The sequence below is a fragment of the Pipistrellus hanaki genome (assembly GCF_964339955.1).
Source record: "Pipistrellus hanaki genome assembly, chromosome: 15".
Taxonomy (NCBI): domain Eukaryota; kingdom Metazoa; phylum Chordata; class Mammalia; order Chiroptera; family Vespertilionidae; genus Pipistrellus; species Pipistrellus hanaki.
The window spans coordinates 31,687,072-31,759,160 of NC_140517.1; the positions used below are offsets into that span (position 1 = coordinate 31,687,072).

A 72,089-nucleotide genomic window follows, 5' to 3' on the forward strand; every position below is an offset into this window, starting at 1 on the left:
ATGCATCTGTTCATTTTCCCCCAACAATATTTATTGAATAGACAGTCTTTATTTCATTGTATGCTCTTGCTCCTTTATTAAATTTTAATTGACTATATAGGCATGAATTTATTTCTGAGCTATTTATTTTGTCCCATTGACCTATCTACATTATGTTTCTATGCAGGTACCATACTCTTTGATTACTATTTCATCATACATAGTAATACTTCAATACTTCTAAAGGGCACACATCTTGGAGAAACCAAGAGGCTGCCTAGGTAAGCACCTAAGCTGCTGCCTTGCACAACAATTTCAAAACAACTGAAAGACAGAACGGACATCATCCAAAACCACAGGAAAACTGGCTGAGTGAAAAAATCTACAACTAGAAAGAAGGAAAGAGGCTCAAAGATCAGGGGAGCTGCAAAGCGCTGAATAGGGAGACGGGTGCACAGAGAGGAAGGGCGGCCAAGTGCTTGGGTGACGGGATGGGAAAGAAGTCCCCAACTGCACTGAACCCCAGTTCCGACTGCACTGAACCCCAACCCCATCCAAAACCCTGTGGACCCAGGCTCATATGGGCAGAGTCTGGACTGTAGAGAAAGGCACCAGGAGACTCAGAGACTGAGAGACTCTGGGGAGCCGGGAGCCGCAGTGAGTAGGGGCTAGAGGCGCCTGTGCACAGTGAGTGCATGCAGAGAGGTCTGACTGCAGAGGTTGCTGCAGCCTCTCCACAGTAGAAGGAGTCGGAAGCTCCTGACTGCACTGGGATTAAAAATATTATATAGAGATCCAACCCAATTCTGGGCAAACCCCTGGGGCACCCATGCTCTTGCAGGGGAAATCTGGACAGTCAGGCAGAAACTCAGGGTAGCTGCAAAAGGCAGACGTCTGAGGCATGTGCACAAGGGCAGGACTGACTGGAAGCCAAGACTGTTGGCTCAACCCTGAGGTTCTACCCCATCCAAGCTGGGCACAGAGGCTTTTGCAATTTTGAAAGTATGATCCTATAAGACTGTCTCCAATACAGAAAGTATCCCGGAGTAGACACAGCTAATACTCACATCCAATTGACCTGGAGGTCAATTCCTCCCAGTGATACCAACAACAATCAAGACTTAACTACAACAAAACTGTACATGCAGTCCACAAAGGGGAGCACCAAGAGTGTCTACCTCAGGTAACTGAGGAGACTGACCCACTGGGCCATATAGGACACCAAACACACAAAGTCACCCTACCAACTCAGCGAAGCAGTGAAAATGTTGAGACAAGGAAAGACATCTTAAACAAAATAAATTTAGGAAAACAAATGACTGGATATAGAGTTCAAAGTCATGGTTATAAGGTTTTTCAAGAATTTCCTAGAAAAGGCCGATAAATTTAATGAGACCCTCGAGGATATGAAAAAGAATTAACTAGAAATTAAACATACACTGACTGAAATAAAAAATATTATACAGAGATCCAACAGCAGACTAGAGGAATGCAAACATCAAGTCAAAGATTTGGAATTCAAAGAGGCGAAGGGCATGCCTCCAGAGAAGCAAGAAGAGAAGATAATCCAGAAAGTTGAAGATAGTGTAAGGAGCCTTTGGGACAACTTCAAACGTACCAACATCAGAATTATGGGGGTACCAGAAGAAGAGAGAGTGCAAGATACTGAAAATATTTTTTGAAGAAATAATGTTAGACAACTTCCCCCGCCTGTGAAAGAAATAGACTTACAAGTCCAGGAAGTGCACAGAACCCCAAACAAAAGGAATCTAAAGAGAACCAAACCAAGACACATCATAATTAAAATGTCATGGGTAAAAGACAAAGAGAGAATCTTGAAAGCAGCAAGAGAAAAACAGTTAGTTATCTATAAGGGGGTACCCATATGATAATCAGCTGATTTCTCAACAGAAACTATGCAGGCCAGAAGGGAGTGGCAAGAAATATTCAAAGTGATGAATAGTGAAAACCTACAATCAAGATTACTCTACTCAGCAAAGTTATCATTCAGAATCGAAGGGCAGATAAAGAGCTTCACAGATAAGAAAAAGCTAAAGAAATTCATCACCACCAAAGTAGTGTTATATGAAATGCTGAAAGGTGTTCTTTAAGAAGAGGAAGAAGAAGAAAAAAGATAAAAATTTTGATCAACAAATACATATATATCAACAAGTGAATCTAAAAATCTGAGGAACAGAATAAACTGGTGAATATAATAGAATCAAGGGCAAAAAAGGGAGTAGGTTGATAAGTCTCAGGGGGAAAGGGGTGCAGAAAGAGACTGGATTAAAATCGTACACCTATATGCCTAGACCGGTTTGGCTCAATGGATAGAGTGTCGGCTTGGGGACTGAAGGGTCCCGGGTTCGATTCCAGTCAAGGGCATGTACCTTGGTTGCGAGCATATACCCAGTAGGGGGTGTGCAAGAGGCAGCTGATCGATGACTCTCTCTCATCGATGTTTCTAACTCTGTATCTCTCTACCTTCCTCTCTGTATAAAATCAATAAAATATATTTAAAAATAAATAAACAAAATAAAATCATACACCTATGGATGAGGACAATGTGGGGGGAGGTAAAGGCAGAGGGGGTGGTAACTGGGTGGAAGGGAGCTATGGTGGGAAAAAGGAGAAATAATTGTAATAACCTGAGCAATAAAGATTTGTTAAATTAAAAAAAAAAATAAAGGGCACACGTCTTAAGATGATATGTACTTCTAAAAACAGACTTATAAAGTAACTAAACCAGTGGAAATATAATTAAGTAATCATTTCTCACCTCTAAGAAAAGATTGAAATTTTGTTAAATTGTTCACTAATAAGTTTGACATTTAGTTATGACTCATTTAATTTACTATATAATGCATGTTTACATTAAACTTACTCAAAATTCTATCTAATTAAGAGGGAATATGTTAATTGACCCTCAAGCCATTGCAAAGATGGTGGTACCCACAGCCAATAAGGAGGGAATATGCTAATTGTCTACCCCATCCTCAAAGATGGCAGCTCCCACAGCCACAAGATGGCAGCACCCAGTCTCCTCAGCCCTACTGGGGTGGCAGGCATGCAGCAAAGCAGGGCCTGCCCCCAAGGCTGGCCCAGCTGCTCCACGTGCCTGCCTCCCCCAGGCCAGCCTGAGGCACAGGCAAGCTTTGGATGGCGGCTGCCCAGCTTACCAGGGATGGCCCCAGGTGCAGGCAAGCATTAGATTGTAGCTGCCCAGCTGCTCAGGGTTGCCCGAGACTCAGGTAACCAGGGCTGACCAAGGCTTGGCTAGTCAGCAGTGGCAGCAGCAGAGGTGTTCCCTGATCACCAGGTCACCTCCTGCCCCTGAGGGCTCCCAGACTGAGAGGGGGCAGGCCAGGTTGAGGGACCCTCTCCTCCAATGCATGAATTTTCATGTACCGGGCGTCTAGTATGTATTATATTCTAAGGTGCGGTGCAAAAGTGGAATCCAAGGTGTGATTATTCCAAACATTGAGCATGTCTAATGATTATGAGGTATGTTTAAGTTAACAACTGGAGTGATTTCACAGTAGTCAAATATGCATATGCTTCAATAGTTTCTTATTTATTACTTTCAGTGGTAAGTTATTTTAGTTTTCAATGTGTAAACACTATATTTATACACTATATTAAAAAAGGTTTTTTTAGAGAGAGAGAAATGGAAACATCAATGATGACGGAGAATCATTGATTGGCCTTCTTCTGCATGCCACCTACTAGGGATTAAGCCCACAAACTGTGACATCCTGGTTCATAGGTTAATGTTCAAACACCTAGCCATGTTGGCTGGGCCACTAGTTTATTTTGTTCATTAATTTTCTTGTTCACTTATTTTGATTTTTAGAATTGTTGATAATTATGAATTTGTTGCCATTTTATAGATATTTTAAAACCATTTATTCTTCTTTTTAAAGAATACCCTTCAACATTTCATGTAATACTGATTTTGTGTTGAGGAACTACTTTAGTTTTTTCTTATCTGGGAAGTCCTTTATCTGACCTTCAATGCTAAATGATATTTTTGCTGAGTAGAATAATCTTGGTTGTAGGTCCTTGCAATTCATCTCTTTGAATATTTCTTACTATTCTCTTCTGTCCTGCAAAATTTATGTTAAGAAATCAGCTGACAGTCATATGGTGCTTCCTTGTAGGTATCTAACAGCTTTTCTCTTGGGTCTTTTAAGATTCTCTCTTTGTCTTTAATTCTTGGCATTATTTATTTATTTATTTATTTATTTGCAGTTGCCGCCCCTGCCACAGTCTCAACCTCCAGGAGGCCTCCCCTCACCATGCCTCCTATGCCTCACCCCTCAACCCCCGCCCATTTAAAAAAAAATATTATTAATTAATTAATTTATTTATTTATTTATTTATTTTAACAGAGAGGAAGGGAGAGGGATAGAGTTAGAAACATTGATGATAGAGAAACATTGACCAGCTGCCTCCTGCACATCCCCTACTGGGGATGTGCCCACAACCAAGGTACGTGCCCTTGACCGGAATCAAACCCAGGACTCTTCAGTCCACAGGTTGACGCTCTATCCATTGAGCCAAACCAGTCAGGCAATCCTTGGCATTTTAATTATGATGTGTCTTGGTGTAGGCCTCTTTGGATTCCTCTGTGCTTCCTGGACATGTAAATCTATTTCTTTCACCAGGTAGGGGGAGTTTTCTGTCATTATTTCTTCAAATAGGTTTTCAATATCTTACTCTCCTTCATCTTCTGGCACCCTCATGATTTCAATATTGCTACATTTGAAGTTATTCCAGAAGCTTCTTAGATTGTCTTCCTATTTGTGGAATCTTTTTCTTTTTGCTCTTCTAATTGGGTGTTTTTTGCTTCCTTGTATTCCAAATTATTGATTTGATTCTTTGAGTCCTCTATTGTTGAATCTCTGTCAATTATTTCAGTTAGTGTATGCTTAATTTCTTTCTGGTCTTTTTTTATGTCTTTCAAATTTTCACTAAGATCTTTGAATGTCTAAGATCCTGGAAGCTCTCATGAAGATCTTTAAGTAACGTTATAACCATGGTTTTGAATTCTGTATCCAGTAATTTGCTTGCTTTCATTTCTTTCAATTGTGATGTTTGCGTCCACATTTTGACTGCTTTGTTTCTATGTATTTGTTTTATTGACTGTTTGTTTCTATGTATTAAGTAGAGCTATGTCTCCTGGAATTGGTAGAATGGCCTTGTGTATTAAGTATCCAGTGGCTCAGCCTCCCCAGTCACCTGAGCTTGGCACTCTAGGTACACCAGGAGTGGGCTGTGTGCAGTCTTGTAATTAAGCCTTGACTGCTTTTGGCATTACTGGAAGGAGATGATCTCCAGGCCAGTTGGCTGTGAGGACCAGCTGACTAAAATGAAAAAGCTGATGTGCAGGAAACACCTCTATGGCATAGGATGTGCTTGAGGTCGGCTTTGATGCTCACTGTGTCTGCTCCTTGAGTGTGTTGCTTATGGATATATAGAGGCCTGGTGCATAAAATTCGTGCATGGGGGTGGGGATGTTCCTTAGCCCAATGGGCAGTCGGACATCCCTCTCACAATCCAAGAGTGGTGACTTCCAACTGCTCACCTGCCTTCCTGATTGCCCCTAACCGCTTCTGCCTGCCAGCCTGATCACCCCCTAACCACTCCTATGCCAGTCTGATTGATGCCGAACTGCTCCCCTGCCAGCCTGTTGCCCCCTAACTTCCCTCCTCTGCCAGCCTGGTCACCCCTAACTGCCCTCCCCTGAAGGCTTGATTGCCCCTAACTGCCCTCCCTTGCAGGACTGGTGCCTCCCAACTGCCCTCCCCTGCTGGCCATCTTGTGTCCACATGGAGGTAGGACTTTGATCACATGGGGGCAGCCATCTTGTGTGTTGGAGTGATGGTCAATCTGCATATTACTCTTTTATTAGATAGGATAGAGGCCTGGTGCAAAGGTAGGGGCCAGCTGGTTTGCCCTGAAGGGTGGTCCAAATCAGGGTGGGGTTTCCTTGGGGTGGCCTGGGCGAAGGGCCTGTCGTGGTGTTCAGGCTGGCCACACACCCTGGCAACCCAAGCAGAGGTCCTGGTATCTAGAATTTTTTTACCTTCTACAATTGAAACTTTGTAGCCTGGAGTGGAACCAAGCCTCCTGCTCACTCCATAGTTGCAGCCATTTCTATTGGACTTACGTACCTTCTATAATTGAAACTTTGTATCCTGGAGTGGAGGCCTGGGCCGGCCAGGGTGTGTGGAAAGCTTGGCTTCCTTTATTACCTGGGAAACCCAAGTCTCTCAACTGCTCTCTGTGGCTTCAGCCATCTTGGTTGGGGTTAATTTTCATATTCACTCTGATTAGCTGGTGGCATGGCTTGAGCAGAGTGATGGTTAATTTGCATATTACTCTTTTATTAGGAAGGACTAGAGGCCTGGTGCACAAAATTCATGCACAGGGTGGGGGTGCGGGTGTCCCTCAGCCCAGCCTGCACCCTCTCCAATCTGGGACCCCTCGAGGGATGTCCGACTGCCCATTTAGACCTGGTCACACCAGGATCAGGTCTAAACAGGCAGTTGGACATCCCTCTCACAATCCAGGACTGCTGGCTCCCAACTGCTCGCCTGCCTGCCTTCCTGATTGCCCCTAACCACTTCTGCCTGCCAGCCTGTTCACCCCCTATCTACTCCCATGCCAGCCTGATTGATGTCCAACTGCTCCCCTGCCAGCCAATTTGCCCCCAACTTCCCTCCTCTGCTGGCCTGGCCACCTCTAACTACCCTCCCCTACAGAGTTGATTGCTTTCAACTACCTTTCCTTGCAGGCTTGGTCCCTCCCAACTGCCCTCACCTGCTGACCATCTTTGGTAGCCATCTTGTGTCCACATAGGGGCAGGATCTTTGACCATGTGGGGGCAGCCATCTTGTGTGTTGGAATGATGGTAAATTTGCATATTACTTTTTTATTAGATAGGATAGGGGCCTGGTGCATGGGTGGGGGCCAGCTGGTTTGCCCTGCATGGTGTCCTGGATCAGGGTAGAAGTTCCTGTGGGGCTTGGGGTGGCCTGGACGTGAGCTTATGGTGGTTTGCAGGCTGGCCATGCCCCCTGGCGATCCAAGCAGAGGCCCTGCTATCTAGAATTATTTTACCTTCTACAATTGAAACTTTGTAGCCTAGAGCAGAGCCACGCCTCCTGCTTGCAGCCATCTCTATTGGGACTTATGTACCTTCTATAATTGAAACTTTCTATCCTTGAGTGGAGGCCTAAGGCCAGCCAGGGCAGGTAGAAAGCTTGGCTTCCTCTGTTGCTGGGGGAAACCCCAGCCTACTCTCTCCAGGTCTGCTACGGCCATTTTTCTTGGGATTTATCTTCTATAACTGAAACTTTGTATCCTTGAGTAGAGGCCTAGGCTGGCCAGGGTGGGTGGAAAGCTTGGCTTCCTCTACTGCTGGGGAAACCCAAGCCTCTCAACTGCTCTCTGTGGCTGTAGCCATCTTGGTCAGGGTTAATTTGCATGCTCATTTTGATTGGCTGGTATGTGTAACTTGAGCGGAATGATGGTTAATTTGCATATCACTATTTTATTAGGAAGGATACAGTTGTATTCTGGTGTGATCTGAAGCTGTCCTCCAGGTGCACTGGCTCTAAGGCCTTCAAGGAGGTTCAGTCAGTCACTGCCTTGGGCCACTTAGCAGAATGAAATCTGCAAATGGATGCTATTTGTATTGGGCTTGGAAGTGCCCAGGTGAGGCCCAGCTATGAAGCAAAGCAGACTGGTGCCAGGTCTTGGCCTTTTATTGATAGATTTGGAGCATGCTGATAAAATCTCCAGCTTTTTGAGAGATTTTAGCAGTCTGAAGCCTGAACTAGGACAGGACATTTATATTAAAAAACAGCTGCAAACAGCTTCGGTGGGACTGCAAATTGAATGGGATCTCAAGAAATTATCAGGGCAAACAGCTTAAGCCAGGCTGATGGAGACACAGATATGGACCCTGCCTCTCAGCTCTGCAATAGGGAATTCCCAACACAGGTCCAATGACCCTTGCAAGCACCCCCATCTGGGATTAAACTGGCCCTGAATTCCTTCCCTGATGCCAGACAATCCAGTTCCATTATGTGTCTGGGTCCTCTAAAGCTGCCAATACTGGAGGTCAGAGGGATTGAGTCTGAGTAAGTTTGCGCACTGGCCCTTTAAAAGGAATACCCGAGTCTCTAGCAACCTCTATACCACACAGCTCCAATCCCCACTTGTCTTTATAGCCTGTAGTTGCAGGACTTCTCTTCCCAGATCTGGAACCCTGGACTGGGACCCATTGCTCCTGATGGGTAACCTCCTCAACAACTCCCTTCCAGTTAAAAAAAAAAGGTGGGGGGGCACACATGGGTGTTGGACCAGCCCATTCCATGCCTGTGCCCCTCTTGCCAGTATCAATGTGCTTACTTAATTACTAGAGAAGTAAAGAAGCTTTCAGGTAGTTCTAAGTAATGGTTGTTCTATATTTTAGTTAGAATTTTGATATGGTTATAGGAGTGGTGTATACTAACACTCACCTACACCATCATCTTGGTTCTCTTTACACATTACATTTTCAAACAATTGGACAGGTCAGGTCACTTTATCTGGATTTAAAAAAATCATATTACTTTTCTATTACGCTGCTAGATTTGACTTGGTATTTTAATTAGAATATTCATATACAATGAATACAATGTATTATTTTTTATAGCTGATTTGGATTTGGATACTTTCCTTACTCAAATTTGGCTAACAGGTTATGCTAGCCCTATAACTATGACTTTGTATATAGAACACTTAGAAGATTTTATGTGTAAGATTCTCTGGTAATAGAGGAATAACACAGTGTAGTTCTTTAGGTTTTCTCACGATTCTTACTTTATTCAGGAAAATAGTACTTTTCTAGGATTTCAGACAACTGTAAAAAGCTGAATATAAATTAGGCATACTGCAAATTACTCTAAATACACATTTCCTATGAATTACCAAATCACAGTTGAATGCGCATATACACATATAGGCATATTGTGTTTTGCTTTATTGCATGTTACAGATGTTGCTTTTTTTTTTTTTTTTTTTTTTACAAATTGAAGACAAGACTCTCCAAAAGCAAAAAGATCTTGACTCATTTTAATTCCATATTCAATATATTGTAGTGCTCTCAAACCATACCTGAAATATACCCAACATATTAATATGTTTAAGAAAGTAATGCTTTTCCACAATTTGTTATACTGTAAAAAGATGAATATAAACAATTTCCCATTTACTAAAGTTGAATAAATGTGTGTATATATATATATTTATAAAAATATTTTTTCCTGAGACTCAGATATATTTTTAAAAGTTGAGTATAAACTTATAACAGATATGGTGGAGTTTCTTTTTCACATAAGTCTGGAACAGGGCAGTTATGAATTGTTTCATCAGCTCAACAATGTTAAGGACAAAGGTAATTCCCACCTATCCCATGCCAATCTGTCTCTTACCCCTCTGGTTGCAAAATGGCTACAATTCCAAATATCACACAGACATATAGACATGCATTCTGTATATAAGAAGACCATTTCTTCCTATTTTGTTAGGAAAGAAAACTTAACTGAAGTCCACTTGCAGACTTTTGCTCAATTCTCCTATGGCCAGGATTGGTATACATATGCCAGGATGCAAAGGAACCTAGGTGGGCAAGCATCTCGCATTTAGACTTAAGTGGGTGGCAGGTAACCCTGACAAAAGGAGACTAGTTAATACCAATGAATAGGCAATCAACAGTATCAGCCACAATAATATTTTCTTATTCCTTTAAATATCATCCACTTTTGTAATTATACACCCTTTCTTATTCATGAGTTTTTAGGATACAGTGTTTTTCATTAAAAAAAAAAATGTTTTCAAGTTTTTTTCTTTCTTTTTTGGCTCTATACTTATTTTATTAGAACTTTTCAACATATGAGGGTAAAATGCTTATTTGTTCACTCTCTTATTCCTTTGATCAACAATGTTTACTGGGAACCTACCAGGAGTAGGGAATGGGCAGTGGGAAAGAATCCTGGCCTTAATTTTTCCTGTTTCCTATACATATTGAAAGAAGTAAATTTTCCTCAAGTATTGCATTGCTGTATCCTTCAAATTTCAACATGTAGTCTTCTCTTTGTCATTCATTACTAATGATAATTTGCCTTTTAATATAAAAATATTTAGTTTTCTTTTAAATTTCCATATAGAAAAAATGCATTTAGACTAAGGCTTTGTTATTTTCTAATTATCCAAAACAGAAACCATAGGGTATGCCCTATGTAATTTTTTTTAACGTCTTAATATATCATCCAAGTCTTCACCCTGACCTCAGAACTACCCACTTTTATTCTACTGGGATTCTTTACATTATGAATCTTCTGATGGGACAAAAATATAAGCTATGACAAAAGTTTGTTTTTAAATTTTTCTCCATAAGGAATTACCTACCATTCTTTAATAAAGACATGAATTAAGATATTCATATAGTCACTGACCCCCAGAGGCTTTTCTCTTATATAATCTCTAATAATACCTATGAAAATAAAAATGCTTATTAATAATAAAGGCAACTCTTATCTAGCAGACTTTCAATACAATACAGACACTGTTCTATGGGATATAATGTAATTATTTAATCTTCACAATGCTACTAAAAAATGGTGCTAATATTACCAATTTATAAATGAGAAAACTTAGACATAGTTAAATAATTTGTCCTATAAAATATGAGTTATAGTGGTGAAGGCAAATAAAGACTAACTATTGGTTAAATCCTTTCCCACTCTGATTCAGTTCAAGTTAATTTTAAAGAATGAGTTTGCAAATCTGAACAAGATTTGGGCAGGGTAAACTAATTTTCTACAATTTTAATATTAATATAGCCTTCATTAAGTGTGACTATCAGATAGATAATTTGTTAGCTAAAGCAAATTGGTGTCCCATATATATGTCATTTATATTATAAATACTTTATTTCCCTAAAGGTTAATGACTCTGATGTTGAGAAAGATTTAAATGATTAATGTCTCTAACATATTTGCTGTCTTCATTTTTCTTACATTCATGAAGGTTTTTGTTTTTGCACCAATTGAATTCTGATATCAAATGAGGTTTAAAACACAAATAAACACTTCCAATTGCGAACATAAGGTCTCATCAGTAACAAATGCTCGATAAATTTTGGCCCTTAAATAAAAACTTTATATCTATAGTACAAACTATGTTATTAAATTATTATCCTCAAATGCTTTCCCACATTCCTTATAATTACAGGAGGTGTTGCTTGTTTCTATTTTACTAGTATAAATTTCAGATTACAATTAAATTCTGAACCTTCCCTCATGTCTTCATTCCTCTATGCTGCATGAATTTTTTTATGTTGACTAAGATGTGACCCACGAATAAAGGCTTTTCCACATTGCTTACATTCATAAGGTTTCTCACCAGTGTGAATTTTCTGGTGTCGATTAAGTTCTGAGCTGCGACCAAAGGCCTTCCCACATTCCTTACACTCATATGGTTTTTCACCAGTATGACTTCTCTGGTGATGAATAAGTTCTGACCTTCTAATAAAAGCCTTCTCACATTCCTTACATTTATGGGGTCTCTCACCAGTGTGAATTTTTTTATGTCGAATAAGTTCTGTGCTACAAGTAAAGGCCATTCCACATTCCTTACATTTATAGGGCTTCTCACCACTGTGAGCTCTCTGATGTCGAGTAAGTTCTGTGCCACGGCGAAAGGACTTCCCACATTCCTTACATTTATATGGTTTCTCATCAGTATGAATACTCTGATGTCGAATAAGATGTGAATCAGAGATAAAAGCTTTCCCACACTGCTTACATTTATGAGGTTTCTCACCAGTATGAATTCTTCGATGCAGATTCAGTTGTGAGGAACAACTATATACCCTTCCACACTCTTTACATTCATAGCGTCTTTCACCAGTATGAATTATTCGATGAAGACTAAGTTGTGTATCATAACGAAAAGCTTTACCACATTCCTTACATTTATGGGGTTTCTCACCTGTATGGATTCTCTGATGTCGAAAAAGATGTGAGGGACGGGTGAAGGCTTTTCCACATTCCTTACATTCATAGTATTTCTCATTTGTATGAATTCTCTGATGTAAATTAAGTTGTGAGGTAGATGAAAATGCCTTCTCACACTCCTTACATTTATAGGGTTTCTCACCAATATGAATCCTTTGATGTTTTGAAAGTTGTGAGCTAGAATGAAAAGCTTTTCCACATTCTTTACATTTATGAGCTTTCTCACCAATATTAATGCTTTGAGGTTTAGTAATTTCAGAGTCATGAATAAAGGCACATTTCTTATATTCATTACTTTTCTTTCTTTCATGAATTCTTTGATGTTTAATCAAGCCTGATCTACTATTAAAGGCTTTACCATAGTCTCCACATTTAGAGCTTTTTCCCTTATTATGACTGCTTTCATATTGCAGGTGATGTGCTTGGTAACTGAAAGCTTCTGTATATTCCTTGCATTCACATTTCGCTCCAGTATGAATTATGTGAGGTAGTCTATTGACCGTACACTGAATAGAAGCAGACCTTTCTTCAGAGGTCATTACCACTGGTCTGAAATGTCCATCCTGTTGTTTCTCCAAGTAGCATTTGATTTCACTATTATTTTTGACCCTAATGCACACAAGGTTAGAACTTATAGGTCTTTTTGTTATCTTTGGTTGCAATGACTTAATTTCATAATTGCCCTCCTTTGGAGACAAATTCTTGGTTTTTCTTCTGGACTCCCAATCTGTAAAATAACAAGAAAATAGGAAGTATTTTTTATTGCAGGAAAAAGGAAAGCTTTTCTAAAGTAGAAATTACAAACTAAAAATAGCAAATAAATAGCTCTTAAGATTGCTTTGCAATTAAAACAAAAACAAAAACAGGGGGCAGGGGAAAATGAGAATGGAGAAAATGAAGTGGGCTTACAGAAGTAGTAGTTCTTTGGATAAGAGTCTATTTAGGTCCTTCACCCCATTTTTAAAATTGAATTGCCTGTCTTCCTTTTGTTAAGTTGTATGAGTTCTTTATATATTTTGGAAATTAGCTTTGTCAGATGTATCATTGATATATATGCTCACCCATATAGTGGGATCCCTTTTCATTTTGTTATTGGTTTCTTTTACTGTGCAGAAGTTTTTTATTTTGATGTAGTCCCATTTGTTTACATTTTCCTTTGTTTCCCTTGCCCTAGAAAATGTATTGGCAAACATCTATATTAATAACATCTACACTAATTAGATTGGACAGCCAAATGACCTTTTGGATGAAGCTGAGGCTGAGGGCAGCCACCATGGCTGTGAGAGTCAAGCCCCTTCCACGAATTTCGTGCATTGGGCCTCTAGTATTGCTATGAGATGTCTAAAATTTTGCTACCTATGGTTTTTTTCTAGGATTTTTATGGTTTCAGACTTACATTTAAGTCTTTTATCCATTTTTAGTTTATTTTAGTGTATGGTGTAAGTTGATGGTCTAGTTTCATTTTTTTGTTTTTGTTTTTGCATGTACCTGTCCATTTATCCCAACATATTTATTGAAGAGACTGTTTTACTCCATTCCTTACTTCATTCCTGTCAAATATTCTCCAAAGAGAATATACAGATTAACCAAATAAATTATATGCATAACCCATGGACATAGGAGGTGGTAGATCTGGGGTAGGGTGGAGGGTGTCAATGGAGATAAAAAGGAGACATCTGAAATACTTTCAACAATAAAGATAAACATTTTTTTTTCAATTTAAAAAAGTGGTTCTTCACTTCTGGTGAGAAGCTGAATCAGCTGAGGAACTTGGTAAAATACAATGTCGAGGAACCATCTAAGATCAATTAAACAAGAATCTAAAGGAATAGGAGATTACAACTAACAGTAAGTCCTCCAATTCTAGCCTCAAAATATATCCAGATTATGACTTCTTCTATCAGTATCTTTACCACCTGTCCAACCATAATAAGATTAACATCTATAATAATAAAAGTATAATATGCTAATTAGACAGGTTAGCTGAACGACCTTCCAGATGTCCTTCTGGGTGAAGCTGCAGCGGCAGGGGCCAAGGCAGGCAGGCAGGTGAGTGGTTAGAGGCTATCAGGGGTAGGCAAGCAAGCAGTTAGGGACAATCAGGCAGGTAGTGAGCAGTTAGGGGTGATCAGGCAGGCAGGTGAGCAGTTAGGAGCATCAGGCAGGCAGGCAGAGTGGTTAGGGGTGATCAGGTGGGCAGGCAGAGGTGGTTAGGGGCAATTAGGCAGGCAAGTGAGCTGTTAGGAACCATGGGTCCCAGACTGTAAGAGGGTGCAAGCTGGGCTGAGGCCCCCCACATGCATGATTTTTGTGTACTATCATAATGAGTCTCTCTACTTCCACTGTTGCCTTCCTAATATTTCATACCCAATACAATAACTAGAATATCCTTGTTAAGATAAATTAGATCATATAATTCTCCTGCTCAAAAGCCTCCACTGAATTTCTTTCTCAGGAAGAGTAAAAATGAAAGTTTTTATGAGGTCTATAGTGTCTTCCCTGAATTTTTGCATTACCTCTTTCTGACCTCATTGCCTATCTCCTCCCTTTAGCTGACTCTGCTCTTGCTCTTGACCAATAATATGTTCTTCAAATTTGCCAAACACATCCCTGCTTCAGAATCTCTGGCTGGAAATATCTTCCCTAAGATATTTCTTATTGACTTATTCAATATGACTTATTCAATTACTTCATTCTGACCTCTAATCAAATGGCAACTTATGAGATTACTCGTTATAAAATAGAACCCTCATCACTCTTACTCTATTTTTTATAGTGCACTTTCATCATATGCCATGTAACTATTTCCCTGACATAATTAAGATTTCAAACAATAAAAACAATAAAAGAATTAGACCATGAACCCCCATATTCCAGACATCAGATGTCAGAAGATATTGTTACTTTAAATATTGGGAAAAACAATGTCATAGATGAATTTTGTGATGACCCCTCATGTACTACCGTGTTTCCCTGAAAATAAGACATCCTCCGAAAATAAGACCTAGTGCATGGAAAGATAAGACATCCCCTGAAAATAAGACCTAGCACAACTTTGGGAGAAAAAATTAATATAACACCGTCTTATTTTCGGGGAAACAGGGTATATAGATGAAGGCCACACCTTCATGCACTAGATAGATGAAGGCCACACCTTCATTACTGAGGCGGGGTGGAAATGAGCTCCTATAGCTCTGAATTCTCAACTTATAAACTGGTACAAAAGAGTAAAACGAAATTTTATGGGTCAAAGCTACTGTAATCTGGATGTCTGTAACACACATCAAAACTATATTTTAACTCATATACTGGCTTCTTGCTGATACTCCATTCATGAAGCCCATTTTCTCTCTAGAGCTTTTGTGCTTATTCTCTCTACCTTGACACTCCCTCCCTGCTGCATCTTCAGATATCTCCCTTTCTCCCTGCTTTCAGGTCGCCCCTGGCTCCAATAGTACTTCTTCAGAGGACCATCCAATATTACAGAATCACCTCTCACTTAAATGCAGTAAGATTTTTTTTTCCTTCAAAATGTACTGTTATTTAAATAATATTACATATGTATCTACTTTGTCCATTATTCCCACTAGAAGTACAATAAACTCCATGAGACAGGGCCTTTCACTTTTTCACTGTTGTATAAGCAATAGGAAATTGTTGAATGTTGACCAATAGATAACTCTAAATGCAAAACAGAAGACACGAGGTTGATTTCAGAGTGGGAACCTTGGTGAACTTACTTTTTCCTACAAAAACAATAAACAGTCTGTAAATAAATAAATAAGAAAACTGGGGAGATAATTAGGATCTGATATTTTAATTTAAAATTGTGGGGCCATTCCCATTTCCCTTTTAACCAGCCCAATAACACAGCTGCTAGCCGATTTGCAGCCAATGAGAAGTCTGATCTCTTTTGGAGTCCCATTAAAAGCACCACAATCCATCCAATATTTTTTCAGAACTTATAGCTCTCTGAAAAATATATTCCCAAGTTGTTGTTATTATTTAATTTGAGTCAGGGCTCAACTAGGATGGGAGAGTGGAGGCATGAGAAGTTCTATCCCACAGCATTACTGAAAACAATAGAAAGCAATGGCAACATAGGAGCTGATTAAGGGTCTAATTTCAGTTGGGGCAACCAATAACTATAGGGGAATTTGAAAAGATATCTTAAGAACTAGATGACCACAGAAAATTCTAAAAATTTCCAACAGGTTCCTGGGAATATAAAAAGCGCAATCAGCACTAGCTGGTTTAGTTGTGGATAGAGCATTGGCCTGCGAACTGAAAGGTCCCAGGTTCAATTCTGGTCAAGGGCACATGCCCTGGTTATGGGCTCAATTCCCAGGAGGCAGCCAATTCATGATTCTCTCTCATCATAGATGTTTCTATCTCTCTCTCCCTTTTCCTTCCTCTCTGAAATCAATAAAAATATATTTTTTAAAAAGCCCAATGAGGTCCTGTAAAATTATAAAGTGCATACTAAGACTGTAATATAAGTTGCCTAACGTTTTAAGGTCAGCTTTCTTATATAGATTTCCTTTTCAAAGGGTAGAAAAAATATAGGCAAGGCATTTAAAGAAATCTTCTCACCAATCATTGACTTACCACTAATTTACACTGACCCATGAGTAACCACCAGAAAACCAAGCAAAAATAAATAAATAAATAAAAACAAGAACTTAAAAGGAAAAAAAGGCTACTGTAAAACTTAGAGGCTGCAAACTACAGAGAACAGGCTGGACAAAATTAGCCAAAGAAAATTGCTAAATCAAAGAAACAAAACAATAACTAAAAAACAAATCAGGGAAACAACAAACTGTTGGTGCGAGAGGAATAAGATACCAAGAACTGTGACAATACATTATCTAAAATGTCTACATTTGCCAAAAAAGATGAGACATACAAAGATACAGGGAACATACCACATACACAGAAAACAAAAAGAACCAATAGACAATATCCCTGAAGGAGCACAGTTAATGCACTTACTTAGGCATTATATATTATATATATTATGAACTATATATATATATATATATATATATATATATAAGCTTAGTTCATAATATATATAATATATAATGCCTAAGATATATATATATAATATATAATGCCTAATATATATATATATATATATATATATATATATATATATATATATATATATATATATATATATATATCTTGTGTGTAGCCACTCATCTTGGGCTTCAGCAGAAGGGCAGTTGACTGGAGCTATGTAAGTAAAAGTCAGGGTTGGGGACTCTGGGTTAGAGCTCAGAAGATAGGCACCCCGTTTCCTGTCTGGGTCATTCTCTTATACTGTGGAGGTCATTTATCTCATGTAGACATTAGCTATCTGGGCAGTTATTGCTTGGGGGAAGACAGTTGACGCACTCTATCAGAAAAACCCTTACCCACAGTGTGGAGACCCATTAAGAGACTGAGAATAACAAATAGCCTCCATGCAGGAGCAATTGCCCCACCTCATTAGAAAACCTTTCCTCCACCTGTGGACAATTGCCTGATGGCTACTTAAAACTGAATTGAATCAGTCAGCAGGCAGAGGTGGATATCTGGAGTCTTTGAGTTTTTGCCAGGTCTACTTAGTCAGAAAAAGTGTTAGCCACTGCCCTGCACTAGAGATTCAGAGGCATAGCAGATCTATCTAATACAAGGTCACAAATCCAAACAGTTAGCCAAAAGCGGGGAGGAAAAGCGACAACCTCCAAAGGAAAGAGCAAGAGATTCCTCCAGAAGATGAAATAAATGAAATGGAGATTAAAATGTATCTGGTTTAGGGATCAGAATAATGATGGTGAAGATGCTCAACAGTATTAGAAAAAATATAGTAACTACAAAAAAAGGACAGTTTGGAAATGAACAATGACAGCATTAATAAAGAACATATTAGAAAAGCCTAAAAATCTTCAAAGTGTGCCAGCGGCTTAGACCCAATGGGGAAAGGAGGATACACAGACTTGCCTGCAGCCCCATTGTTTGCACACTTGGTCTTTTTCCTCTTCTGATTACTAAGCCCAATATATAGGATCACCCAGTTGGGGACACCTGGGAGACTGCAGGAAAAAGTTGTTTTTCTGGAACCTGAGGATTGGAGCAGGAAGTGGTCTTTGGAGAGCCAGTTCTGAGGGAGCCCACACCAACAAATCAGTATTGAGTGCTACAGGAAAAGAAGGCTCTAAACACAGCCTAGAGAGGTCAAATAGATCCGGAAGTAAATCCAGAAACACTGCCACCCAGGGGCTGAATCACAAATTGAATCTTGTGTAATAAAAAATAAAGGAATACAAGAAATTAATACACTGCCTGCTTAAAGATCAGCACTGGCTTACAACACTGAGGAGTAGTGGAACACAGGGATCTGCAACACTGTCTGACTGGGAAAAAGACGTAACAAACAGAACAATAGAGGAAGTGAATGAATTCACTACTGCACATTTTATTTTTTCACTTTTTATTTTTTATTGTTTTTTATTTTTATTTTTTTCATCTTTTACTTAAGAAACTATTTTTTTCTTTTTTGTCACTTTATTTTATACTTTTAATTATTACATTTTTATTTTTAATCAGTATACTATTTTTTTATATTTTTTATTTTAAGTGTCATTTTATTTTCATTTTGACTCTGGGATTAGTGTTCTACATTATATTTTAATCTTTCCTTTTGCATTGTTTTACTCTATCTCAACTCTACCTTTATGCCATCACTTTCTTCCTAACCTTTCCCCTTTTAGTGACCTCTCTTATCCTTTTCCTGCTTTAGATTTTCCCTATTCTTACAGTTTACTCTGTTAAAATGTCACCCTACTCATATATCTGATTTGCAATCCCCTGCTCCAAGTCCATACATGCTTCTCTCTTCTCTGTCTTAACTATCCAAAAAATTGTTTTTCTCTCTGTCCTTAAGCTGTTATTTGCTTGAATGTTGACTATATCGATTCTTTATGCCTTTTTGTGAGATTGTTTTGCTTATTTTTTTTGTTTGCTTTGTTTTTGTTTCTGTTTTCCCTTGACTTGCTTGATATTAGTTGTTGTTTGTAGTTTGTATTTGTTACTGGCATTTGCTGGGATCAGAGGCTGTTTTCTTGGAGTTTTCTTCCCATATATATACTTTGTTCCACTTTTCTTTCTTAGTTTCTTTCTTTTCTCCTTTATTTTTTTTTTCCTTTTCACAATTACATTTTGGCACTCCTTTTTTCTTTTTTCCTTTTTCTTTTTCATCTTCTACCTTCTCTCCTGTCCCCAAATTTGTCTTTCTCTAGTGGCTACCTTTATTGATGGTTATTAATAGGTTGAATACATTTCTGTTCAGTGACTTGTGTTTCATACCAGGTTGTGTTGTATTTTGTGCCTTTAAATCAACACAGGAGAGAGACAACTTCATAACCAGATATCCATAGAAGAGAGACCATGGGAAGACAAAGAAACAGCCCACATTTGAAAGAAAAGCAGGCATCACCACAAAAGGAAGTAAACAAATTAGAGACAAGCAACGTATCAGAGCAAGAATTCAGAGAAATGTTCATAAGGTAGCTGAAAAGAATGGAAGACAAATTCGACAATATGAGTAAGAACCAAGTGGAAATGAAGAAGAACCAAGAAGAAATGAAAAATGACGTCACTGCTGTAAAGAACTCAATTGAAAGCATCAAGAGTAGATTAGAAGAAGCAGAGGACCGCATCAGTGAACTAGAAGACAAGGTGGGAAAAAATACCCAATTAGAGCAGCTTCTAAAAAAAAAAAACAATAAATAAATTAAAAAAACAGGACAGCCTAAGGGAACTTTCGGACAACAACAAACAAAACAACATCCGCATAATAGGGGTGCCAGAAGGAAAGGAAACTGAGCAAGGAATAGAAAACTTGTTTGAATAATGACAGAAAACTTCCCTGATACAGGGAAGAAAAAACCCGCACAAATCCAAGAAGCTCACAGAGTCCCAAGCAAAATGAACCCCAAAAGACCAAAGCTAAGGCTTGGCAAACACCAACAACAAAGTAAGAATCTTGAAAGCAGCCAGAGAGAGACAGAAAGTTATATACAAAGGAATCTAATAAGACTAGCAACTGATTTCTCAACAGAAACTCATCAGGCCAGAAGGGAATGGGATGAAATATACAAAGTCATGCAAAAGAAGGGTCTGAATCCAAGAATACTGAACCAGGCTATCAATCAAAACTGAAGGTGAAATAAGGAGCTTCCCAGGCAAAAAAGGAATAAGGGAATTTATCACCACCAAACCACAATGCAAGGGTCTGCAGTAAAAAAGAATATAGGAAGCAAAGAAAGAACACAAGGGTAAAGAATAAGAATGGCAACAAGTAAGTACCTATCAATAATAACATTAAATGTAAATGGATTAAATGCTCCAATCAAAAGACACAGGGTAATGGATTGGATAAGAAAACAAGACCCATATATCTGCTGTCTACAAGAAACCCACCTCAGAAAAAAAGATGCATGCAGACTGAGAGTGAAGGGATGGAAAAAACAAGAGATAAGGAAGGCCACTTCATAATACTAAAGGGAGCAATCCATCAAGAAGAAATAACTCTGGTAAACATATACGCACCCAAATACATAAAAACAAACAAACAACAACAAAAACCCTGGAGGTATCAAGGGAGAGATTGACAGCAATACACTCAAAGAAGGAGACTTTAATACCCCACTATCACCATTGGACAGATCCTCTAAACAAAAAATCAACAAAGAAACATCAATCCTAAATGACTCATAGATCAGATGGAATTGACATCTTCAGAACATTTCACCCCAAAGCCATAGAATATACATTTTTCTTAAGTGCACATGGGTCATTTTTAAAGATAGACCATATGCTGGGACATAGGCAAAGACTTTTCAAATTCAAGTAGATAGAAATCATATCAAACATCTTCTCAGATAATATTGGCATAAAACTGGAAATCAACTACAGTAAAAACAATCCTCCAAAAAATCAAACACATGGAGACTAAACAGCATGCTATTAAACGATGACTGGGTTACCAGAGATCAAAGAAATAAAAAATATCATGGCAACAAATGACAATGAAAACACAACAATTCAAATTCTATGGGACACAGAGAAATCAGTCTTTAGAGGGAAGTTCATATCTCTATAACCTATTGCAACAAATAAGAAACAATGGTAATAAATTACCTAAACCTTACAACTCAAATAGTTAGAAAGAGAGCAACAAGAAAGGCCCAGTGTAAGCAAAAGGAAGGAAGTGATAAAGATCAGAGCAGAGATAAACGACATAAAAGACCAAAGAAATAATACAAAAGATCAACAAAACCAAGAGCTGGTTCTTTGAAAAGATAAACAAGATAGATGAACCTCTAGCCAGGGTCACGAAGAAGCAAAGAGAGAGGACCTGTGGGGAGCTGCCCTGAAAGCAGGGGTCTCACTTGTTGAGACATAGTTCTCCTTTCCTCCCTCGCTGCACAACTGGTAGTGGGAAACTACTGCTGTTTGCAGTTATCAGGAATTGTTTTGACTTGCAGCACAAGGACTGTGTGCATTGCTAGCCTTCACATCTACTTGACTTGGTTAAAAAATAGTCAGTAGACTTAGTGGCGCAAAAATATTTTTCGTAAACAAGGAGCTTATTGCTTTTGCCTAAATTGCTGTGTGTGCTTAAATATGCTGTTTGAAATAAACTCGGGACTGCAGACTCTGGTCTCAGTCCTTCCGACCCCATCTTTTGTCTGTCTTTTTTCTCATCCTCACCCCCTCAATCAAATATTGTTCGTTGCCGGCAGGTTCCAGCAAGGACCCAAATAAATAAAATCAAAAATGAAAGAGGTAAAATACAAACAGACCTCACAGAAATACAAAGGATTATTGTACTACAAACAACTCTATTCCAACAAACTGGACAACCTGGAGGTAATGGATATATTCCTAGAAAAATATAACCTTCCAAAACTCAACCAGGAAGAATCTAAACAGCTCAATAGGCCAATAACTATGGAAAAACTTGAAGCAGTCATCAAAAAGCTTCCAGCAAATACCGTGTTTCCCTGAAAATAAGACATCTTCCGAAAATAAGACCTAGCGCATGGAAAGATAAGACATCCCCTAAAAATAAGACCTAGTGCAACTTTGGGAGAAAAAATTAATATAAGACACTGTCTTATTTTTGGGAAAACAGGGTAAAAGCCTGGGGCCAGATGGTTTCACAGGTGAATTTTACCAGACATTCAGTGAAGAACTAACACCCATCCTCCTCAGACTATTCCAGAAATTTCAAGAGGAAGGAACACTTCCAAGCTCCATCTATGAAGCCAGTATCACCATAATACCTGAACCAGATATAAACAACACAATAAAAGAGAATTACATGCCATTATCCCTCATGAACATAGATGCCAAAATTCTCTACAAAATTCTAGCAAATCGGATCCAGCAGTACATTAGAAAGATCATACACCATGACCAAGTAGGATTTATCTCAGGAATGTAAGGATATTACAATATCCGCAAATCAATAAATGTGATACATTACATAAAAAACTGAGAGATAAAAATCACATAGTCATTCATATCAATTGATGCAGAAAAAGCATTTGACAAAATCCAACACCTTTTCTTGATAAAAACTCTCATCAAGGTGAAAAGAGAAGGATCATACCTCAACATAATAAAAGCTATATATGATAAACCCACAGCAAACATCATACTCAATAAGCAAAAACTAAAACCATTTCTTCTCAAAACAGGAACAAGACAGGGATGCCCACTCTCAACACACCTGTTTGACACAGTACTGGAAATATTAGCCATTGCGATCAGACAAGAAAAAGAAATAAAGGACATCCAAATTGGGAAAGAAGAAGTAAAGCTGTTCTTATCTGTAGATGACATAATATTGTACATAAAAAACACAAAAGACTCCATAAAAAAATTGACAGACTTCATAAATGAATCAGCAATATAGCATGATACAAAATCAACGCCAAGAAATCTATGGAAGTTCTATACACCAATAGTGAACTTACAGAAACAGAGACTAAAAAAGCAATCCCATTTACCATTGCACCAAAAAAAGTAAGATACCTAGGAATAAACTTAACCAAGTAGGTAAAAGACCTATATGCGGAAAACTATAGGACACTAAAAAAAGAGATAGAGGAAGAGATAAACAAATGGAAGAACATACCAAGTTCATGGATTAGTAGAATCAACATCATCAACATGTACATACTACCCAAAGCAATCTAGATCCAATGCACTCCCCATTAAAATTCCAATGGCATATTTTACAGACATAGAACAAACTCTCCAAAAATTCATCTGGAATAAAAAAGACCCCGAATAGGGACAGCAATCCTGAGAAAAAAGAATAAAGTAAGAGGGATCTCAATATCAGATTTCAAGCTTTATTACAAAGCTACTGTTCTCAAAAGAGCCTGGTTCTGCCACAAGAACAGACATAAAAAATAATGGAATAGAACAGAGAATCCAAATATCGATCCAAACCCCTATGTTCAATTAATATTTGACAATGGAAGCATGAACATACAATGGAGCCAAGACAGTTGTTCAAAAATTGGACAAATCATGCAAAAATGAAGCTAGATCACCAATTTTCACCATACACAGAAATAAACTCAAAATGGATAAAGGACTTAAACATAAGACAGGAAATCATAAAAATACTAGAGGAATCCACAGGCTGCAAAATCTCAGACATATGCCAAAAGAACTTCTTCACTGATACTGCCCCTAGGGCAATGGAAGCCAAAGAGAAAATAAACAAATGGGACTACATCAAAATAAAAAGCTTTTTCTTTCAGCAAAAGAAACCATCAACAAGAGATAAGCAGGAGAGTGAGGAAGATGGCGACTGAACAGACGGACTTGTTCTGACCCTGGCCCCAGAACAGATAAAAGCACCGTCTGAGTCGCTCAGGGAATATTGATTGGCAGCTAAGGGACAGGAGAACTCTAAAGGAAGGGTCCGCTGGACAGGATTTCCTGACCAAGCAGCCAGCGCTGCGGCGGCGGCGACCTCTCCCAGAGCTATGGGCTCGGAGGGAAGGCTGCGCCATCTCACCAGGAAAGGAGGATCTTCTCTGAGGCCTGGAAAACCCACAGCAGAGGAGACCACAGAGCAGCTGTGATGCCCAAATCGGCGCAAACACGTGGATTCAAGGGAGTTCTTCAATCACCCACGGAAAGGTCAGAGTTTGCAGGGATAGCCTGAGGGTTCTGAGTCCTCGCGGCGCAGGCAGCAACTAGCCATGGAGCTCCGGCCCCACCTCCACTATAGCCAGGGAGCACCCTTGCGGCCGCCCACGCCCAGCTGCTCCCAAAGAAGGCTGCAGCGAGAATCCTGCCCGCAATGCCTGGTGACACCCAGTGCTGGGTTGGGCGTAATCTTCCCCAGAAGTGGGACTTTTTTTTAAATGCCAAGGGACACGGGACAGATTGTTAAGAATCAGGGCTGTCCCGCCAAGGGTGGAACATCTGGACACCTTGGCACCTGATCCCCTTCACCCCCTTGCTTCTGAATACTAGGGAAAGACTGCCCAGTTGGGCAAATCCTGGGGACTGCAGGGGGAAATTGCCTTCCTGGAAACGGGGAATCAGAGACAGAAGAGATAGTCTGGGAGCCAGCTGGCACTCTGCCAGCTAGAGCTATAGAGAAAGAAGGCCAGAGCAACCAAAAAGACTGGGAGGTCAAACCAGAAACACTGCCACCTAAGGGCTGAATTACAAACTGCCATTTTTTTTCCTTTACTTTCAATTAATCAAAAATAAAGGGACACAAATAACTAAGATATAGCCTACTTAAAATTAAGGACTACCTTGCAAAACTGAGGTGCAGTGGAACGCTGGGAACTGTAAGACTGTCTGGTCCGAGAATCAGGCGTGCCAAATACAGTATCAGAGGAAGTGAATGACCACTACTGGACATTTTTATGCTAATTTTACTATTTTTTATGTTATTTTCATTTTTTACATCTTTTATTTAATTTTCATTTTTTACATCTTTTACTTAAGAAACAATTTTTTTTCTTTTTTCCTTATTTGATTTTACCTTTTCAATTATTACATTTTTCAATCTCAATCATCACTATTACTACTGCTATTTTTGTATCCTTTTTCTTCTTTTTTTTTTCTCTCTCCAGTACCATTTTATTTTTTCTTTATTTTACATTGGGAGTAATCTTCATTCTATTTTAATCTCTATTATAGCATCGTTCAACTCTATCTCAACTTGACCTTTACACCATCACTCTCTTACTAAACTTAACCCTTTTAGTCTCCTGCTTATCCTATCCCTTTGTGGCTTTAGTTTTTCCTCTATTCTTTTGGTATACCCCCTGCTAAAGCTCTCACTATGCTTATAGACCTAAGTTCCAACCCCTGATCCAAGTGAATAAATACCACTCTATGCACTATATTAACTAGTTAAAAAACAAAAACTGTTCTCCTCTCTATCCTTTTGTCATCGTTTGCGTGAATGTTGATTATTGTGAATTTTTATGCTTTTTAGGGAAATTGTTATGCGTATTCCTGTGTTGTTATAGTTGCTTTGTATTTTTTTTAAAAAATCCTGTTTTTGTTTGTTTTTTACTTCTGTATATCATAGCCTCACTTAATAATAGTGAATATTGTAGTTTGTATTAATCTCCAAGTATTGTTGCTGGCATTGGCTGGGATTAGTGGTTGTTCTATGGGAATTTTCTCCATATATATTTAACCCTTTGCACTCCGCTGTCCCCTCTCAGGGGACATTGCAGTTTATTAGTGATTACGGGGAATTGAGTTATTTCAACGCAACTTTTTGAGACATGCATGTTTCCCTGAAGTTTTATCTTGAAATGGCACAAGAAATTAAATCAAAATATCGTAAAATTACTAAGATATATACAAGAAATGTAGCGGGTTTTGTGTCGGACAAGAACGTGAGATGAGTGCTCATGACAGTCCGAGCACTTCGCGACGCCACTTGAAAAGAGCGATAAGGGGAGTCTGTAGAAGAAAGGTCGGTTTTCAAACATAGCGCGCACTGTATAGTGAGATATATAATTACAAATAAGCAAGTCTACATCTGGAGGAAAAGATTTTCAAAGCTGAGCTCATTTTGGTTTGAAGCTTTGAGCAGTGCACATAGATCTAACGAGTGAGAAAATCGGAAAAGTGATTATTTTCTTAGTGAATAAATTGTTTGGTGAAAGCTACTTTGGTAAATATCATCTTGTCAGTTAGTAATAACAATTAGAAATTTTCAACCCATGCATTTATTCATATTTTTTATTAGAACAATGGCAAAGCGTCCAACCACGAATGAGTCTCATGACACAAGTAGTAGTGAAGATGAGCTCCAGATAGACCTCTATCCAGACACATTAGAAAGACTAACTGTAGAACAAAACAACAGCAGTGATAATGATATCGTTCAACCTAGAAGGCGACGAATTGTTCGCATAGATAGCGAAAGCGATAATAGTAGTACGGAAGAAAACACACGGCAACATGACAACGTATCGTCAAGTGAAGAGTGGGAAGATGTTACCAAATCGGACGTTCCTCCAGCCACGATAAATTTTGATTTACACGAAGAAATAGCCGGACCACAAGTCCCGAGTAACATAAAAGAGCCCATAGACTATTTCACATTATATTTTACTGAATTGGTAGACAGCATAATAAAAGAGACAAACAATTATGCCAAAGAAGAAATTGGAAAGAAACAGCTTTCCCGAAAGTCAACTTGGCACAAGTGGTACAATATTACCAAAGAAGAATTTTTAGCATTTATCGCCATCATCCTGAATATGGGATTGATTCAACTTCCCAACATGCAAAAATACTGGTCTACTGCTGCCAATAGTAGAATCCCTTTTTTTTCGGAAACATTTACCAGGTCCAGATTTATGCAAATATTTTTGATGTTACATTTGAACAAACCCACACAAGGAAATAAAACGATAAGAACTTGCATTCAGAAAGTTAGCAACTATTTAGAATATATAGATAGCAAATTTAGACAGTATTTTATACCATATAAAGCAGTCGCTGTGGATGAATCTGTTGCAAAGTTCAAAGGCAGAATAGCATTTATTACGTATAATCCCAACAAGCCAACAAAGTGGGGAATACGCATATATGCGCTGGCGGACTCAAGAATGGGATACTTATTTACAATACTTCCATACTATGGCAGCATAACCTCTGATAATATATCCCGGCCGGATCTTCCAGTAAGTACCAGGATTCCGCTACATTTATTCAAGAAATTATTAGAAAGAGTTCCTGATGCAAAAGGATACCACATGTTCACCGACAGGTACTATACCAGCATCCTTTTAGCGGAAGAACTGCTAAAGATGAATTGTCATCTTACTGGCACTATAAAGATAAATCGAAAAGGCATACCAACACAAATAAAAAACCCAAAGTTTTCAACCTATAAAACAGTTGCATACAGAAAGAATAATACTATGCTTCTTGCATGGAAAGATAAAAGAATTATTACCATGCTCACCAATTCTTATATAACACAAACCTACAATCTACCCTGAGAACATTACGCGGTGGACATATCGTAACAGTGAGTAAGCCTGAAATGCTGTTAGAATATACGGCAAATATGGGTGGTGTGGATCGTGCAGATCAATACGCTTCGACGTATTGTTTCCTCCGTAAATCGCTCAAATGGTGGAGGAAGTTATTTTTTTGGAGGTTGGAAATGTGTGATAAACTCATACATAATGTATCGCATCAAAACACAAACAAGTAATGAAACGCCAATGACACACCACAAGTTTGTCAAGACACTCGTTGACCAATTAAAGGGCGATTTTCGTGTATCGAGAACGCGTCCATCGACATCTTCTGCGGACAATAGATTAAACAATAAACTACATATTCCCGATGTGGGTCAAAGAAAACAGGACTGCATTGTGTGTTCTAACAGGAAAACACCTGGTGGCAGGCGTCAAACCACTTATTACTGTCAAACATGCACTAATCAGCCTGCAATGCATATTGGGGAGTGTTTCAAAACTTATCATACTGTACAAAATTATAAACAATAAAATATTGTTTTTTTTTTTGCAAATATACATTCCTCAATGTCACCCAATTCATATAAGTCCAATATCATTATAATACGTTACTTGGTTCCAAAATTATACTAAATAATACGAGGGTCTGTAAATGCACGTTTCCGCCTCAAAGTAGCTTCGAGTAGCTGGTAGCCAATATCCAGAATGGTTCGGAGTGCAAAGGGATATATATAGTTTGTTTCCCATTTCTCTCTTAGTCTGCTACTTCTCTCTCTCTCTCTCTCTCTCTCTCTCTCTCTCTCTCTCTCTCTCTTTTTCTTTTTTCCCTGTTTTCCAACTTTATTTTGTCATTACTTTTTTTTCTTTTTCCATCTCTTTATCCCTCTTTATTTATTTATTTTTTTAAATTTTTCCTTATTTTATTTTTACCTTTCTTCCTTCTCTCCTATCCCCTAATTTGCATTTCTCTAGTGGTCACCTTTATTAGAGGTTATTAATATTGTAAATACATTCCTGTTAAGTGCCTCTTGTGTTGTACTTGGTAGTGTTGTATTTTGTGTCTTTAAATCAACGCAGAAGGAACACCACATAACCAGAGAGACCATGGGGAGACAAAGAAATAGCCCGTACATGAAAGAAAAGCAGGCATCACCAGAAAAGGAAGTAAACGAGTTAGAGGCAAGCAACCTACCAGAGCAAGAATTCAGAGTAATGATCATAGGATGGCTAAAAAGAATGGAAGAGAAATTTGACAATAACCAAGAAGAAATGAGGAAGAATCATGAGGGATAAAGAAGAATCAAGAGGAATTGAAGAAGAACCAAGAAAAATTAAAAATGACATTGCTACCATGAAGAACTCAATAGAAAGCATCAAGAGTAGACTAGAAGAAACAGAGGACCGCTTCAGTGAGCTAGAAGACAAGATGGAAAATAATACCCAATTAGAGCAGCTTCTAGAAAAAAAAATTAAAATGCAGGAGAGCCTACGGGAGCTTTGGGACAATACAAAACAAAATAATATTCAAATAATAGGGGTTCCAGAAGGAAAGGAAACTGAGGTGGACATGGAAAAAGTATTTCAAGAAATAATGAAAGAAAACTTTCCGGAGATAGAGAAAAAAAAACCCCACACAAATCCAAGATGCTCGCAGAGTCCAAAGCAAAATGAATCCCAGAAGACAGATGCCTAGGCACATTACAATTAAATTGGCAAACAACAACGACAAAGTAAGAATCTTAAAAGCAGCCAGAGAGAGGCAGAAAGTTACATACAAAGGAACCCCCATCAGACTAGCAACTGATTTCTCAACAGAAACTTATCAGGCCAGAAGGAAATGGGATGAAATATACAAAGTCATGCAAAGGAAGTGTCTGAATCCAAGAATACTGTACCCAGCAAGGCTATCAATCAAAATTGAAGGGGAAATCAGGAGATTCACAGACAAAAAAAGACTGAAGGAATTTATCTCCACCAAACCAGCAATGGAAGAAATGCTAAAGGGTCTAATGTAAAAATAAAGAAATAGGAAGCGAAGAAGGAACACGGGTATAGAATAAATGTGGCGTCAAATGAGTATCAATCAATTATAACCTTAAATTTAAATGGATTAAATTCTCCAATCAAAAGACATAGGGTAACAGATTGGATAAGAAAACAAGACACATACACCTGTCGACTACAAGAAACCCACCTCAGAAAAAAAGACGCACACAGACTGTGGGTGAAGGATGGAAAAGATTTTCCAGAAGAATGGAAATGAAAAAAAAGCTGGGGTAGCAATACTTATATCTGACAAATTAGATCTCAGAGTGAAGGACATAACAAGAGATAATGAAGGCCACTTCATAATACTAAAGGAAGCTATCCAACAAGAAGAAATAACCCTGGTAAATATATATGCACCCAATACAGGAGCACCCAAATACATTAAAAAAAACTGCTGGAGGACATTAAGGGAGAGATTAATAACAATAACTATAGTAGGAGATTTTAATACGCCACTGTCATCCTTCAACAAATCATCTAAACAAAAATCAGCAAAGAAATATCAGTCCTAAATAACTCACTAGACCAGATGGAATTAATTGACATCTTCAGAACATTCCACCCCAAAGCCACAGAATATACATTCTTCTCAAGTGCACATGGGACATTCTCAAAGATAGACCACATTTTGGGACATAGGCAAAGTCTCTTCAAATTCAAGAAGATAGAAATCATATCAAGCATCTTCTCAGACCATAATGGCATAAAACTGGAAATTAACTACAATAAAAATAATCCAAATAAATCAAACACATGGAGACTAAACAGCATGCTATTAAACAAGGACTGGGTTACCAGAGAAATCAAGGAAGAAATTAAAAACATCCTGGTAACAAATGATAATGAAAACACAACAATCCAAAATCTGTGGGACACAGCAAAAGCAGTTTTGAGATGGTAGATCATATCCCTACAAGCCTATTGCAAAAAAAAAAAAAAAGAAAAAAAAGAAAAAATGGTAACAAATGATCTAACTCTACAATTCAAAGAGTTATTAAAAGAGCAACAAGAAAAGACAAGTGTAAGCAGAAGGAAGGAAATAACAAAAATTAGAGCAGAGATAAATGACATACAGACCAAAGAAACAATACATAAGATCAATAAAACCAAGAGCTGGTTCTTTGAAAGGATAAACAAGATAGATGAACCTCTACCCAGGCTAACCAAGAAACAAAGAGAGAGGACCCAAATAAACAAAATCAGAAATGAAAGAGGTGAAATAACAACAGACCCCGCCGAAATACATAGGACTGTTACAAAATACTACAAACTACTCTATTCCAACAAACTGAACAACCTGGAGGAAATGGACATATTCCTAGAAAAATACAAACTTCCAAAACTCAATCAGGAAGAATCTAAAAATCTCAATAGACCATTGACTTGGGAAGAAATTGAAACAGTCATCAAAAAGCTTCCAGCAAACAAAAGCCAAGGGCCAGATGGCTTCACAGGAGAGCTTTACCAAACATTCAAGGAAGAACTAAAACCTATCCTTCTCAGACTATTCCAAAAAATTCAAGAGGAAGGAACACTTCCAAACTCCTTCTATGAAGCCAGCATCACCCTAATACCAAAACCAGATAAAGACAACTCAATGAAAGAGAATTACAGGCCAATATCCCTCATGAACATAGATGCCAAAATCCTCAACAAAATTCTAGCAAATCGGCTCCAGCAGAGCATCACAAAGATCATACACTATGACCAAGTAGGATTTATTCCAGGAATGCAAGGATGGTACAATATCCACAAATCAATAAATGTGATACATCACATAAACAAATTGAAAGATAAAAATCATGTAGTCATATCAATTGATGCAGAAAAAGCATTTGATAAAATCCAACACCCTTTCCTGATAAAAACTCTCAACAAGGTGGGAGTACAAGGATCATACCTCAATATAATAAAGGCTATATATGATAAACCCACAGCCAACATTATACTCAATGGGCAAAAACTAAAACCATTCCCTCTAAGAACAGAAACAAGACAGGGATGCCCAATCTCACCACTCCTGTTTGACATAGTACTGGAAGTACTAGCCATTGCAATTAGACAAGAAGAGGAAATAAAAGGCATCCAAATTGGAAAAGAAGAAGTAAAGTTATCCTTATTTGCAGATGACATGATATTGTACATAAAAAACCCAAAAGACTCCATTAAAAAACTAATTGACTTAATAAATGAATTTGGCAATGTAGCAGGATACAAAATTAACATCAAGAAATCCATGGCATTTCTATACACCAACAGTGAAATCACAGAAACAGAGACTTAAAAAGCAATTCCATTTACCATCGCACCAAAAAAATTAAGATACCTAGGAATAAATTTAACTAAGGAAGTAAAGGACCTATATGCGGAAAACTACACGACACTGAAAAAAGAGATAGAGGAAGATGTAAGGAGATGGAAGACCATACCATGTTTATGGATTGGTAGAATCAACATCATCAAAATGTCCATACTTCCTAAAGCAATCTATAGGTTCAATGCACTCCCCATTAAAATACCAACGGCATATTTCACTGACCTAGAAAGAACTCTCCAAAAGTTCATTTGGAACAATAATAGACCCCGAATAGCCACAGCAATCCTGAGAAAGAAGAGTAAAGTAGGAGGGATCTCAATACCAGACTTCAAACTGTATTACAAAGCCACTGTTCTCAAAACAGCCTGGTACTGGCACAAGAACAGACATATAGATCAATGGAATAGAATGGAGAACCCAGATATCAACCCAAATCACTATGCTCAATTAATATTTGACAAAGGAGGCACGAATATACAATGGAGTCAAGACAGTTTCTTCAATAAATGGTGTTGGGAAAATTGGACAGATACAGGGAAAAGAATGAAACTAGATCACCAACTTACACCATACACAAAAATAAAGTCAAAATGGATACAGGACTTAATCATCAGAGGGGAAACCATAAAAATACTAGAAGCATCCACGGGCAGCAAAATCTCAGACATATGCCAAAAGAACTTCTTCACTGATACTACCCGTAGGGCAATGGCAGCTAAAGAGAAAATAAATAAATGGGACTACATCAAAATAAAAAGCTTTTTTACAGCAAAAGAAACCATCAACAAAACAACAAGAAAGCCCACTGTGTGGGAGAACATATTTGCAAATGTTACCACTGATAAAGGTTTAATCTCCAACATCTACAGACAGCTTATACAACTAAATAAAAGGAAGATGAATGATCCAATTAAAAAATGGGCAATGGACCTAAATAGAATATTTTCAAAAGAAGACAGAAGGAAGGCCAAAAGACACATGAAAACATGCTCAAAGACTCTAATTATCTGAGAGATGCAAATCAAAACAACAATGCGGTACCATCTCACACCTGTCAGAACGGCCAACATCAACAAATCAACAAACGACAAGTGTTGGCGAGGTTGTGGAGAAAAAGGAACCCTCTTGCACTGCTAGTGGGAATGCAGACTGGTGCAACCATTGTGGAGAGCAGTGTGGAGTTTCCTCAAAAAACTGAAAATGGAACTTCCATTTGACCCGGTAATCCCACTCTTAGGAATATATCCCAAGAAACTAGAAACACCAATCAGAAAGGATATATGCACCCTTATGTTCATAGCAGCACAATCTACAATAGCCAGAATTTGGAAACAGCCTAGGTGCCCGTCAGCAGATGATTGGATCCAAAAACCATGGTGCATCTACACAATGGAATACCATGCTGCCATAAAAAAGAAGGAATTCTTATCATTTGCAGCAACCTGGATGGAATTGGAGAACATCATGCTGAGTGAAATAAGCCAATCAATGAAAGAGAAACACCACATGTCCTCACTCATTTATGGATAATAAAGAACATTATAAACTGATGAACCAAAAGATAGATATAGAGACAGTAAAGCAACAAGCAGACTGTCAAATTACAGGGTGGAGTGGAGGGAGATTTGGGGGAGATAATAGATCAACTGAAGGACTTGTATACATGCATATAAGTACAATAAATGGACATAAAACTCTGGGAAGGGAGGGTATGTATGGGAGGGAGTGGGGGAGCAAAAAAAAAATCAATGAAATATATTTAAAAAAAAAAAAAAAAAAGAAAGAAACCATCCACAGAACAATAAGAAACCTCACCGTATGGGAGAACATATTTGCAAATGTTACCACTGATAAAGGTTTAATCTCCAACATCTACAGGCAAGTTATACAATTTAATAAAAGGAAGATAAATGATCCATTAAAAAAATGGGCAATGGACCTAAATAGAGTCTTTTCGAAAAAAGATAGAAGGAAGACTAAGAGACACGTGAAAACATGTTCAAAGTCCCTAATTATCAGAGAGATGCAAATCAAAACAACAATGTGGTACCATCTCACACTTGTCACAATGGCTATCATCAAGAAATCAAAAAACGACAAGTGTTGGCAAGGATGTGGAGAAAAAAGAACCCTCGTGCACTGCTGGTGGGAATGCAGAATGATGTAGCCACTGTGGAGAACTGTATGGAATTTCCTCAATAAACTGAAAATGGAACTCCCATTTGACCCAGTAATCCCACTCCTAGGAATATATCCTAAGAAACTGGAAACATCAATAAGAAAGGATATATGCACCCTTATGTTCATAGCAGCACAATTTACAATAGCTAAGATTTGGAAGCAGCCTAGGTGCCCGTTAACAGATGACTGGATCAGAAAAGTATGGTACATCTATACAATGGAATACTATGCTGCCATAAAAAGAATGAATTCTTACCATTTACAGTAACCTGGATGGAACTGGAGAACATTATGCTAAGTGAAATAAGCCAATCAATGAAAGAAAATACCACATGATTTCACTTATTTATGGATAATAAAGAACATTATAAATTGATGAACAAAAAGATAGATACAGAGACAGTAAAGCATCAAACAGACTGCCAAATTATAGCAGGAAGGTTAGGGAGAGGTGGGGGAGATAAGAGATCAATCAAAAAACTTGTTAGCATGCATATAAGCATAATCAATGGATGCAAAACACTGGGAGGTGAGGGCATTTATGGGAGTGGGTTGGGGGGGCAATGGTAAGATATGTACACATATAACAACTCAAAAAACAAAACAAAAAACAAGACAGTGTAAAGGAGCTGTGGAAGAACATGAATCATAACAATATTCACATTTTCAGTATCCCAGAAGGAGAAGAAGGGAGAAAGAGAGAAAGAATGTGTTTAAAGAAATAATGGTTTTTCTAACCTGGTTAAGAAAAGTGTCACACAAGTTCAGGAGGCTCAGAGTCCCAAGGAAGAAGAACCCAAACAGGCCCACATCTAGACACATCATAATTAAAATGCAAAAATTTAAAGAAAAAGATAGAATATTAAAAGTAGCAAGAGAAAAGCAATTTAGTACCTACAACAGAGCTCCCATAGGCTGACACCTGATTTCTCATCAGAAACTCTATAGGCCAATAGAAATGGCATGAAATACTCAAGGTAATGGAAAGCAAGGATCTGAAACCAATAGTATTATATCCAACAAGACTATCATTCAAAATAAATGATGAAATACAGAAGGCTAAAGAAGTTCATCACCACCAAGCCAGCATTACAAGAAATGCTAAAGGGTCTGTTTAATAAGAAGAAGAAATAGAGAGGGAAACCTAGGCATACAGAATTAAAATGGTAATAAGTAAGTACCTAGATTTTAACACCTTGCTGACTTCACTGGATAGATCTTGTAGACAAAAAATTAACAAAGAAATAGTGATTCTAAAAGACACACTGAGCATATGGATTAAATTGACATTTATAGAATATTTCACCCCAAAGCTGAAGAATATACATTCTCCTCAAGTAGAGCATTCATAGAGATAGACCACATGTTAGGACACAAAACAAGTCTCTTCAAATTCAAGAAGACTGAAATCATATCAAGTACCTTCTCAAATCACAATGGAATAAAATTAGAAATCAATTACATTAAAAACACCCCAAAACATTCAAACACATGGAGGCTAAATAGCATGTTATTAAACAATAAATAGGTTACCAAAGAGATCAAGAAAGAAATAAAAAACTTTCTGGAAACAAATGAAAATGAAAATACAACAACTCATATTAATATCAGAAATAGAAAAGGAGATATCCCTACCAACTTTATAGAAATAAAGAGGGTTATAAGATGATTGGTGGTGGCCTATGTCTGGGTGTGGGCAGTGACTACTAACAGGTATAGGGTTTAATTTGGGGTGATGGAAATGTTCTACAGTTAACATTGTTGTGCCAGTTGCAAAACTCTGTGAATATACTAAAAATTGATGAATTACTTTAAACAAGTGAATTTTACAGTATCACAAATAGCATTATATCCCTATGATGTTTTAAAAAGCCAGGATAGCCTACCTGGTGTGGCTCAGTGGTTGAGCATGAACCTATGAACCAGGAGGTCACAGTTCAATTCCCAGTAAGGGCACATGAATGGGTTGCAGGCTCAATCCCAGTAAAGGTTGTGCAGGAGACTGCTGATCAACGATTCTGTCTTATCATTGATGATTCCATCTCTCTCCCCCTCCCTTCCTCTCTCTGAAATCAATAAAAAGATAATAAAATTTTAAAGTCAGGTTAGTCCTGGCTGATGTGGCTCAGTTGGTTCGTGTGTCGTCCCAGACACTGAAAGGTTGCAGATTCAATTCCTAGTCAGGGCCATTACCCAGGCTGCAGATTTGATCCCTGGTTTGGGTGTGTAGGGAGGGTAGTTTCTCACATTGATGTTTCTGTTTCTCTCCCTCTCCCTTCCTCTCTCTCTAAAATCAATTTTTAAAAAAATCCTCAGGTGATGACTTAAAAAAACAAAACAAAACAAAAAAAAAACATAAATAAAATATGTCAGGATAAAATTGGACCCAAAGCATAGGGGAAATGATTATCCTTGGGAAGGAGGAAGGCACTTCCTTCATGAAATCAGAGGGAAATATGAGGAAGGATAGCAAGAGAGTATTAAGTGAAGTAAAAATTAGAGGCCTCATTTTGATACATCCTTACTTTGTGTTCCAGATCTCAATCCTTTGCAGGGAGCTTTCCTCCGAACATCTTAGAAGTGCTGCTTTCTCACAGTCCCACCTATCATGGCCTTCTCCATACAAGTCACCATCACTCACCTGGGCACCATTCTTTTGCCTCCTTCTTTTTAACAATCCAGGGTTCTTTCCCCTGTTCCAATAAGGAGATCACATCTGGCTTAGAATCAGAAAGTCCTGCTCAAGGTAAAAAAAAAAAAAAAAGGATGTTATGGTTGTCCCAGAATTAAAATTAATCTATGATTATCAAGAAAGACGAGTAAGTAGTTTAAGGGTGAAAGTCAGAGGAATAAGAAAGATAGAGTTGTAAAATGGAGCAGTCAAGTTTTAAGTTCGCAAGAAACAACTATTCTTTGGTAAGCAAGAGTCATTAATTCAGCCAGACACTTGAAAAAGCACTCATAAGAAATTGATAGCAAAGAACATAAAAATTCCAGAAGGCCAATTCTGAATTTTGAGGGGTAGATAAATTTACCCAGTGAGATCAGGTTGTTATAATTTTCCAACATTATATCTCGGTACAAATCCTTTTGGGTAGAGTGCAAGCATTCCCATTCCTTTTGAGAGAAGAAAATGGCCACATCTTCAAACTTCAGGCCCTGTAACCAGAGATAAATATACTATTTGGGATATTAATGGACAAAACTTTATAATAGAATAAAAGAAAATGGAGAAAGCAATTTAGTAAGGAAATTGCTTGGGAAAATAGGCTATGCTGGACTCTTCAACATGAATGGGTCAGTGTAGAAACAAGAGTGATCAGAGCACACAATTATTCTTGGTGCATATATCATTCTTTTTTTTTTTTTTTAATATATTTTATTGATTTCTTACAGAGAGGAAGAGAGAGGGATAGAGAGCCAGAAACATTGATGAGAGAGAATCATCAATCAGTTGCCTCCTGCACACCCCCTACCGGGGATGTGCCCTCAACTAATGTACATGCCCTTGACCGGAATCGAACCTGGGACCTTTCGGTCTGCAGACCGACGCTCTGGTGCATATATTATTCTTAAACATGCCTGCAAGTATAAATGTTACCTCTTGACATTATCCTCTTCCATTAGCCACTCAGGTCTGGGAATAAACAAAGGCCAGATAATTGGTGTTTCCCAACTAAGTAAAACTATACTGAAGTACACAGCACAATCTATCTTCAGCACATAACACTTGATCATATCCTTCCCATCTCCCAATAAATTTTTTATAAGTCTGAATCATTCAAAAATATCTTATAAAACTTCTATTTCTAAAATTGAATTTAAATATAACTTAGTGACTTAATCATATAGTCAAAACTCAAGCTCATAAATATGCCAGAAAATTAATCCTAATCACTTTTCCTTATTATCAAAAATTATGCTACCAAAGGCTGCTGTCCTGCATCCCTCTGTTCTCCAACAAATGTTTAGGTATTCATTTTGCAGAGTCTGGCTTATATAGGGCTGGATTCTTCATGCAGGTACAGTTTGTGGAGCCATACTCTTCATTAGTGTGTGCTTTCTTGATGCATCAAGAATCCCCCGTTTCCTTTCCCTCCATCTTGCTTTCAGTAAACACTTCTTTTGAACCTGTTCCACCTCCTCTCTCTCTCTCTCTCTCTCTCTCTCTCTCTCTCTCTCTCTCTCTCTCTTTAATATATTTATTTTTTACAGAGAGGAAGGGAGAGAGATAGAGAGCTAGAAACGTCCATGAGAGAGAACCATCAACCAGCTGCCTCTTGCACACCCCCTACTGGGGATGTGCCCGCAACCAACATACATGCCCTTGACCAGAATCGAACCTGGAACCTTTCAGTCAGCAGACCGACGCTCTACCACTGAGCCAAACCGGTTTCAGCCCACCTCCTCTCTTGACTTCTGTTGAATAGAGGCAGGAACCCCTTCAATTCTGACAAAAGCATGGAAGAGGGCTCAACCTCATTTAGTACCAAAATATCATATGCAAATTTAAAATCAGAATAATATATCAATTCATACCCACCAACTGACTGAAAATGTAAAAGTCTGACAATAAGGATATGAAGTAACAGGATTTTTAAATGGGTATAAACACTGGAAAGCAACTGAGCAGTGTCAGGAAGGTTGAAGATGCATATACCCTATGACCCAACAACTCTATTTCTAGTTATATATCTAGAGAAAATCCTTATATATGATACCAAGAAATAAGTTCAAAAAGTCCACATGAATATAAAAGAAAAATGTATATATATACAATAAATGGCTATATAGTAGGATAAATTCACAATCTGAATGAACTTTCTCAATGTACACTAAGAGACAAGTAATAAAGTTGCAGAAAATTTCAAACAGTATGATTTTATTTACATCAAATTTTAAAAAGAAAAACACTAGTTAAGACTATAAATAAAATCAAGGAAATGAAAACATGAAACTCAGAACAGTTACCTCTGGGGGTGGAGAAGGGCACTGAATAGGACTAACTCCTGGTGCACATGTTTATTTTTTTGTTTTATTTTTAACAATAATAAACATTCTATTTCTTAAAATAGGTAATATGTCATTCATCATATCTTATACATTTTCTACTATTCAATCTATACTAATAAAAAGGTAATATGCTAATTAGACCAGACATCCTTCAGTCAAAGCCACTGTGGCGGGGCCAAGGCAGAGGCAGTAGGAATGATTAAGCCAGGAGGGGGAAGCAGTTAGGGGTAATCAAGCTCACAGGGGAGGGCAGTTAGGGGGCAATCGGCCGGCTGGGGAGAGCAGTTAGGGGGGCAATCAGGCCAGCAGTTTGGGGGAGATTAGGTCAGCAGGGGAACAGTTTGGGGGTAGTTAGGTTGGCAGGGGAGCAGTTAAGGGGTGATCAGGCCAGCCGGGGAGCATTTATGGGCATCTGGCTGGCAGGCAGAAGTGGTTATGGGTGATCAGGCAGGCAGGCTAGCGGTTAGGAGGCAGCGGTCCCAGATTGCGAGAGGGTGTCCAACTGCCAGTTTAGGCCCAGTCCCCTAAACCGGCAGTTGGAAACCCTCTCGCAATCTGGGACTGCTGCCTCCTAACCGCCAGTTGGACATCCCTCAAGAATCCTGGATTGGAGAGGGTGCAGGCTAGGCTGAGGGCTCCCCTCCCTGTGCACAAATTTTATGCACCAGACCTCTAGTATCTAATAAAAGCAGTTTAAAAAATGTTACAATACAGTGTGATAATAACTATGACAGATGTAGAATAAAGGAATGTGATCAGTCACTGAGGATAATTAGGAGACTCAAGCAGGCTTCATAAAACCCAGAAAAAATGGTGGTATGGTATAAGCACCTCTATTTTATTTCTTGTGCAACAAAGACAAGAGATAGTATTATGTATTCTGGGAACTACTAGAGGTGAGTGAGGGAGCAGAGAGAGATAAGGCTGGAAAGAAGGATCACATCCTTAGATAGTTAGACTTATATTCACAGGTGAAGGGTTTTAACCAAGTTAAATTAGCTCCTATTACAAATAGATGAATATTGATATGGGAAATAGGACTAACTCCTGGTGCACAGGACTTAATTAGGACTTAATTAGGTTAAGGGATGCAAAAGTTTCATGTAACATGCAGAAGATTAAGGTTATGCAAAAGTTTCATGTAACATGCAGAAGGGTTTTAACCAAGTTAAATTAGCTCCTATTACAAATAGAAGAATATTGATATGGGAAATAGGACTAACTCCTGGTGCACAGGACTTAATTAGGACTTAATTAGGTTAAGGGTATGCAAAAGTTTCATGTAACATGCAGAAGATTAATTGGGATTGAGAAAAGGAATAGGACTCCAATAAACAAAACCAATTTCAACAACATTCCAAAGTACTGTACAATGAACAGAGTAAGCTGAAGATAGAGAGGGAGAGTAATTGCATCCTGTGTGTCTGAGAAGTAGGAAATTAACTGGGGTAACTGGTGAGAGATTCTGGGAAAGAAATATGTCTAGAAGTGATGGTGGAGAAGTCCAAAGGGGTCAAGATAGATAGGACTTAGATGACAGGTCATCCCCAGCAGGAATAAAAATACTCTCATTCACCACTTTACGCCAGCACTGGGATTGGTGCTCTAGTAAACATTTACTATGCTTTTTAGTATACATCTATATATATAAAAGTGTAAGAAACCATTACGACTGAACAATAAAAACAACCGATCTACCAATCATTATAATACACGCTGACCATCAGGGGGCAGACACTCAACGCAGGAGCTGCTCCCTGGTGGTCAGTGTGCTACCACAGCCAACCTCCCGTGTTCGGCTGGAGAGGTTGGCATCCAGCATCCATTTCTTCTGCCCCTGGCCCAGCGACCGTAGCCTCCTCTCCCAACCCCACTGGGGCCTTTGGACCTGGGCTGGGATGGGGAACCGGGGGTGGGAGGTGGTGACTGTGGCCTCTTTCCCGGGGGGCTGAAGGTCAGCTCCCTCCTTAGGGCTGACGGCCAACCTCCTATACTTATTCCTCCCTCCGGCCAGCAGGCCCCAATTAGCTTGCCACACATTTGCTGTGGTGGCAATGCTGTGACGAGGAAAGGAGGAGTGGGTGAGGCAGGGAACCACAGGGTGCTGGTGTCAGCTGGTGACGGTTTCCGGCATCCATTCCTTCTGTGCCTGGTGACCATTGTTTCCTCTTCTATCCCACTGGGGCCTTCAGGCCCCAGGCTGGAACAGTGAACTGGGGATGGGTGACAGCAAATGCAGCCCCCTTTCCAGGGGTCGAAGGGCTAGCTCCCTCCTTGGAGCTGGAGGCCAACCTACCATGCTCTATCCCTCCCTCTGGGCAGCAGGCCCCAATTAGCCTGGCTCTGATCAGCTCTCATTCCTGGCCAAGCCTAGGCACCCCACCTGTGCACAAATTAGTGCACCAGGCCTCTAGTCATACATATAAGAATCTAAGTGACCAAATGACTGGCTGACCGGTCGCTATGATGTGCACTGACCATAAGGGGTCAAATGCTAAACACAGGAGCTGCCCCCTGGTGGTCACTGCACTCCCACAGCCAATCTCCCTCGGTCACTCCCCCAAGCTGCTGGCCCCAGCCAGACAATGGAGGGAGATTGTAGGGCACAAAGGAGACAGAGCGATGACATTTGGCACCTATTGAATGTTGGGAAGATCTGGAGGTAGGAGTTGGGGAACCTCCACATTGAGGTGAATGTCTATTACCATCATATTCCTCAAACCTTGTAGCATGCATTATGCAGAGGAAGTTATGGGGAAGCTCATGGTCACATAACTCTTAAGTAGGAGAAATGGGGTAAGAGTCTACTATTTTATAACAGTACTAGAGGACTGCTGTTTTTATAACAGAAATTTTTGCACAGGTCCCTAGGTCTGGCCTACAATCAGGGCCATCTTCCCAGGCTGCTTGCAGCCAGCTCTGCCTCCTCCCCCCGCTGCCATCTATCCCCAGTTCCCTGTTCTCCATCAGGTGATTGGAGCCTGCTAGTTAGGAGGAGGGACTGAGAGGTCAGCCATTCCCCCTCGCTCGGTGGCCCCAACCCCACTGTGGGTCACCCTCTGTATGTGGGGTAACTGCCAGGGTGGAGGCCTTGGCCTGGCGCCTCCCACAACCCTCACCACCCACCCCCAGTTCCCCATTTGCCATCGGGTGATCAGAGCCTGTCGGCCAGGGAAAGGGACCAAGAAGGTGGTCAGTGCACCTCATAGTGACTGGTTGAGCAGTAGTTTCACCATTAGGGTCAATTTGCATATTATCTTTTTATTATATAGATAGAGGCCCAGTGCACAGGTGGGGGCTGGCTAACCCGCCCTAATGGGGGGTCCCAGACCGGGGTGGGGGGAGTTTTCTCTGGGGGGTGGGACTGGCTGGGGTGAGAGACTGTGGGTAGGTTTCAGGCTGCCATGTCTCCGATCAGGGTGAACCAGCTGGGGTAAGGGGCTCTGGTTGTTCTGATCTCTGTTCATTCCACTGTTTCAATCAATCACTGGGCTTTTATTATATAGTACTAGTGGCCTGGTGCATGAAATTCATCCATGGGCCATGGGAGCAGTGTCCCTTAGTCCAGCCTGCATCCTCTCCAATCTGAGACCCACAGGGATCAGGCCTAAACTGGCAATCGGACATCACTCTCGCAATCCAGAATGGCTGGCTTCTAACCACTCACCTGCCTGCCTGCCTGATCTTCCTGATGATCTGCTTGCCCCCCAACTGCCTGCCCCCGCTGGCCTGATAGCCTCCAACTGCCCCTCCTTGCTGGCCTGATCGCTCCCAACTGGCCCCCAATGCTGGCCTGATGCACCTAACTGCCTCTGCCACAGCCCCGCCACCATGGCTTCTTCTGGTCTAATTAGCATATTACCCTTTTATTAGTATACAGCCTCACATTAATACAGAGAAGGAACAATAACCATTCTGAGGGGAGAAGAAATGGGAGAAATTTATAATAAAAGGTTGCAGGTCAAAGGGAGCTGGAGTTCCTTCCTTACCAAAATGTATGGTATGGGGAGGATGTAGTCCTTTTCTAAGAACCGTGGGAAAGTTCTATCCAGGATGGGAATGGGAAGATAAATTCAACAAGTTCTCACAGAATACAGAAGAAAAGTCAAAGAGAAAGGAAGAAACAGATGAATCTAGAAAACAAATACTATTTCTTAGTCTTTAGAAAAAGGAATTCTTCAGAACTGGCCAACATTAATGTAGAGGCATATTCAGACACAGCTAAGAAAAAACACACAACACACTTGAACATACTACAAATAGTGTGCCATTCTTTAAAAATAGTTTAATCATAGATAAAAGCCTAAACACCCTAAATCAGGAATGTGACAACCCACATTTTTTTTTTTATCACATCTCACACCAGATACCTTAAAGATTAAAATGTATGAACAAAAAAAAAAGTACTTTAGGAAAATATGAATAACTTTTCTATTTTTATAGTAGGGAAAACTTTTGGCATAACATAAAGAGAAGAAAAGATTTTTTAAAAACTTTGAATTTAAAACACAAACAAAAATAGATTGACTATGAAAAACATTTATAAAACAACTTATAAATGATAAAGAGAAATATGCTTGACATATAAACTTATTTAAAATAAACCAAGAAAGATAATACTCTTTGACAAGTGGGGAAAGGAAATCAATAGACAATTTAGAAATCCTAGTTATATCATTTAATATGTAATTTTGGAACAAGCGACTTAACAATCTATTTCGTCATTTTTTAACTTAAAATATTAGCATATTTCATCAATTCTGAGATGATACTGATTTATATATCAGGGGAAAAAATGCCATCAATGAAACTATGACTTGCCAGAAATTATAAAACCTATCACGATATGAAAGTAAAGTGCATCATAGAATTAATGAAATATAGTCAGACCTATTTTATGGGTTGTTATGTGGATTCAATAAGATAACACATGTGAAGAATTTCAACCTTAAAGTGGCTTAACACAAACACAATAAGTTAGTTGCTTCTATCAGTAACATGATCCCATTCTGAAAACAAATTTGCATACCTAAACATATTTTCAAAATAATTTGAAAATAGCCCTGGTCAGTGTGGCTCAGTTGTTAGAGCGTAGGTGGGCACATTGAAGGGTTGCGGGTTCCATTCTAGGTCAGGGCTCTGGCGGATAGTAATCAATTGATGTCTCTTGTTTTCCTTCTACTGCCTCCCTTCCACTCTCTCTCTTAAAAAAAAAACCCATAAAAACAAAAAACAAAAAAAGGAAAAAATATTCTCTGGTGAGGACTAAAAATAATAAGAATAATTTGAACCCAGCTGGTGTGACTCGGTTGTTTAGTGTCAACCTATGAACCAGGAGATCACGGTTCGATTCCCAGTCAGGGCACAAGCCTAAGTTGTAGGCTCAATTACAGTGTGGGGCATGCAGGAGGCAGCTGATCAATGATTCTCTCTTATCATTGGTGTTTCTCACTCTCCCTTTCTCTTTGAAACCAATAAAAATGTATTTAAAAAAAGAATTTGAAAATACTAACAGTGACTATTGCTAGATGATGACAAACTGTTTTAACAAGCTTTTTAAGTTTTCAAATATTTGCAAGAATCCTATATTATCTCAGTCATTAGAAAGAGAACAATTAGGTTATTTCTTTGTTGGGGGAAAAAATGTCTAGAATGAAAAGTGCAGACAGGCATCTTAGGCTACTACAAATTTGGAAGCAGCCCTGGACAGTTTTTCTCAGTGGTTAGAGCATCAGGCAAAAGTGTTGCAAGTCCCATTCCTGGTCAAGGGCATGTACCTCAGTTGCTGGTTTAATCCCCCACCCCAGTCAGTGCTCAAGCGAAGACAGTGGGTTGATGTCTGTCTGTCTATCTCCCCTTCCTTTCACTCTGCTTACAAATCAATGGAAAAAATATCCTGTGTGAGGATTAAAAATAAATAAATAAAAATTTCCCTGACAAATCACTAAGGCACATTTGGACTGTTGGAGGGATGGGGAATGTTGGGCCCCTAGCCATATAAGGCCCATGAAATCATTTTGTCTGGCCCTGCCAAGGCATTGGGGTGAATTAATTAAATGTTTGACCAAATATAGTAGGATGATTTCTAAGCTAATAATTCTGTATGGCCTGTAAAAGATGCTATAAATACCCAAATGGCTCTTGACAGAAAAAAGGTGCCCTACACCTGGACTATGGGAATGAACAAAATCCAGGAAAGTGAAAATTGTACATCAGAGCTCTGGTTTAGGCTTCTGTTTGGTTCAGGAAAATTCTCCATAAGTGTGGTTTCCTTCTCTCTTCCTTTTTCTCCAAATCACTAGAGTAAATCTCTTAGATAGAAACCTGAAATAGGATAGTGTTCTGAAAACCAATAAACCCTTTCCCAGAAGAAAGTGCCACATACAACTTACCTCTGCCATGACTTTTGATGCACAGCTTCTTTCCTCCTGTTCTGGATTCTAAGAGAAGAAAAAAGGTGGAAAGAGATTAGGAAACTAGAAGACAATAGTCTCTCCCAATTCCTGGAGGAGGCCCAGTTAAAACAAATCCCTGCTCCACCCAGGCACTAAGAGGTCCAAAGCCAAAGAAGCCTGCAACTCCCACCATCCTTTCCATCATATCACAGAAGCACAGTGGCTTTGGGGGTCCAGATGGGAGTCCTGGGAGAGTGTCCTAGACCTAGACTGTGGCTGCCTTCCTCCATAAAGCCTGAGTTGGGGTTCTTCCAAGCCTCGTAGATTATACTGAGCCCAGAGCTATAGCTCCAAGAAACAGCCTAAGTGGATTCATGTGCCAGTCTGACACCCCTAGTCTGGGGGCACCTCTATGGGGCCAGATCCCTGGCGACCAGGGTGAAAGAACAAAAAGTACAAGTAGGAGAAGCTCCCAAGCCCAAGCTCTACAAACCAGCTGGATCGCAGAAACAGACCCCGGGCGAAAGCTATTCACAGGGCTGGAGAGCAAATGGCGGCGGTTTGTCTGCAGCGGCTGGGCTGGAGAGTGTAATTGGAGATACAAAGTCTGGAAATGCAGGCGGGGTCTGGGATAGACGCCCAGAACCCATCCAAAATGCGGACACTCCCAGCGTTGACCAAGAATGGACAAAGAGGGCGCCTTTCCCAGTTCTGGCCCCAAAGGCAGAGACAGAGTCATGGCCACATGGGATTCTCACACCGGGGCCACAAGCACTGCTAGCCCAGCGTGGGAAGTCGGTTTGCGACACGGGTAGGGAAAGAGTCGCACGTACTTGCGGCCAAGGCAACACTTGACCTCCTGACACCGCCAGCTGAAACCACGTCCAGCCGGTGCACGCGCGAGGCCGCTACTCCCCACCCGGAGAGAGGACACGCGGCCACAGACGCAGCCTGGACACGCCCCAGACACCCAGCCCCGCCCGGGAGTCCTTCATGTCCACTTACCCGGGTGCCTTGTACTCCGGTCTGATCGAATCCGCCACTACCAGTGAACTAGTTTGTGGCGCGCTTCCTCAAATTCACCACGGGCCAGCCAATTCTGGCTGTAAATGGATATGCCGCGGAGCCGTAGGGAAATGTAGTCCACCAGAGGGAAATCCAACGAGGGCCCAGCCGGCTCTGAGGCTTCAGCCCAAGCCTTAGTGAAGCTCAGTGCTGATCACCCAGTACACCTGAGCATCCTGAGAGGATCTGGGCGACCCGGCAGGTCTGGGTAGTGCAAGACGGCTGCAGAGGATTAAGAACAGGTTGTGGACCCTGAAGGCTTCTCAGATATGTAGCCCAAAGCTTGGGAAAGAGAGGGGCGGTCCTCTACCAGGATGTCCCGAGGCCCAGAAGTTACCGTAACCCGTCTTCAACAGTCTTCGCCCCAAACTGGGAGATGCCCAGAGATCTCTAAAAACTGTATTTAAAAGCCGGGAAGCCGACTGTCGAGAGTTCTCTCCACAAGGAGCAGGGCTCAGTGCGCGGGGCCAGCAGAGGACGACTAGGAGTCGTGGGGACCTGGGAGATTCAGCCCTCGGAGACCCAAATCCTGATCGGCTGGGTGTTCAACTTCCAGCTGAGAATTTTTTCCCTGGACCTGGGTGCCGCTGGGAAGTGTAGTCCTCAGTCAGGAATGCCATAACACTGCAGCCCAGGCTTTTCAGCACAAATTGAGCTGTGGGGCTACAGGAATGCGAGATAGTGGCTGGGTCTACCCTGGAGGCATCTGGGAAATGTAGTACGGGTCTTGGAATTTGAGGATGTGCCCAGACTGAAGGCAGGCAGTCTTAAGCTCTGGGTGCTGAACTCTGAGAAGGGACTAGGAGGGCAACCATGGTTCCAGAGTGGAAATAGTGGCGTACCAATACAAAACTACTATTTTTATGTTTTTATAAATACATAAATACAGATAGAAAGGCACTTGATAAGCTTTCTGGAAAATTACACCACCTTTGTTAATAATAGTTTATTTATTCTTTTTACTTTACAAGTATGCTCATATTTGGGGCATTATCATGACCTTTTTTTGAAACGTTGCTTATTAAATTTAGTTAGATATAAAATGAGTAAGTATACACCTGAAACTGTGTACTAGAAAACAAAAAATGTGGACCAGATTTTTAAAATTCGCAATTTGGTTCTAAGAGAGCAATTAAACGAAATATTGATAATAGCAAAACAAAGAATTAAGTCAAAGCAAAAACATTAGAAAAGTTAAACCACGTAGCATTTTACAGAAATTTGAGGCTGTTAGGTATTATATGCAACTCTATAACCATAGTAGAGATAAATGTAAGATTTTCTAGTAAAATTTAAGTTATTAATTTTAGTAAGAAGTAGAAAACCTGAATGGAACAATAACAATAACATTTAAATGTCTTAAAATATGTACTATTGAAAAGTATACAGATGAATACAGCTGAGTTTTAGCTAATTTTTGAACTCATAATGATTATGCAATTTATTCACATCCTAGGAAATGATAAAATGTCCTCTAATAATTAACTTTGTCTAATATAAAATCTGATAAAGAGAGGCCAAAAGAAAAGTATTATCCATCTTGCATTAAAAGATAAACTGAAGCATGTTTCAATTTTCAAGAGTTTATCTGAGCACTAGAGGACCCATGCATGAAAATTCATGCACTGAAGGCAGGAGTGGAGTGGGGGGGTCCCTCAGCCCGGCCTTCCCCCTCTCACAGTCCAGGAGCCTTCAGGGGCTGGAGAGGTGACCCAGCGATCAGGGGAAGGTAACACCCCTTCACACCTCTTGGATGTTTGTGATTGGTGGTTTTTAAATTTTATTTTCTCCAAATTGAGTCATTCACTCTGGATTACTTTTTTGTTTGTTTATATAGGGATTGAAGGCAGTATAGCCACCTAAATCTAATGGTGTCCTTGTTTAATAACTTTAACATTTGTAGTTAATTATTGATGCAAAAATTCCAAATAAGAGGCTGATTTCAACAATGTAGTTTAAAATTTGTACAATAAATTTCATCAAAATATTTCATAACATTGGAAGAACCTTAGGCAATCCAATGACAAAATGCTTTGTATAAACAAATTAAAGGAGACAAAGAACTATAAATATTAAATTATGCCAATAAGATAATGTGGTAGATAGAATAATGCCCCCCCACTTCAAGATGTCCAAGTCCTAATCCCCAGAACCTGTAAATGACTATGTTATTTTATGTGACAGAAAAAGACTTTGCAGATGCACATAATTAAATTAAAGCACATTACAGATGAGAAGATTATCCTGGAATATCTGAATGGCCTCATGTAATCACAAAGGCCCTTATAAAAGGAAGGTAGGAGCATCAGAGGCAGAGAGGTTGGAATAATGGGCTTTAAAGATAGAATAAGATGCCATGAACTAAGGAATAGAAGTAGTTTATCGAAGCTGGAAAAAGTAAGGAAATAGACTCTACCCTAGAGCCTACATAAGGAATGCACTTCTGCCAATGCCTTGATTTTAGCCCATAAAAGGCATTTCAGACTTTTGACCCCAATCTCTGGAGGAGGAAATCTTCCCTCAGAGCAGGAAGAGAATGGAATGACCTGTCATTCATCGGAATGTCATGCTCTTAACCTGTTAATCAGGGAGTTCCCTTTTTAATTACGCAACCTGTAATGGGCGTGTACTCTTTCATTAGGACGTGTCAGTACGTCACGCCCGGAGGACATAATTTCATATTATTATTTTTTTTATTTATACTTAATTAAAATAAATGATATACATATTTTTCATTTATTTATATATAAAGCACAAAGGAAAATACAAAATTACAAAAAAAATAGAAAAAACGCCAACAAAAAAATGGAAACATCGAATTAAAAAATTATAAATTTTACAAACAATTATAAAGAATACAAAAAATATATACCGTCCCTCTTAGGGCGCAACATATATTTCCAGGACGTATTCATACGCCCTACCCGTTCCCGATATTGTTTACGTTTGACGTATTTATAGGTCCCGCTCAGTTAACAGGTTAATAAGTTAAATCTGCTGCCTTACTTCCTGAGATACTGTTTCCCCCCACACCAACCAAGATACTCTGCATTCCTTCTGCAAAATTTTCTTACAGAAACAAATTGAGGAATTATTTCTAGTTCCCTAGTTCTTCTGTCCCAGTGGGGTCTTTTGGAACATCCTCAAGCAGCTTAGTGCCCTCCCATATTTATTTCTTCCATATGATAGAGTCATCTAATAGGAAAACTTTCTTCAGTTGTTTATTTTGAAAAGTTTTAAATCTTCAGAAACATTAAAAGAACAGTACAAAGAACTCTTTTTTAAGGTCTTTATTTTTCTTTATTGATTAAGGTATCACATATGTGTCCTTATCCCCCTATTGTCTTTCTCCCCCCCAACCCCCCCCCCCCCGCCCCGCCTCGCACTCATGCCCTCACCCCCCTGGTGTCTGTGTCCATTGGTAAGGCTTATATACATGCATACAAGTCCTTTGGTTGATCTCTCCCCCTTACCCTCACCCTCCCCTACCTTCTTTCTGAGGTTTGATGGTCTGATCAATGCTTCTCTGTCTCTGAATCTGTTTTTATTTGTTAGTTTATGTTGTTCGTTATATTCCACAAATAAGTGATATTTATCTTTCTCTGAGTGGCTTATTTCACTTAACATAGTGCTCTCCAGTGCCATCCATGCTGTTGCAAAAGGTAAGAATTCTTTCATTTTTACTGCAGCATAGTATTCCATTGTGCAGATGTACCACTGTTTTTTAATCCACTCATCTGCTGATGCACACTTAGGCTGTTTTCAAATCTTAGCTATGGTAAATTGTGCTGCTATGAACATGGGGGTACATATATCTTTTCTGATGGTTGTTTCTAGTTTCTTGGGATATATTCCTAGAAATGAGATTACTGAGTCAAATGAGAGTTCCATTTTTAATTTTTTGAGGAAACTCCATACTGTTTTGCACAGTGGCTGCACCAGTCTGCATTCCCATCAGGAGTTCACGAGGGTTCCTTTTTCTCTGCATCCTCTCCAGGACTTGTCATTTGTTGATGATAATTATTCTGACAGGTATGAGGTGGTACCTCATTGTTCTTTTGAGTTGCATCTCTTGGATGATTAGTGACTTTGAGTATGTTTTCATATGTCTCTTGGCTTTCTGAATGTCCTCTTCCTTCTCAGCACTGCTTTCACTGTGTCCCACAGATTTTTGATTGTTGTGGTTTCATTGTCATTTGTTTCCAGAATTTTTTCCCCTTAGATCTCTTTGGTAATCAAATCATTGTTTAATAGCATGCTATTTAGCCTCCAACTGTTTGAATTTTTAATTGTTTTTATTATAGTTCATTTGTAATATTATGCCATTGTGGTCTGAGAAAATGCTTGATATAATTTCAATCTTCTTGAATTTGGGGAGACTTTGCCTGTGACCCAATATGTGGTCTATCTTTGAAAATGTTTTATGTGCACTTGAGAAGAATGTATATTCCATGGCTTTGGGGTGAAATGTTCTGAAGATGTCAAGTAAGTCCATGTGATCAAGTGAATAATTTAGGATTGATGTTTCTTTGCTTTCCCTAACCAGTCATTGCTGTTTGTCTGGAGAATTTATCCAGTGATGTCAGTGATGTATTAATGTCCTCTACTATGATTGTATTGTTGTCAATTTCTCTCTTGATATCTTCCAGAAATTTTCTACATATTTGGGTGCACGTGCATTGGGTGCATATATATTTACCAGGATTATATCCTCTTTTTGTATCAATCCCTTTAGTATTATGAAGTGGCCTTCCTTATCTCTTGTTATGGCTTTTACTTTGAGGTCTATTTTGTCAGATATAAGTATTGCTACCCCAGCTTTTTTTTTTTCATTTCCATTTGCCTGAAAGATATTTTTCCATCCCTTCACTTTCAGTCTGTGTGAGTCCCTTGTTCTGAGGTGGGTCTCTTGTAGACAAAATATATATGGGTTATATTTTTTTATTCATTCAGCCATTCAATGACTTTTGATTAGAGCATTTAGTGCTTTTATGTTTAAAGTTATTATTGATAGGTGCTTGTTTGTAGCCATTTTCATCTTTTGTGCCTGTGTTCCTTCTTACCTTTTTATTTCTTTTTACAGCAGTCCCTTTAGCTTTTCTTGCATTGCTAGCCTGGTAGTGACAAACTCCCTTAGCCTTTTTAGATTTGTGAAGCTCATTTCCCCTTCAATTTTGAATGATAGCCTTGCTGGATAGAGTATTCTTGGATTCAGTCCCTTGATTTGCATCAATTTGTAAATTTCATTCCATTCCTTTCTGTCCTGATGTGTTTCTGTTGAGAAATCATTTGATAATCTAATGGGAGATCCCTTGTACATAACTTTGTCTCTCTCTTGCAGCCTTTAAGATTCTTTATTTGTCTTGAATGTTTGCCATCATAATTATGATGTGTCTTGGTGTGGGTCTTTTCACATTTATTTTGTTTGCAACTCTGTCCTTGTGTGACTTTCTTTTTCCCCACATCCGGGAAGTTTTCTGACATTATTTCTTCAAATAGTTTTTCTAACCCTTGTTCCTCTTCCTGTTGTTCTGGTAACCCTATTATTTGTATATTGCTTTGTTTCATGTTATCCCAAAACTTCCTTAGGCTCTCATCCTATCTTTTAATTTTTTTTCTCTCCAATTGCAGTTTAGTTTGGGTGTATTTTGTTTTCCTGTCTTCTAATTTGCTAATTTGGTCCTCTGCTTCTCCTAGTCTACTTTGAAACTTTCCATGGTGTTTTTTATTACAGTGGTATCACTCTTTATTTCTTCTTGATTCTTATATAAATTGTTGATTTTTTCATCCATCCAGTTTATTAACTGAATGACCCTTATTCTGAATATATATATATATATATATATATATATATATATATATATATATATATCCATTTTACCTAGCTGTTTTTCTGTCGATTCCTCCTTTTCTTTCCTTTGAGGGTTACTTTGTCTCCCCATTTTTGCTGTCACTAAAGGATCTAGGTGTTGATATGTGCCTGTGCTCCTCCTCAGGAAGCAGTGGTTCCTCAGGTGGTGGCTGCTTCTGGGACGTCATGGCAATGGCTGCTCTTCAGTTGGCAGAAGCTCCTCTGGGTGTTGCTTACAGCAGTGGTGGCTCCTCTGGCTGGCAGGGGCAGGCTGCTTGTACAACTGCTACTCCTCAAATGGAGGCAGGCTGCTCACAAGGTTGCTGCTCCTCATATGGGGGTGGGCTGTTTGCGCAGCTACTGTTCCTTGTATTAGGGTGGGCTGCTCTGGGGCTGCTTCTCCTCATATGGATGTGGGCTGCTTGTGCAGCTGCTGCTTCTCAGATGGCATTGGGCTGCTTGTGTGGCTGCTGCTCCTCAGACAGAGTCAGGTTGCTCACTGTGCTGTAGATCCTTGTATGGTGGTGGACTGTTCACACTGCCGCTGTTCCTCAATGAGGACAAGCTGCTTGTGTGGCTGCTGCTCCTCAGACAGAGTCAGGTTGCTCACTGTGCTGTAGATCCTTGTATGGTGGTGGACTGTTCACACTGCCGCTGTTCCTCAATGAGGACAAGCTGCTTGTGTGGCTGCTGCTCCTCAGACAGAGTCAGGTTGCTCACTGTGCTGTAGATCCTTGTATGGTGGTGGACTGTTCACACTGCCGCTGTTCCTCAATGAGGACAAGCTGCTTGTGTGGCTGCTGCTCTTCAGACTGGGATGGGCTGCTTGCATGGCTGCTGCTCCTCTGATGGGGGCAGGCTGTTTGCAGGGCTGCTGTTCCTTGGATGGGTGTAGGCTATGTGCAGCTGCTGCTCCACGGATGGGGCAGGCTGTGCAAGTCTGCTGCTCTTCAGATGTGGATGGGCTACTCAAGCAGCTGCTGCTCCTCAGACATGGGCAGGCTGTTTGCATGGCTGCTTTCTTGTATGGGGGAGGGCTGCTCACATGGCTGTTGCTCCTGAGACAGGGGCAAGTTGCTTGCAGGGCTGCTGATACTCGGATGTGGATAGGCTGCTCAAGTGGCTGCTGCTCCTTGGACATGGGTGGGTTGCTCACATGGCTGCTGCTCCTCAGACAGGGGCATGTGTGTGAGGCTACTGCTCCTCGCATTGGGGTGGGCTGCTCACATAGCTGCTGCTCATGTGGTTGTGGTGTCCTAGGCTAAAGTGTTAGGCTGGTCAGAGGTGAGCACATTTCGGAATTCACAGGATCCTGTGCCTGGAATGGCTTGAGTCTCAGTGAACATGGGACCGCAGCTTAGGCAGCAGGTCTCTGGAAGGGTTGGCTGTAGAGTCTGAGGGCACCCTGGGTTTAGGTGAGGCTGGACTCTCAGTCACAGTAGCTTTCCCCTTCAAAAAGGTGCATTGTCTGTGGAAGAGCCAGCCACTCTGGAATTATTTGCAATGGTAGCAGAGGCTGCCTGGTTAGGCAAGCCTGGTCAGCTTGCCCCTGAAGGTCCTGTTGTATCTAACTGCCACACACACACACACACACATCCACACACTCCTCTATCACTCCCTCTTTCTCTCACATTCTCTCCCTCACTGCCACCTTCTTCCTGCCTCTGTAGTTGGGTCTGTAGTGTTATTGACTCATTTGTGGATGGAGTCTCCTCTCTGGTTGTCTGGTTATATGGCTCACTCTCTACCACATTGGCCAAAAAGGACAAAATGCAACTCAACAGGACATGACACAAAGGGAACAAAACATGAATGCACTCACAAACTGATAACCCCAATATAAATGACCATCATAGAAAATAGAATTAAGGGAGAATAAAGAAAGCACAAATGATATTGAAGAGAGAAAAAATGGTATGAGAGAAAAGAAAAAGAAGAAAAAGGGAATACATATATTAGAGGCCTAGTGCACAAAATTCGTGAACAGGGGGCGAGGGGGTGTTGTCCCTCAGCTCAGCCTGCACCCTCTTCAATCTGGGACCCCTCAAGGGATGTCCAACTGCCTGTTTAAGCCTTATCCTACCAGGACAGGGCCTAACCAAGCAGTCGGACATCCTTCTCACAATCTAAGACTGCTGGCTCCCAATTGCTCACCTGCCTGCCTTTCTGATTGTCCCTAACTGCTTCTTCCTGCCAGCCTGATCACTCTATAACCACTCCCCTGGCAGCCTGATTGATGCCTAACTGCTCCCCTGCCAGCCTGATTGCCTATAACTGCCCTCCCCTGCAGGTCTGGTCATCCCAACTGCTCTTTCCTGCAGGCTTCGGTCCCCCAAACTGCCCTTGCCTGCAGGCCCAGTCATCCCCATTTCCTCCTCAGCCAGCCTGGTCACCCCTAACTGTCCTCTCCTGCAGGCATGATTGCCCCCACTGCCCTCACTTGCAGACCTCGTCCCTCCCAACTACCCTCCCCTGCTGGTCTGATCCCTCCCAACTGCCCTACCCTGCTGGCCATCTTGTTGTGACCATCTTGGGTCCACATGGGGGCAGCCATCTTTGACCACATGGGGGCAGCCGTCTTGTGTGTTGGAGTGATAGTCAATTTGCATATTACTCTTTTATTAGATAGGATATTTATATGGATAAAACACCAGAGAGCAAACATATAAATCAAAACATATAAACACCAAATACCTAGTAAAGAGGTTTGGAATAGAATCTGTAGAGGCCGAGCTTATATACAGAAAGTAAGGTTAAGGAATTAGATGAATATGGCGCAGACCTCAGTTCAGTATAGATGAAGTAGAAAGAGGATGAGTGGACAAGAAGAAATTTTTAAAAAACTAAAAAATCAATTTAAAAAATAGGACAAAATAAAAAATTAGAATGATGAAAAATAATGTGAAAAGAAATAGAAACTAAAGAAACAAATGAAAAAAGAAAAATAAAGAAAAAAGATAACAAAATACTACTAATAAAATAAAAATTAAGTGTTGTTACTTTCCACTGAGTTTTAATTCCCCAAGAGGGCTGGTTTAAGATCCTATTCTTCTGTACTGTCTGCTGCTTCTCAGTTTCCTGTTTCTGGGACTGAACAGCCTCTCTTTAGGCCAGTTCCTGAGGACTCTCAGGTACTATTCAGATTTTTTTTTTGTATCCTTTGTACTGCTCAGGGTATAGTCTGGGTATGGTGTATTGTTGTCTGGAGACTGCAGGGAAGGGCTATCTCTTCAGGATGAAATGGCTGCTTAGGTCCCTCACATCAGGTATGACTCAGTGCCAGACTCATGGCCGCATCTCCCTGGACCCTCTCCTCTCCCCAGACTCAACAAGTCCGCACTTCCACCTGCACCTTAGGCACAGTTAAGTGTTTGCATTTGAAAGGTCCTATGAATTAGGTTTAGCAAATAAAAGCAAAGACTAAAAGGAAGGGAAAGAGCTGCACAACTGTGAGCTCCTCCCCTCCTTCCCCCACCAGCATGGTGCAGCTTGAAGATGGCTTCCCTCTCTAGGCTCAGTATCTTGTGGCTGTGGACTTAAAGCTAGAATACTCTGCCACCAACAGTCCTGTGGACCTGATTTCCACAGTCAGATGCTATGCCTGTCCCAAGAGATGTGGATTTGGTGCTGTGCAGCTTCCTTCTGACCTCTGGGCTTGAAGGTCTCACAGATCCCTAATTTTTGCCATTCTGCAGGTGTCCTCTGCCCATCCTGGCAGTGAATTGTCTCACCAGCTATGTCTACTTAGCCAATTCAGGGTGGATGTTATTTGATTTAGTTGCTCGTTCTATCTGCTCTGGGACAAGGCACAGACTATATCCAACTATTCCTCTTCCATTTTATACCCTCCCCTAAAGAAGTCTTATACATTTCTGCTGCCTAAAGAATAAATTATGGGAGAACCAAGATGGCAGCATAGGTAAACACCTGTACTTGCTGCCTCTTACAACTACATCAAAACTACAACTAAAAGACAAAACTATCATCCAGAACAGCTGGAAAGCTGGCTGAGTAGAAGTTCTACAACAAGGGTAGAAAAAAGCACATTGAGACTGGTAAGAGGTGCGGAGATGCAGATGTGTGGAGGTGTGCACGGGCCGGGCTGGAAACTGGGTATGCTGTTTTGTGTGTTTTGTTTTTTTCAATTGGGATAGAGATGCAAGCTCCAGATTGCTCTGAACTCCAGTTCTGGGTGAGACTCTGAGGATCCAGTCTCATACAAGGAGAAACTGGACTGTCTGGTATTGGGCTGGAACACAGGGCAGCTTTCTCTCAGAGGTGCTTGCAGCAATCATTGTTCCTGTGCAAGGATGCTGGAAATGGAGACACAGGGATCTCTCCAGTACAGGGCTCACTGAAAGCCCTTGCTCTTTGCTCCATCCCAGTGATTTCCTAAGAACCTGCCCCACCCAATTTACAACCCCACCCAAGCTGTGCCTAGTGGCTTTGCATATGAATAGCTTGTCCTTTCTCAGCCTAAAATCTGTTAAACTGCAGCTGGGTCAGAAAGCCCCAAAATAAGGCCCATGGCCTGGCAGCAGTAGGCACTTCGAAACTGCCAGAAAGAGGAGGAATCTTCAGATCTCTCTGTAACTCCCACTAGGTGGCCTCAGGCAGTGGCTGACTTTGCACCTCCTTAGAGATCCAAGAGCCAGTGTACTCAGTCATCAGTGTGAGACCATACCAGATTACAATTCTTCACATCCATAAGTTACACACTCAAGGGAGAAGACTCAGTGAGCACCAAAGCCCTATTGAAGCAAGTTCTGCCCCATAAAGGTGTCTCCTGCACAGCAGTTCTTCCATTGTAGACACATCTGGTCCTCACAACCAATTGGCCTGGAGGTCAATTCCTCCCAGTGATACCAACAGCAATCAAAGCTTAACTACAATAAGACTGTACACCCAGCCCACAAAGGGGTGCACCAAGAGTGTCCACCTCAGATGTTTGGGGAGGCTGATCAACTTGGCCCTATAGGACACCTACCACACAAGACCACTCTATAAACTCAAGGAAACTTAGCAGTTACTTAATATATAGAAACAAACACAGGGAAATGGCCAAAATGCAGATGAAAAGAAACATCACAAATGAAAGAAATGGAGGAAAGCAAACTACTGGATATAGAGTTCAAAACCACAGTTATAAGGTTACTCATGAATCTTCTAGAAACCTCTCAGGAACTTAGTGAGACCTTCAAAGATCTTAGTGATAATTCCCCCTCCCCCCAAAAAAGAAAAAGACCAGTCAGAAATTAAGCATACACTGACTGAAATAAAGAATAATATACAGAGATTCATCACTAAACTAGAGAATCCCAAGAATCAAATAAAAGATTTGAAATACAAGGAAGTGAACCAGAAAAGCAAAAGCAAAAAGAATAAAAAAAATATGGTGATAGAGTAAGGAGCCTCTGGGACAACCTAAAACATACCAACATCCAAATTATGGGGTGCCAGAAGAAGACAGAGAGCAAGATATTGAAAACCTATTTGAAGAAATAATGACAGAAAACTTTCCTTACCTGGTAAAAGAAATAGACTTACAAGTCCAAGAAGCAAAGAGAACTCTAAACAAGAGGAATCCAAAGAGGATCACACCAAGACATGTCATAATTAAAATGCTAAGGGCAAAAGACAAAGAGAGAATCTTAAAAGCAGCAAAAGAAAAACAGTACCTACAAGGGAGTACCCAAATGACTGTCAGTTGATTTCTCAAAAGAAACTGTGCAGGCCAGAAAGGAGTGGCAAGAAATATTCAAAGTGATGAACAGTAAAAACCTACAACCAATATTACTCTACCCACCAAAGCTATCATTTAGAATTGAAGGTTAGATAAAGAGCTTCACAGGCAAGAAAAAGCTAAAGGAGTTCATCACCACCAAATCAGTATTATATAAAACTAGAAGCCCAGTGCGTGACATTTGTGCACTGACAGAGGATTCCTTAGCCCAGCCTGTGCCCTCTCACAGTTCAGGACCCCTCAGGGGATGTCCGCTGAGGAGTCCTTAGCACTGTTGTGGAGGCGGGAGAGGTTCCCACAACCGCCACTGCACTCACTCCTAGCTCAGCGGTGCCCCTCTTGTGGGAGTGCACTGACCACCAGGTGGCAGCTCCTGTGTTGAGTGTCTGCCCCCCAGTGGTCATTTTGCATCATAGCAACTGGTCAGTCCACTGTTTGCTCTATTTGCATAATAGCCTTTTATTATATAGGATACTGACGGGTATTCTTTAAAAAGAGGAAGAAGATGACAAATGTAAAGACAAAAAATTATGAACAACAAAGTGACAACAAATACAATACATATCTGTCAACAAGTGCATCTAAAAGTCAAATGAATAAAAAATCTGATAAACAAAAAAAATCTGATGAACAGAATAAACTGGTGAATATAATACAATCAGGAGCATAAAAGATAGTGGACAGACAATTCTCGGGGATGTGGGAAAAGATTGACAAAAATTTTACACCTATGGACGAGGACAGTAAGAAGGGGGTTGAGGGCATGGGGTGGGGTGGAAACCAGGTGGAGGGGAACTATGGGGATAAAAAGAGGAGCATCTGTAATAATCTGAACAATCAAGATTTAAAAAACAATACCAAACAAAAAAACTCCTGAGCCCAGAAAAAAAAAAGAATAAATCATAAAGTTAACTTCCAACAACTTGCATATGAAATAAAAATGAGAAGAAAGAAGAAAAAGGTGATTAGTATATGTATATAAACATAGTATATAACAAGAGAAGGAGAAAATCTGCAAGGCTATTAGAGGCCTCATCTCTATAATAGGATGTGAGGTCATAGTTGATATCTAAGGTTTTATTCTTCAATGACCCATTCTAGTATTTCCATTTTGCCCTCAGTGATAGGCTCATATACTCTAGGTTCTTTGCCTGATAGAAGGACCTAAATCCTTCTAAGATTCTAAGTCCTCAAGCATTCTGTACTTTTTTCTTTTGCTGTAATTTTCCCATTAACCTTAAAGGGAATGCCAGAAAATTCCCTGGTTTTAGATAACGCTCTCTGTACCTCCAATGTATAGCAGTAACCTGATTCCTCCTTGATAATTAAGATCAATTATTCCAGTTGGTACAGTAATCCTCTCCCCACCCCCACCCCCTGCTCAGTGGTGTAAGGAGCACAATATGTTCAAGAGGTAAATCACATATTTCAATTCAATAGAACCATTGACATTGGTGTGTCCCTAGATGGAAGCATAGCCTCATTGGGGACTAATATATCCACACTAGAGGCCTGGTGCATGAATTTGTGCACTAGTGGGGTTCCTCAGCCTGGTCTGCAGGATGGGGCCAAAACTGGCTCTCCTACATCCCCTAAGGGGTCCTGGATTGTGAGAGGTCAGACCAGACAGAGGGACCCCAGTGGTGCACAATCAGGCCAGGCATGGATGTAGGCCAACTGGGGAAGGACCATGGTAGAACTCCAGGGCCCATCTTGCTCAGTCCTGATCAGCTGGAACCAAGCAGCAAGCTAACCTACCGTTCGTAGTGTCTGCCCCCTGGTGGTCAGTGCACATCATAGCAAGCAGTTGATTGGCCTTAGCATATCATTAGCATATTATACTTTGATTGGTTGAACAGAAGACCAGACACTTAGCATGTTAGGCTTTTATTATATAGGATTAGCAAAGCTCAAATTCTGTGAGTAACTATTAGGTATTATGGTGAAAGAAGTCACTCCCACTTTACTCTTTCATTCCTGGAGTATGTATTTTGGGGATGAGAGAGGCCATAATTGTCTCTGATTTCAAAAATCAGCATCCTGTAAAGGAGAACATCAGCCTTTCAGGGTGATATCTCCAACTGGCATTGAAACTGAATCTTCAGTAAGCCATTCCACCTTTTAATCGGGCCAGTTGATTCCAGGTGATGGAACATGTAGTAATACCAGATATTAACAGCTAATTCCATGGGCATGAATGCATTGCCATGCCACCTTTACTATAATATGAGTTTTTTTGTTCAGACAAAATGCTGTGTGGGATGCCATGATTGTGGATAAAGTATTTGTTGTTGGTAATGCTTGCAGAAACATTAGGCAGGGAAAGAAAACCTCAGATAATGTGTGCTATGCTTGTGAGGATGAATCTATGTCCCTATCATGATGCGAGAGGTCCAATATAATTGAACTTGTACCAAGAGGCTAATTGGTACTCACAGGGAATCTATACTAGTAATAGAGGAATATGAAAATTGTCCAAAACTCCATTACAGTAACAGTAACAACCAAACAGCAGGCTGCATGAGGCAACCTGGCTGGCAGGGGGGTTAGTGACGGATGACCAAATGACTGAACAGCAGGCTATGTGGGGTGACCAGACTGGAAGAGGGGCAGTTCAGGTCAACCAGGCACAAGGGGGCAGTTAGGGGAGACCAGGCTGGTGGGGGGACAATTGGGGGCAACCAGGCCAGTGAGGGAATAGTTAGGGGAGATCAGGATGGTTGGGAGGAGCAGTTGGGGCAACCAGGCTGGCATGGGGGCAGTAATGGGAAACCAGGCCAGCAGGGGGACAGTTAGGGGCATCCAGGCCAGTGGGGGGGCATTTAGGGGTGACCAGGCTAGTGTGGGGCAGTAAAGGGTGACCACATCAGCAGTGGGGACAGTAATGGGAGGCTAGGTTGGTGGGGGGAACAGTTGGGGCTGACCAGGCTGGCAAAAGTGGGTAATTGGGGGCAATTAGGTTGGCAGGCAGAGGCAGTTGTAGGTGATCAGGCTAGCAAGGGGGGAGCAGTGAGGGAGCAGTCAGACAGGCAGGCAGGTGAGCACTTAGGAGCCAGCAGTCCCGGATTGTGAGGAGAATGTCTGACTGCCAGTTTATGCCTGAATCCCAAGGGGTCCAGGATTGGAGAGAGTGCAGGTTTGTCTGAGAGGACCCCCCCACACACCCCTGCAGGATTTCGTGCACCGGGGCTCTAATAAATCTGTACCAGGGACTCAAAGTTGGTCTCTGCTATTTGCAAAAATTAAGGGGAACAACTGTGCTAGTTGATTGTGTCCCTTTTATTAAAAAAGCAAATGCTTTCAAATATCTCTCATCCCTAAATATATCTGTATATATCTGAAGGCCAGATTCATGATACATTGTTGCCCTTAGGCACAAGGTAGGCTGGGAAGTAAAATACAGAATTCCAACATCAGCTAAGACAATGTGGGCTGAGGCTGTCTGTTGTAGCTGTTAAACAACAGTGTCTACCACAAGCACCTACTAACAGATAATTGGTTTGTTGAAGGAAAGATATAAACTTGGGCCCAAGAGTGAATATTCCAGGAAAAGAGACAATATTTTTGAGCTTAAGACCTGAGCAAAGATTCCAGTTAGAACTAAAAGTTTCTGAAAATTATATTTTTTGGAGGGAAATAAGAGGATAAGACATCAAAAATATAATCACTCTTGGGAAGAATCTCTGGCAAAACTTTGAGGAAGGGCCAAGGTGATATTCTTCAGGAAGTGGTAGAGGCAAGTGATGCTTTAAATGGAGCATTTATTACCAGGGTAGAGAAAGAGTGTAGACTCTGGTGGATGAGAGTTGGGTAGCACAGGAGAGAGAAGTTAATACTCTATAACTTGAACACCTCATTTATATATACATGGTTTAATTCAAAGTGTTAAAATAGTATGGAGAATTATGATTTCCTTAACATTTGTTTGACTATGATAATAGAACTACAAAAAGTTATGAGTGTAATAGTATTTTGACATATCATTCACCCTTTTGCACATGTTAATGAACAATGTGAACAGATTTTATGTTATGTTTATTTAGATTACATTTATGAAAATCTAGTTATTTGTTAAAGCTAAAAATAAAAAAAATGGGGCTGTAATTTTGTATGTCTTTTGTTTTTCAAGCAATTTGTTATAATTTCCAAAATTATCAGTTTACAACCCATTGAAGTTTTTAAAAAGCAAAATAATAATCTTGTCTTTCACCACAGATATTTGAGAAGCACTATATAAAAAAATAAATAATGGGATGGGATCTTTAGTTGGTCTCCTTTGAAAAAGTGATTTTACATATTTTATATAATTTAAACAAAGACTCCCCCAAAATAAGATCACACTTACATCCTTAATGAAAATTTCAAAGACTTCCAATCAAGATGGCAGAGTAGGTAACTCTGTGCTTGCTTCCTCCCACAACCACATCAAAACTATAACTTAATTAAAATAGTAATCATGAGAAACCATGATGGTGACATAGGTAAACACCTAAACTGCTGCCTTGCACAACAATTTCAAAACTACAACTAAAAGACAAAACGTCTATCACCCAGAACCATGGGAAAGCTGGCTGAATGGAAGTTCTACAGCTAGTAGGAAAGAGAAAAGAGCATTGAGATGTGCACAAGCACTGAAAAGCTGAGGTATGGAGGGCATGAATTGGGCTGGCGGCGCGCAACTGGGTGCACTGCTTCTTTCAAGCTTAAGGGAGACAAACTTCTGATTCAGTTTCTGGGGGGACAATGGGGGACTAAACTCCTATGGGAGAAGCAGGACTGTCTGCCATCAGGTTGGAAAGTAAGGGTGGCTTGCTTGTAGAGCTAAACACAGAAATAATTGTTTACTGCACTGGGGCATGGGATGAGGGGACTTGGAGACTTGGAGATGCAGAGACAGCTGACTGGCAGCCATAACTGTTTGCCACGCCCTAGCCTATGACTCCCTGAGATGCTGCCCTGCACAATGTACAAACCCACCCAAGCTCCACGTAGAGGCTTTTGCATATGAATGGCCTCCCCTGTCACAGCTTAACCTAACAAAATGCAGCTCTGGTCAGCTAGCTCCAAAACCTCCAAATCCCAAGCAAAGAAGAGAAAACTATAGTTCTCACTGTAGTTCCTGATGAGTGGCCTCAGACAGTAGTACTGTACTCCATTGGAGATTCAGAATCTAGTATACCTAATTGTCAGTGTGAAATGACACCAGATTTCAACTCTTCACATTCATAAGTGACACACTCAAGAGGCAGACTCAGTGAGCACCAAAGCCCCACTGAAGCAAGTCCTGCCCCACAAGCGTGTCTCCAGTGCAGCAGTTCTTCCATTATAGACATAGCGGGTCCTCACAGCCAATTGTCCTGGAAATAAATTCCTCCTAGTATACCAACAGCAATCAAGGCTTAACTACACCAAGACTTTGCACTCAGCCCACAAAAGGGTGCAGCAAGAGTGTCCACCTCAGGTGTTTGGGAAGGCTGAGCCACTGGCCCCTATATGTCACCTACCACATAAAGCCACTCCATCAACACAGGGAAGCAGCCAAATAAGGAGACAAAGAAACATGTCACAAATGAAAGAAATGGAGGAAAGCATAGTACTGGACATAGAGTTCAAAATCACATTTATAAGGATACTCAAGAATCTTCTAAAATCCGTCAAGAAACTTGATGAGACCTATGATGAGCTTAGGGAGACCTTCAAGGACCTTAATGAGAATGCTAAATAAATAAATAAATAAATAAAATGGAAAAGGACCATTCAGAAACTAAGCATACACTGCCTGAAACAAAGAATATACAGAAATTTAACTGTAGATCAAAGGACCCCAAGAATCAAATCAAAGATTTGAAATATGAGGAAACAAAAAACACCTAACCAGAAAAACAGAAAGAAAAAATAACTTCAAAAAATATAAAGATAGGGTAAGGGAGCCTCTGGGACAACTTTAAATGTACGAACATTTGAATTTTTGGGGTGCCAGAAGAAGAGAGACAGCAGGATATTGAAGGCCTATCTAAAGAAATAATGACAGAAAACTTTCCCTACCTGGTGAAATAAATAGATTTACAAGTCCAGGAAGCACACAGAACCCCAAACAAAAGGAATCCAAAGAAGACCACATAGAGACATATCATAATTAAAATGCCAAGGGCAAAATACAAAAATAGAATCTTGAAAGCAGCAAGAGAAAAACCATTAGTTACTTACAATGTAGTACCCGTAGGAATGTCAGTTGATTTCTCAACAGAAACTATGCAGACCAGAAGGGGTGGCAAAAAATATTCAAAGTGATTAACAGCAAGAACCTACAACCAAGATTACTCTACCCAGCAAATCTATGATTCATAATTGAAGGTCAGATAAAGAGCTTCACAGACACGAAAAAGCTAACGGAGTTCATCACCACCAAACCAGTATTATGAAGGGCATTCTTTAAGAAGAGGAAGGGTATTCTTTAAGAAGAGGAGGAAGAAGAAAAAGGTAAAGGTAAAAATTATGAACAACAAAATGACAACAAATACATACCTACCAACAAGTGAATCTAAACATCAAGTGAATAAAAAATCTGATGAACAGAATGGTCTGATGAATATAATAGAATCAGAGACATAGAAAGGGAGTGGATTGACAATTCTCACGGGGAAGGAGGTTTGAGGGGTGCAAAGAGAGATTAAACAAAAATCTTATACCTATGAATGAAGACAGTGCCGGGGGGGGGTGGGGGGAGGGTAAGGGCCTGCAGTAGGGTGGGGAATCAGGTGGAGGGAAGCTATGGGAAGGATAAAGAGGAACACCTATAATAATCTGAACAATAAAAATTTATTACAAAAATAATAAAACAGTCATCATTGAGAAGCACATGAAAACTAGCTGAACAGAATTCCCATAATTAAAGACATAAAGAAGAAGCCATGATGAGACTGGTAGGAGGGGCAGAGTTGCAGAAAGGACAGATCTTACACCCATGTGTTGAGGCAGGATGGTAAGAAGCTAGAAAAATTCCTTGTCAAGTGAAAAGGGGAAACTTAGACAAGATAATTAAACAAGGTCCAACAATTTGACCAATTTACAGCCTGCTAGTAAATCACAAGACCTTATGAAACAATTGAGAGCAAATAGTTTGTACTTTCCCTCTCTAACCAGAGAATAAATAGCTTAAATCACCCTGGTTGGGTAGATAGGTAGCAGAGATCCAATTAGTGCTATTTGTGCAAGTCAAATGTGCAGGTGTGTCAGGGGAACAACTAACAACAACAAAAAAAATCTGATTTTTTTTTTGAGGCAGATAGACTCAAGATAAAAGTAAAGCAGTGAAACTCATTAGAGAATGATTCCAAACTCCTCAATATGCTCATTTTTATTAATGAACACATTGAAAGAAACACCTAAAAAACTAATGAATATTCTGATAAAACTTTTCCCTTACATCTCCCTTAGAATTCACACTCACATAAGCAAGATAAAAACCATCAAGACAAAAGATTCCAGTGTGGGCTCTCTCTGGAGCATGCCCTTGAGCATGAACTTTTACTTTCTCCTAAACACTAAGGGTCCCCAAGAGACTTGCAACAAGGGAGCAGTAGGCAGTGGCAACTCATTCAGGGTTTACCTCCTGAACCTGTCTCAAAGACTTCCCCTCTTCTCTGACTTTCCTATGAACTAACAGTAGCCCTGCCTTGACTCACTTTTGTCACTGTGACTTTTACTTTTCATATACTGCCTTGTATCATTTTTTTACTATAACATTTCCAGAGACCCAAAGCAGAGCACCACTTAGGCTTTCTTATGTTACTTCTACTATAAACCCATGGACTTGTATTGTCAAATCTTTCCTGAATGAAGTAAGGAATCAACACACTACAGGCCAGCTGAAGGCAGACCCATTCCAGGCCTGGTCCCTGTCCAGCAACAATTTTGTGGTGACCTAGATGGGACATGGACTAGTTTTCTCTTCTTTATTCTCTCTATAATTCACCATTCCTGTCACTTCTTAACACCAATATAGGGAAAACCTATTTATCAACATCAGAGTAAGTCCTTCTTCAAAATGTGCCTCATCGAGAGAGGAGAAAATGGTGGCAGAATAGACAGATGTGTTCTGAGCCTTGTCCCAAAGCAGAAAGAACAGCTGAGGGTCGCACTGGTAGTGTTTGTTAGCAAGCTAAGGGACAGGCAAACTCCAGGAGAAGGCAGTGGACTGCTGGATGGGGTACCCCTGATAGGGAAGCACCCACGGCGGCTGGGTCCCCACCCGGAGCTAACCCATGGCAGCTGGGTCCCCTTTTGAAGCTATGATCTCGGGCAGGGAAATCTTGCCACCTTTAAAGAAAAGGTGGATCTTGTTAGAGGCTGAATATCCACAGCCACAGCCACTGCCCATCAGCTGTGAGCCCCAGAACGTTGGTCCTAGGTGGCGCGAATGCTTGGACTCTGCACCATGGAAAGGTCATATTTTGCAGGGATATGGTGAGTCCTGGCAGAAGACAGAAATGTGCGCAGAGTGCATGGAAGCTGGAGGACCAGGAAGGTGTTTACAAGGAGAAGCCCTGGGCTGTTGGGCTGGTGTGATCCGTGATTGTGGAGGGGGTTCCTCAGAGCTGCTAACAGGGGGGAATCTCTAAACAGCAACCCATTTAGATCTGATGTGGAGGGATAGCCAGTGACTTTCAGGTGAGTGCAGTTTGCTAGGACTTTCCCACCAGCCTCCACAAACTGATTGAGTGTCACAGAGAAAAAACAAACAAACTAGAGTGGCCTTAGAGCCCTGGAAGTCAACCCAGAAACACTGACACCCAGAGGCTGAATCACAAATTGACCCTAGTGTAATAAAAAATAAAAGAACACCAGAAATTAGGGCACCGCCTGCTTAAAAATCAGGACTGGATTATAACACCGAGGACTAGTGAAATACAGGGAACTGCAATACTGTCTAGCCTGGGGAACAGGCATGCCAAACAGAATGATAGAGGAAGTGAATGACTTTTACTACTGCATATTTTATTTTACTTTTTTTAAAAAATTAATTTTTGTTTATATTTTCATTATTTGTATCATTTACTCAAGAAACAATTTTTTAAAAATTTTCCCTCACTTGATTTTACATTTTTAATTATTACATTTTTATTTGTAATAAGCATTATTACTACTACTATTTTACTTTTATTTTATTTACTTTATTTTTTTAAAAATAAATCTTTATTGTTCATATTATTACAAAGGCTCCTCATTTCTTCCCCCCTCCACCAGGTTCCCACCCCACCCTCTGCCCCCTCCCCATCCCCCATTGTCCTCATCCATAGGTGCACAGTTTATGTTCAGTCTCTTCCTCCCTCCCTTTCCCCGATAGTAAATCCCTTTTCAGATAGTAAATCTGTTACCCAGCATTTTCTCATATCAATAATACCTCCACATGCCCAATGATACACTTCACACAAAAGACATTTCCAAATAGGTCAACCAGCCTCATCCAGGCCCCACCCAAGGCACTCACAGATCAACACCCCAGCTCTATACTAACTCAACACATCTAGATCTAAGCCTTCATCACTTGATTCAGCAGACCCTCAAGTTCCCGCAAAAGTTTCCAGCCATGTCTGAGAGGCAGCCGTGGGGCAGGGACAGGCGAGGAGCGAGCTGTTTCGGGCCTGGCTGCTCCGGGCCTGGCCTCTGTTGCTCTGGTTCGTTCCACAACCAGCTGCTCCGGGTCTGGTCACTGCCGCTCCCGACCTAGTTGCTCTGGACTTGGCTGTTGCCGCTACAGGCCTGGCCATACCTGACCCGGCTGCTCTGGGCCCGGTTGCTCCAGTCCCGGTCGTTCCGGGCTTGGCCGCTCCTAGCCTGGCAGCCGCTTCTCAGGGCCTGGCCGCACCCGACCCGGCTGCTCCGAGCCTGGCCGCTCCCAGCCTGGATGCTCCGGGCTTGGCTACTGCTGTTCTGGGCCTGGCTGCTCCCAACCCGGCTGCTCTGGGCCCGGCTTCTCCGGGCCCGGCCACTCCGTGTCTGGGTGTTCCTGGACTGGCCACCCTGGGCTTGGCCGCCTCCGCCTCAGGCCTGGCTGCCACTGCCCCAGGTCTGGCTGCTCCAGTGCTGGCCGTTGATGCTCTTGTTCTGGTTGCTGCTGCTCTGGGGCCTGGCCACTGCTGCTCCGGGCCCTGCTGCCACTGCCTTGTGCCTGGCCACTCTAGGCCTGGTCGCCGCTGTTTCAACATTCTGTCCCTTTTTTCTTTTTTTTTTTTTCTTTTTTCTTTTTTTTAAAAAAACACACGCATTTATGTTGCAATGTTGGATGGTGAGTTGAGTTCTGACTTAGTCTTTGATTTTTCAAGATCTTCTTTGTATTCTTTCTTAAGTAATTTTACTATCATTTGCTCTCACTTGATTTCTTCACATTGAGAACTTCTTTGGTTTCTTCCTCCTTGTCCTGGGAGCTCAGCAGGTTGGCCGTGGCACCCCTTTGTTCTCCGCAGGCTCCTGCGCTGCTTCAGCCTGTTACCGGGGTCGGCGCCGCCCAGGAAGCAGCCCCCATCCTTGGCTCCGTTGCCCGCGCTCAGCAGTCGAAGGCTCAGGGACACTCCTTGCTGGCGCCCGGCTGGCCGGTGTCCGGCAGGGGCTCCTGCTCCTCGTCGCGTTCCTCCAGTCTGGAGCTTTCTTTCTCCCTCCCACTAGGGGAGTCCAGGATCAGAGTCAACAAACTGTCCTCTGCACACAGTGTGCGCGACTCCGGGGGGCTCGGCCTTTCGCCGTGCTCCCAGGACTCCACCTCACAGCCCCGTCTCCCCCTACCTGAGCCTGGGTCCCTAGGGACTGGCCCATACCTGGAGTTCGGGGCAGTCTGGACTGAGGCTCAGCGCCGCCGCCGGAGGCTTTGTTTCTTCCGGCTAGGGTAATCCAGCATCAGAGTCAACATTCAGTCCTCTGCGCACAACGTGCGCGCGACGCCGGGGGCCCCCGCCTTTCGCCGTCCGCCGGGATTCTGCCTCACAGCCCCGTCTCCCCCTGCCGGAGCCTGGGTCCCCTGGGTCTGGCCCATAACTTGGGGCTCAGCGCTGCCAGTTCGGGGGTTCAGGCCAGGCTGGGGGTTTTATTTCCTTCCTGCTAGGGAACGCCAGGCAGCACCCAGCCCTCTCCTCCTCTCCGGCTGCGACCTCTCTGCGTGCGTGTGCGTGCGAGCGTGCAGCATGTCTCCGTACCTTAGGCTTTTTTTCAGCTCCTCTGATTTTCCTTCTGGTTTTCTCCCTCCTTCCTATTGTAGAGTTTTCAGTCAGTCGACTACCTGTAGCTCTGGGCAATGTCCACTCTACATTTTAGTTGTATTCCATTGAAATTGTTGTGAGCTGCTGCGGCTAGGTGTCTACCCAAGCAGCCATCTTGGATCCTCTCTCCTTTATTTACTTTATTATTATTATTTTTAAAGTGTAATTTTATTTGCTCTTTATTTTACTTCAGGATTAGTGTTCTACAGTCTATTTTCACATTTTCTTCACCATTGCTTTATTCTATCTCAACTCTACCTTTATGCCATCACTCTCTTCCGAACCTTTCCACTCTTGGTGTCCTGTTTATCTTAACCCTTTCCTGCTCTAGATTTTCTCTATTCTTTCTGTTTATCCCCTGCTAAAATTTCACCCTACATATATATATCTAATTTCCAACCCCCTGCTCCAAGTCCATACACACCTCCCTTTTCACTGTCCTAACTAACTAACTAACTAACTAAATAAATAGTTTTTCTCTCTGTCCTTTTGTAGTTGTTTGTTGAATGTTAACTATATCAAAGTTTTATGCTTTTTTTGTGAGATTGTTTTACTTATTCTTTTTGTTTGATTGTATGTTTTTGTTTGCTGTGTTTTAATTTGTTCTTTACTTCTGCTTTCCTTTTCCTCGCTTGATATTAGTGGGTGTTGTAGATTGTATTAATCTCCAGGTATTGTTGTGGGCATTTTCTGTGATTACTGGTTGTTCTATTGGAGTTTCCTCCCCATATATATAGCTTGTTCCTCATTTCTCTCTTAGTCTCATTCTAGTCTCTCTTATTTTTTTCTTCTCTTCCCAATTTTATTTTGACACTCCTTTTCTTTTTCTTTTTACTCTTCTATCTCTCCTACCCTCTAATTTGCCTTTCTCTTGTGGTCACCGTTACTAGAGGTTATTAATATCAAGAATACATCACTGTTCAGTACCTTGTGTGTTGTACCTGGTTGTGTTGTATTTTGTACCTTTAAATCAACATCAACAAGACAATAAGAAACCCCACTGTATGGGAGAACATATTGGCAAATGTTATCACTGATAAAGGTTTAATCTCCAACATCTACAGGCAGCTTATACAACTTAATAAAAGGAAGATAAATGATCCAATAAAGAAATGGGCAATGGACCTAAATAGAATCTTTTTGAAAAAAGACAGAAGGAAGGCTAACAGACACATGAAAACATGCTCAAAGTCACTAATTATCCAAGAGATGCAAATCAAAATGACAATGCAGTACCATCTCACACCAGCCAGAATGTCTATCATCAATAAATCAAGAAATGACAAGTGTTGGTGAGGATGTGGAGAAAAAGGAATATCATGCACTGCTGGTGGGAATGTAGACAGGTGCAGCCACTGTAGAGAACAGTATGGAGTTTCTTCAATAAACTGAAAATGGAACTCCCATTTGACCCAGTAATCCCACTCCTAGGAATATATCCTAAGAAACTGGAAACATCAATAACAAAGGATATATGAACCCCTATGTTCATAGCAGCACAATTTACAATAGCCAAGATTTGGAATCAGTCTAGGTACCCATCAGCAGATGAATTGACCAGAAAACTATGGTACATCTACAGAATAGAATTCTATGCTGCCATAAAAAAGAAGGAATTCTCACTATTTGCAACAACTTGGATGGAATTGGAGAACATAATGATAAATGAAATAAGCCAGTCAATAAAAGAAAAATGCCACATGATCTCACTCATTTATGGATAATAAAGAAAATTATAAACTGTTGAACAAAATGATAGATAAAGAGACAGTAAAATATCAAACAGAATGTCAAATTACAGCAGGAAGTTTAGGGAGAGGTGGGGGAGATAAGAGATCAACCGAAAGACTTGTGTACATGCATATAAGCATAACCAATGGACACAAAACTCTGGGGGGTGAGGGCATATATGGGAGCAGGGTCGGGGGGACAACGGTAAGATATGTACACATATAATACCTTAATAAAAAAAATGAAAAACAAAAACACGTGCCTCATCAATGCTGAGATGAAAGGTAAGCCTGCCCTTTGGACCTGGAGAACCCTCTAGTGAGTCCAGGACCTGATCACCCCGGATGTTCAAAAGAACTCCGTCCTTCCCTCATTTTGCCAGTGTGGATTTGAGTTCCCTGTCTGAGCAGAGTAAATCAATCCTTAGGTCATCTACCATTTATTGGTAAGCTTACTCTTAGGACACAGAGTAAACATGTCCACAAGGTAAACACACTTTCTATTTGTATTCTTCTCGCTACTAGGGACCTGATTTGCATGACCTAGTTCAAGGTACATTACCTGAGCTCCTGGACAATGTTACTATTGTGCCTCATACTTTATTTCCTGGTGGTCTGTTTTGAACACTTTTTACACTGATTTTGACAACTTCATTCTTATCATATTATATCTTATTTTCAGTCACTGAGTTTCTCTTTCTCCTGTTTAAACAACTCTTTGAAATGTTACTTACACAATTCCTTGAATTGGGCCCAAGATTTTCTTTGTTTCCACAGCTTATTCACAGCCTTTAATGCTTTCATTGAGAGTCCAACAGGTTTTCCTGCCTGATAATAATTGAAGGAAAAATAGCTGTGGCTATTCGGGGTCTTTTATTGTTCCAAATAA

General features: G+C 40.5%; 1 protein-coding gene across 5 annotated transcripts; it reads right to left on the reverse strand.

The window, feature by feature from the left end:
• Positions 1-5,727: 5,727 nt before the first annotated feature.
• Positions 5,728-47,148, reverse strand: LOC311633038 (uncharacterized protein). 5 transcript variants are annotated; one of them, XM_084905193.1, is made up of 5 exons: positions 46,565-47,148; positions 45,557-45,604; positions 37,187-37,310; positions 36,793-36,888; positions 5,728-12,777 (listed from the first exon to the last, which is right to left on the reverse strand). In XM_084905193.1, the coding sequence occupies exons 2-5, from the start codon at positions 45,563-45,565 to the stop codon at positions 11,348-11,350; spliced, it is 1,659 nt and encodes a 552-aa protein (XP_084761319.1). In that variant the 5' UTR covers positions 45,566-45,604; positions 46,565-47,148; the 3' UTR covers positions 5,728-11,347. The 5 variants fall into 5 exon arrangements, with proteins under 5 accessions (XP_084761319.1, XP_084761321.1, XP_084761317.1 ...); XM_084905195.1 differs by lacking the exon at positions 46,565-47,148 and adding an exon at positions 46,393-46,497; XM_084905191.1 differs by lacking the exon at positions 46,565-47,148 and adding an exon at positions 46,053-46,324.
• Positions 47,149-72,089: the final 24,941 nt, after the last annotated feature.

Bases quoted from the DNA above. Each gene is read 5' to 3' on its own strand.
- LOC311633038 (XM_084905191.1), bottom strand. From the start codon at position 46,298: ATGACTCTGTCTCTGCCTTTGGGGCCAGAACTGGGAAAGGCGCCCTCT. The intron at 45,605-46,052 runs GTTTGTAGAGCT...TTCTTCTCTTAG, and splicing joins CTGTTTCTGCGATCCAGCTG to AATCCAGAACAGGAGGAAAG. The intron at 12,778-36,792 runs GTGAGTGATGGT...GTTATTTTACAG, and splicing joins GGCAAAAGAATGGTGCCCAG to ATTGGGAGTCCAGAAGAAAA.